This window comes from Stomoxys calcitrans, chromosome 3 (assembly GCF_963082655.1).
Source record: "Stomoxys calcitrans chromosome 3, idStoCalc2.1, whole genome shotgun sequence".
NCBI lineage: Eukaryota > Metazoa > Arthropoda > Insecta > Diptera > Muscidae > Stomoxys > Stomoxys calcitrans.
Genome location: NC_081554.1, coordinates 81,116,292 through 81,188,380, shown reverse-complemented (window position 1 = coordinate 81,188,380; position 72,089 = coordinate 81,116,292). Strand labels below are relative to the sequence as shown.

The 72,089-nt window shown below is 40.8% G+C and overlaps 5 protein-coding genes across 6 annotated transcripts; 2 read left to right on the top strand and 3 right to left on the bottom strand.

The window, feature by feature from the left end:
• The first annotated feature begins 662 nt into the window (after nucleotides 1–662).
• Nucleotides 663–1,349, top strand: LOC106084937 (adult cuticle protein 1). Its single transcript, XM_013248906.2, has 2 exons — nucleotides 663–807; nucleotides 869–1,349. Exons 1-2 carry the CDS (start codon nucleotides 802–804, stop codon nucleotides 1,232–1,234), a joined length of 372 nt encoding a protein of 123 aa, XP_013104360.2. The 5' UTR covers nucleotides 663–801; the 3' UTR covers nucleotides 1,235–1,349.
• A 5,229-nt stretch (nucleotides 1,350–6,578) lies between these two features.
• LOC106084927 (adult cuticle protein 1-like) lies at nucleotides 6,579–7,223 on the bottom strand. Its single transcript, XM_013248896.2, has 2 exons — nucleotides 7,146–7,223; nucleotides 6,579–7,086 (listed from the first exon to the last, which is right to left on the bottom strand). The coding sequence occupies exons 1-2, from the start codon at nucleotides 7,149–7,151 to the stop codon at nucleotides 6,778–6,780; spliced, it is 315 nt and encodes a 104-aa protein (XP_013104350.1). The 5' UTR covers nucleotides 7,152–7,223; the 3' UTR covers nucleotides 6,579–6,777.
• A 6,337-nt stretch (nucleotides 7,224–13,560) lies between these two features.
• LOC106084935 (adult cuticle protein 1-like) lies at nucleotides 13,561–14,166 on the top strand. Its single transcript, XM_013248904.2, has 2 exons — nucleotides 13,561–13,666; nucleotides 13,729–14,166. The coding sequence occupies exons 1-2, from the start codon at nucleotides 13,661–13,663 to the stop codon at nucleotides 14,044–14,046; spliced, it is 324 nt and encodes a 107-aa protein (XP_013104358.1). The 5' UTR covers nucleotides 13,561–13,660; the 3' UTR covers nucleotides 14,047–14,166.
• A 23,053-nt stretch (nucleotides 14,167–37,219) lies between these two features.
• LOC106084932 (adult cuticle protein 1-like) lies at nucleotides 37,220–38,149 on the bottom strand. Its single transcript, XM_013248900.2, has 2 exons — nucleotides 38,069–38,149; nucleotides 37,220–37,940 (listed from the first exon to the last, which is right to left on the bottom strand). Exons 1-2 carry the CDS (start codon nucleotides 38,072–38,074, stop codon nucleotides 37,569–37,571), a joined length of 378 nt encoding a protein of 125 aa, XP_013104354.2. The 5' UTR covers nucleotides 38,075–38,149; the 3' UTR covers nucleotides 37,220–37,568.
• Nucleotides 38,150–46,050: 7,901 nt separating this feature from the next.
• On the bottom strand, nucleotides 46,051–58,258 carry LOC106084930 (adult cuticle protein 1). Of its 2 annotated transcripts, none has more exons than XM_059364209.1 (2): nucleotides 58,105–58,258; nucleotides 46,051–47,002 (listed from the first exon to the last, which is right to left on the bottom strand). In XM_059364209.1, the coding sequence occupies exon 2, from the start codon at nucleotides 46,982–46,984 to the stop codon at nucleotides 46,535–46,537; it is 450 nt and encodes a 149-aa protein (XP_059220192.1). In that variant the 5' UTR covers nucleotides 46,985–47,002; nucleotides 58,105–58,258; the 3' UTR covers nucleotides 46,051–46,534. The 2 variants fall into 2 exon arrangements, with proteins under 2 accessions (XP_059220192.1, XP_013104352.2); XM_013248898.2 differs by lacking the exon at nucleotides 58,105–58,258 and adding an exon at nucleotides 47,387–47,499 and having other exon boundaries at nucleotides 46,053–47,002.
• Nucleotides 58,259–72,089: the final 13,831 nt, after the last annotated feature.

Genomic DNA, 72,089 nt, shown 5'->3' with positions numbered 1-72,089 from the left:
AGATGGTTACAAAGTGCGGCTTAGGGACGCTTCAAAATTATGTGGCCCAATTAAGACTTGCCGTTGGCTAGAACGGAAGTCATTGTATCCGTCATGAAAGTTCGCTGATGATCGCAAAACATGCTAAAAGACTAAAGGTTTCAAGTAACGACTTTTGCAGAAACTGTGAGAACGTCGATGAAGAGGAGACTATGGAATATCTACTGTGTATGCGCCCCGCACTGGAAAGCAGAAGAAATTCCACTGTAGGTTCTCATTTCTATGAGAATTTGTCAGATTTTGCGGAAGTTGTTGAGCTTTTTAAAGCGATTTGGATGGTTCAACGGTAGGAATTAGAAGGCATCTTCCTTCTCCTGTTTCTGTGGTATCACAATGGACGAAAATGTCTAAGCGAGTCTGATGGTATACTGCCCCAAAAACTTAACGTAACCTTATACCTCTGCCACTGTTAAGCCAATACCAATTATAATTAAGACAACATTGTGTAACGACTGACCATTGTTGATAGGCTTATATTCAAACAAAGTGCCAATGACCGGTTTACGGGTAAATTCAATATAACTTTGCTACCTTCTTTGTTGGAAACTCAACGCCAGTTTATGAAAGATCAATATGCACTTTCATTTTTACTCGCATAGTTGTTTGTCACCTCCGTACTTCCTTGTTTCAATTATGCGGATAATAGTATAAAAATCTCAAAATTCTGTGAAATGAAATCAGAATAGAAACTGCATTTCAATAATCAGTTTAGTTTTCTAACAACTTTTATCAAAACGTTTAAACCAACTCAAAATAATCAAAATGAAGGTAAGCTTAAATAAGAATAAATATACCTGAAAACGCTAACGGTTTTGTAATACCCTTTCAGTTCTTGGCTACCATCTTGTTCACTTCGGCCTTTATTCTGGGCACTCAGTCCTCAGTTATTCCTTGGGTGACTGAAGTTGTTGGCGACGGTCTTACATACTCCGCTGTTTCGTCACCTGTTGTCCATTCGCCTTGGGCTCCGTGGGGTCATGCTGTTGTAGATGTTGCACCTCATTCTACTCTTGTACACCACTCTGTTGTGCATAGCTCAGCACCCAGTGTTGCAGTACATGCCCCTGTGATTGTTCCCGAGGTTCAAGGTTCTTATGTGGCTCAAACTCGTGGTGCAGTGCATACTGCTCCCTTGCCTGGCCATACAAACTCTGTGGCCAGTATCAACGTTGCTCCAGCTCCGGGTACCATATAAATGGTTCCTTACAATGGTTCATCTACCAAGACTTTAATGCGAAACCAATTGAAACCTTTAAAAAGTGTGTATAAACATCAACATTCCTGTGATTTTATTTACTTCGTCTACATCATTTGCCTCATTATTTATTTTATTTTTATCAAATAAAAACTGAGTAAACGAAGAACATTTATAATAGAGTGGTAAATATATACTGTGTAGGTTAGGTTGAACAAGTAAAAAGGCGTTAAGTTCGGTCGGGCCGAACTTTGGATACCCACCACCACGGGTATATATATAAACCACCTTTCATCAAAATCCGGTGAAACTTGCACACCTTATGTCCCATAGCAGTTATATCGAAATATGATCCGATTCTGACCAAATACTAATAAGCACAAATCATTGTTCAATTATGTATACCAAAATATTTGTCTTTTTAGTAGATATATCTAAAAATAAACCGATCTGAACCGTATACAACATGGATGTCGAAAAGCCTAACATAAGTCACTGTGTCAAATCAAATTATAAATGCGCCTTTTATGGGCCCAAAACATTAAATCGAGAGATCGGTCTATATGACAGCTATATTAAAATTTGGACCGATTTGAGCCAAATTGAAGAACGATGTCGTAGGGTCCAACACAACCCACTGTCCCAAATTTCGGCGACATCGGACAATAAATGCGCCTTTTGTGGGCCCGAAACCTAAAACCGAGAGATCGGTCTATATGGCAGCTATATCCAAATCTGGACCGATCTGAGCCAAATTGACGAAAGATGTCGAGGGAACTAACACAACTCACTGTCCCAAAATTTCGGCGAAATCGGATAATAAATGTGGCTTTTATGGGCCTTAGACCCTAGATCGGAGGATCGGTCTATATGGCAGCTATATTCAAATCTCGACCGATCTGAGCCAAATTAAAGAGGTGTGTCGAGGGACCTAACACAACTCACTGTCCCAAATTTTGCCAAAATCGGACAATAAATGCCCAAGACCTTAAATCAAGAGATCAGTCTATATGGCATCTATATCTAAATCTGAACCGATCTGGGGCAAATTATAGAAGGATGTTGAATGGCCAAACACAACTCACTGTCCCAAATTTCAGCAAAATCGGATAATAAAGACGCTTAAGACGCTAAATCGGCAGATCGGTCTATATGGGGGCTATATCAAGATATAGTCCGCTATAGCCCATCTTCGAACAAAACCTGCTTATGGACAAAAAAAAAAAGAATCTGTGCAAAGTTTCAGCTTAATATCTGTATTTTTAAGGCTATAGCGTGATTTCAACAGACAGACGGACGGACATGGCTAGGTCGTCTTAGATTTTTACGCTGATCAAGAATATATAAACTTTGTAGGATCGAAAATACATATTTCGATGTGTTGCAAAATGAATCACAAAATTAATATACCCCCTCCTTCGGTGATGGGTATAAAAAAAAGTAAAAAATCTTATATACCCTCCACCATGGACCGCATCTATCGAAATCTTTGCGCAGTATCTCTTTTTAGGCAAACAAAAAATAATGAATAAGGACGGAGGAGGAGCTATTTCAAGTTATATTCCGATTCGGGACTTAAGTAGCAAAATCGGGAGATCGGTTTATATGGGAGCTGTATCAATCTATAGATCGATTCAGACCATATTGCACATGTATGTTGAAGGCCATGGGAGAAGCTGTTGTACAATAATTGTGCCAAATCGGATGAGAATTGCGCTTTCTAGAGGCTCAAGAAGTCAAGATCCCAGATCAGTTTATACGACAGCTATATCAAGTTATGTACCAATTTGCGCCATGCTTATCACAGTTTTTGGAAGTCATATCAAAACACCTCATCCAATATTTTAGCCAAATCGGTTGCGAAGAAGCGCCCTCTAGCGGCTCAATAAGTAAAGATCCAAGATCTGTTAATATGGCACCTTTATACCAGGTTATGGGCCGATTTGGACTAAACTTCGCTCAAATGTTGCAAGTGATACTAAAACACCACGTGCAAAATTACAGCCAAATCGGATAAGAATTGCGACTTCTAACAGCTCATGAAGGCAAGACCCAAGATCGGTTTATATGGCAGATACATCAGGTTATGAACCGATTTGAACCATTCTTAGCACAGTTGTTGAAAGTGATACCAAAACACTACGTGCAGTCAAGTCGGACGAGAATTGCGCCCTCTAGAGGCTCAAGAAGTCAAGACCCAAGATCGGTTTATAGGGCAGCTATATCAAAACATGGACCGATTTGGCCCGTTTACAATCCCAACCGACCTAAGCTAATAAGAAGTACTTGTGCAAGATTTCAAGCGGCTAGCTTTACTCCTTCGAAAGTTAGCGTGCTTTCGACAGATAGACGGACGGACGGACGGACATGGCTAGATCGACATAAAATGTTACGACGTTCAAGAATATATATACTTAATGGGGTCTCAGACGAATATTTCGAGTAGTTACAAACAGAATGACGAAATTAGTATACCTATCCTATGGTGGATGGTATAAAAACTTCCATTTGACAACGGGTAGGGATAACTCTGAAGTTTTGAATGGTTAGAATTGAGATGCTTTCGAGAAGAAGCGCAAAATCGCAAGGCTCTATGTAGTCCGCGCGCCTTTTGGCAAAGCCCCTTAGATGCTCACCTCGGTATTTCGAAAAATTGTTCAGTCTGCCAAATCTTCATTTGTAGTCCGTTTTCCATAATTTTTATTTGTGGGATAATGCGTAGAATGAATACCAGAGGATTGAATGTGAAAAATTAATGTACGTTTAAAATCAAAAAAGGGGGGAGAGAAAACAAAACAATTTATGAAACAGTGTATATGTTGCCACTACGAAGTCCAAATTGAACGTGTGAAAATTGGGACACATATCCGATCAGAAAGCAATCAACAAAACAAAAGAGCAAAAGACTGCATTTGCTTCCCACTGTAGTTTGAAAGGACACATACCGAATTTTAAAGATCTAGAAATATTGGCAAAAGAATGTACTTGGGAAGTGCTGCATATTATCAATGTACCCACAGAAAAAAGAAAGAACTTTAAATCCGATACAGACCACTGTGCGCATATTCATAAAAACATTTTTGAAACATGAAACATTTTTGAACATTGGCAGGTTAAGTTCGAAGGTGGGCTATATAGGATAATATCTTCACTCAACCAAATTTATTATTCGAAACAGCAAAAATGGTTGCTAAAACAGCAGTTTTTGTCTGCTGAAAATGGGAAAGCAGACATTACTGCAAATATAGGGCTGCTGTATTAGCAAACATTTCGGCCAGCTAAATCAGCTAACAAAATGTTTTAAGCACAAAAATCTACTGAAAAAATTTTTGTATGCTATTTTTATACCCTCCACCATTTCGTCATTCTGTTTGCAACTCATCGAAATATTCGTCTTAGACCCCATAAAGTATTGTATATATGTTCTTGATCGTTATGACAGTCGATCTAACCATGTCCGTCCGTCCGTCTGTCGAAAGCGCGTTAACTTTCAAAGGAGTAAAGCTAGGACCTTGACATTTTGCACAAATACTTAAGGTTGATTGAGATAGTAACTGGGCCATATCGGTCCATGTTTTGATATACCTGTCTTATGGTCCAAATCGAACCATAACTTGATAAAGCTCCAATAGCATAGCAATTATTTTCTTTTATCTTTTGTTGGCTTAAAAAGAGATATCGGGAAAAGAACTCTACAAATGCGATCCATGGTGGAGGGTCGGCCGAACTAAGCAAGCTTTTACTTTTTATATCCACCACCGAAGGATGGGGGTATATTCATTTTGTCATTCCGTTTGCAACACATCGAAATATCCATTTCCAACCCTATAAAGTATATATAAATCTTGACCATTGTAAAAATCTAAGACGATCTAGCCATGTCCGTCCGTCTGTCCATCTGTCTGTCTGTCTGTTGAAATCACGCTACAGTCTTTAAAAATAGAGATATTGAGCTGAAACTTTGCACAGATTCTTTTTTGTCCTTAAGCAGGTTAAGTTCGAATATGGTCTATGTCGAACTATATCTTGATATAGCCCCCAAATATAGGCCGATCCGTCGACAAATTTTCTGAAATTTGGGACAGTGAGTTCTGTTATACCTTTCAAAATCCTTGTTTAGTTCAGTCAAGTAATGTTGCTGTTGCGATTGGAGCTTTCCTACGTCCAGCTTCCTTGCTGTGTCAGATCAAACTTTCTTGTACGCCAAAACAAACTTTCGCTGCAACATCCACCATGATTTTTATTGCTGCACAGTCTATTAGCTCTTCATATTTTGGATTTTTTATCTGGGCATCACTCATATCTTGTCTCTACGTGCTCATACATATATCCGCGATAAATTCTCCTCTTACTAATGCTGGCTACATTTGTGAGGTATCCTGCCATGTTAATACTTCTCCAACAAGTGGTGTTGCCATGCGGTACGCCGTTCGGATTCGGCATAAAAAAGGAGGTCGTTTAGCTTAAACTTTAGTCGTACTGCACTCATTGATATGAGAGAAGTATCCCCTGTTCCATAATGGAATGTTCATGACAATTTTAGTAGTAGTATATTTGCCGTTGCCTTCTGTCTCTCGGACATGGGCATAGAAAAGACTGATGTAAAAGAATTTATTCGGATTGTGGACAACCTCTTATCATCGAGTAAATCATGTGATAGGGTTACTAGTTTCCGACTTACTTTAAAATTGATTGAAAAACAAACTTTCATAGTGTTATTCGTTGGATTATTACAGAGATTGTATACTGATGCTATTTGATTGAACTTGAGTTCTGTTCTGATTTCAAGTACTTGATATGAGAGAAGTATCCCCTGTTCCATAATTGAAAGTTCATGGGAAATTTAGTAGTAGTATATTCACCGTTGCCTTCTGTTTCTCGGACATGGCCATAGAAAAGACTGATGTAAAAGGATTTGTTCGGATTGTTAACAACCTCTTATCATCGAGTAAATCATGTGATGTAATTATTGTTATTATTCGCCTTTTAAATACATCTCGGCCAGAATTCTATTCAAGGATCTGATTTGATTGTTTAATTTTTTAATACCCACTTCGAAACCTGATTTTTCGGGGATCATGGTATGTCAAACTCCGCTACAGAAATATACTCAGATGAACAATTAGCTTTACAAATTCTGCTAGTTCTTACATCAGCATGCTCGTTCAACAATATCTATCCGTTATGCTATATGTGATGAATTATGGTAAGTTTTTAAAAGCCCGGTTCTCCATTTTCTTTAAACTGCCCAGTTTTCCTACTTCTTGGTTTGTTAGATCCTTCTCCATTATAGATTCTATAGAATTTTACTTTGCTGTGCCATTGAAAAAAATATTCTTCCCTCGACTCTTTACAAAGTAGTTGCTTTATTCAGTAACAATCGTGTGATAGAACAGAACTTGGAGTTAAGGATTGATGTGCAGGAATAATACAAAAAATGAAGTGCAAGATGAATGTTGTTGGAATGCTCCCTGTAAATTCAGATAATCTTAAAAACGTATCTTCCATTGGCAGTGATGGGTATGTTTTGCAGCAGCGATTGTTTAAAGGGTACCAGGAGCAGGAGCCACATTGACATTGGCAACAGATTGAAGATGTCCATCCAAGGGAGCAGTGTGGACAGCACCGCGGGTTTTGGCAACATAAGTGCCAGGGCCAGCTCCAAGTACAGGGGCAGCGACAGCAACACTAGGAGCAGCCCATGGGGCACCCCAGGGAGCCCATGGAGACCAGGGACCACCTACGGCGGTGTATGAGAGACCACCACCCACAACTTGGGGAACTCCCCAGGGCAGGAATGAGGATTGGACACCCAAAGCAAGGGCCAAAGTGAACAAAACGGCAAAAACGAACTGAAAGAAAGGGTTTTGTTTTAAAATAGTTTGCTTTAAAATTAATTGACAAAACTAACTTTCATGGTGTTGTTTGTTGGATTATTACAGAGATTGTAAACTGATGCTGTTTGATTGAACTTGAGTTCTGTTCTGATTTCAAACACGGAACATTTTGCATTTTTATACGAAAACTAGAACAGAGAAAATCCAAACTTGCGAATGACTCTCGACATGGAAACTGTTTTCCAAAGAGTTTCTTTGCTAAAACCCAAAGAAAATGCAGAAATAGAGCACTTTTACAGGCCAAGGTGTTCTTATTTTTCAATTACACATGTGTTTTGTCACATTTTACGTTGGCATGCATATATGGGTCATTCCATACCAAATGAGTTCCAACAGTAGCCATATAATCACTAACATAAGAGTTTTAATACTCTAAATTTCGCAATTCTACAACTTTTCGTAATGATGATTACAAGAAAAATCTTTAGTCAAGGAAAAAAAAGGGATAACTCTTCATTAAGAAGTGAGAAGTGACACATGGCTGAGGATTATCTCATACCAATGGACATTTTTTGGCGTATAGTGATGCATACAGGACAAAACCGCAGTGAGTAGTTGTAACTGCTATATTGGGTCAGATTGTTAGGGAATGTCCCATATCAATATATGACATTTGTTGGCGTACCAACAAACTGTTTGACAGACACCTTCCGCATAAGGTATTTGAACCAAAGTGTAATAATAATAAATTGTCTTACAATTGAATTGTATGAAAGTATGATTAGCTTTTAATATTATTATTGTTTAATTATGCATCCGTCGTCTGTAAGCTAAGAACACACCCAAGATTTTTGTTAACTTGTATACGGTAACTTGTTGCCGAGCAGCAAATAGTTGACAAGAGGAGCCATAAAGTCTATTTTAATTATTATGGGCATATTCTAGAAGTGTGCCACTATGGTATTAATGGGAAATATTTTTTTGAATCATCATTAAAAGAAATGAAGTGCTGACCAAGGTGGTGGCATTGGATGTATTTTTATCTGTTCTGGAGGTATACTCCAAGACACTTGAAATAGGTGTATCGGTGAAACTGTCGGACGCGTGTACGGTCTTTCAGTCAGAGGTCTGTGCCATTACGATATCAGCAAATGATATCCTGCTAAAGCATTCACCGCCTTCGAAATTCAGGATTTTTTTAGACATTGAGGGGGCTGTTAAGAATGTGCGGTCAAACACACACGGAGGCCACCGTATCGCAGAGGTTTGCATGTCCGCCTATGACACTGAACGCCTGGATTCGAATCCTGGCGAGACCATTAGAAAAAATTGTCAGCGGTGGCTTTCTCTTCCCAATGCTGGCAACATTTGTGAGGTACTATGCCATATAAAACTTCTCTCTAAAGGGGAATCGCACTGCGGCACTCCGTTCGGACTCGGCTTTAAAAAGGAGGCCCCTTATCATCAGAGAGTGTGTAACTGTTTCGCTCCGTTAGAGTTAATCTGGATGACCTCAATCATTGGTCCTCCGGTAAATGGGCTTCTTGGGAGTAGGTGCATTGAATTTTATTACCAAAATCAGTGTTCGGTTCGAAATGTGTTCAAATTTTGACAAATTTTGTTCAGCGATGAGGCTCATTTCTGGTTGAATGGCTACGTAAATAAGCAAAATTGTCGCATTTGGAGTGAAGAGCAACCAGAAGCCGTTCAAGAACTGCCCATGCATCCCGAAAAATGCACTGTTTGGTGTGGTTTGTACGCTGGTGGAATCATTGGACCGTATTTTTTCAAAGATGCTGTTTGACGCAACGTTACGGTGAATGAACACATTTCGAACCGAACACTGATTTTGGTAATAAAATTCAATGATTTGCAAGCGTTGCTCGTTAGTAAGTCTATTCATGATGAAATGTCAAAGCATACTGAGCATCTTTCTCTTTGACAACATGTCTGAAATCCCACGTGATCTGTCAAATACTAATGCATGAAAATCCTAACCTCAAAAAAATCACCCTTTATGAAAGTCTTCCGAATCTTGATGCCAGTGATGGGTCCGTCGTCGGGTCCCTGTTTGTTAGGCTGTGTTGATCTCTCGCCCCTGCACTGTCTGATATTTTAGTATTTGGATCCTAGGCTTGCCAATATTAAGAGCGACTTTGATTATTTCGTCATCTTCCCCCTGTTCGTTAGGCGATGTTGAATGTCCTGCCACTGTGCCGCCTGGTGGCTCAATATGGGGCATTTGCCTATCCTAGTCTTCCCAATTTTGAAAAAGCCAGCCTTGGTCACGTAGTACGCCATGCATTTTGTCTTAGCCAAACATGTGACGGAGACTTGATCAATGGCTACCATTGCCCTTCCTCTTTCTCCTCCCAGTGGAAGATCTCCCATTCTCCACGATCAACCCTTGGTTTTGCTTGTTTAAGACTTACATCATGAGTTCCTTCGCGAATTCGCCGCCCTTATCTCTTTAAAGTAAGGCAAACTGTGTGAGGTTGACAATAATCATTTGACCGGCTACCCGTATCGCGATTTCTGATTCGCCATTAATCTTCATCGGCAGAATTCGTCAAATGGATTATTGTGCTTTACATACCAACCCAATCAGAGAAGGTTGTAAAGCATATTTCATACATGAAAAACATAAGTTTCCCTAATTAGCCTTCCAGATACCTACACTAAGGTGGGGACACTATACGAGACATGAACCAACTTAGAAGATGACATGGCAAATAATTAAGGATTTTGTAGGTAGCACGGAATTCCTAACCTAGATTTTCTTTTTCGAGGTTAAGTTTTTTGCACACCGCTAGCCGATTACTAGCTTAGGTGTATGTCCTTAGTGACATGGGGCCTATTTTCAACCTAATCGAACCTAATTAGCTGTCATAGCAAAAATTGAACGGAATATTTCTTTGCCCTTTAACATTAAACTCAGTAACTTTTTTTCCTATATTATACATGGTTCTTATCATACAACATGGAATTATTAATGAAAAATGTTTTTTTAATCATTAAATCTTCTTATATACAAAAATCAATTTGTGTTTGTTTGTAGGTTGGTGTGTTTGTGTGTCCCTTATAGACTCCGATTTTCACAGATCGTAAATAATGATCCCGTGGTGAAAATAGGGTACTAAATTTGTTGATATCTGAAGGGGGGGCGGACCCTCCCCCTTACCCTAATTTTCAGAAACGCCAGATCTCGGAGATGGGTGGTGCTATTTAAGCAAATTTTTGTGTACTCTCATATAGTACCCTAAAACTAAAAATTTGGTATCCAAATTTCGGGTGGGGTACCTAGGGGGGCCGCCCCACCCTTAAACCTACCAAACGTACATTTAGACCAATCACGACAAATGGACTCAAATGAAAGATATTTAGGATAAGAAAACGTATCTGATATCCAATTGTCGGACCAAGCGTTAGGGGGCCACCCCAACCCCCTAAATACCCCTAAAACGGACATATTTACTGACCATGGCAATATGGGACTCAAATGAAAGATATTTGCGAGTAGAATACGAATCTGATATCCAAATGTGGGACCACGTTTCTGGGGGTCCACCCCTTTCCCAAAACACCCCCCAAACAGGACTAATTTACTGACCAAGGGAATATGGGGCTTAAATAAAAAGTATTTGAGTGTAGAATCCGAATCTGATATCCAAATATGGGTCCAAGTGTTAAGGGGCCACCTCTCCCCAAAAACATTCTCCAAAGGGGACAAATTTACGACCATAGCAATATGGGGCTCAAATGAAAGATCTTTGGTAGTAAAGCACGAATCTGATATGAATATTCGAAAAATGTCTGTGGGGCCACCCCACCCTCACAATGGCACCCAAATAGGAAGTATTTGCTGACTATTGCAATATGAGGCTCAAATAAGAGGGTTTTTAGAGTAGAACACGAATTCGATATATATTTTCAATGCTCCCTTTCAACTCACTGAGTGGCAGCCCATCCCCCAAAACACTCCTCAAGCCGATAATGTTTGCCGACTATGGAAACATGGGGCTCAAATTAAAGGTATTTGGGAGAAGACCACGTATCTGATATCAACATTAGGGACCAACTGTCGAGGGAACGTCCCACCACCACAACAACCCATTAGTAGGACGTTTTTGCTCACCAAAACAATTTGGGTCTTAAAGAGAGTGGAACTAAATATTTATAGTTTTTAGGGCCAATACCCCAACCGGACATATTTCCTAACTTAAATGAGATTAGAAATCGAATTTGATATCCAATTTTGAGGCCAATGGCAATATGGGGTTCAAATAAATGATATAAAGATAAAGGGTGATTTTTTTGAGGTTAGGATTTTCATGCATTAGTATTTGACAGATCACGTGGGATTTCAGACATGGTGTCAAAGAGAAAGATGCTCAGTATGCTTTGACATTTCATCATGAATAGACTTACTAACGAGGAACGCTTGCAAATCATTGAATTTTATTACCAAAATCAGTGTTCGGTTCGAAATGTGTTCATTCACCGTTCAGCGATGAGGCTCATTTCTGGTTGAATGGCTACGTAAATAAGCAAAATTGCCGCATTTGGAGTGAAGAGCAACCAGAAGCCGTTCAAGAACTGCCCATGCATCCCGAAAAATGCACTGTTTGGTGTGGTTTGTACGCTGGTGGAATCATTGGACCGTATTTTTTCAAAGATGCTGTTGGACGCAACGTTACGGTGAATGAACACATTTCGAACCGAACACTGATTTTGGTAATAAAATTCAATGATTTGCAAGCGTTGCTCGTTAGTAAGTCTATTCATGATGAAATGTCAAAGCATACTGAGCATCTTTCTCTTTGACACCATGTCTGAAATCCCACGTGATCTGTCAAATACTAATGCATGAAAATCCTAACCTCAAAAAAATCACCCTTTATATGAGAATAGAGTACGTTGCTGATATATTTTCCGGGCTTAGTGTTTAGGGGACCACTCCACTCCTCAAAATACCCCTAAATCGGGCATATTTAACGACCATGTCAATGTGGAGCTTAAATGAAAGGTATATGGGGGGGTATAGCAAGAATTGATACCCACTTTCGGGACCAATTTTCTGGGGGTCTACCGATTTCCCAAAATACCCCACAAACAGCAATTTTTTACTGATCATCGCAATATGGGGCTCAGAATGTAGGACCATGTAGTTAGGGCATCACTCCTTCCCCAAAACACCCCCAAAGGGTAAACATTTTTTTTTTGGGGGCCATGTGTTTGGGGGACGCCTCATGGTGTAAACTCCTCTAAGCCAATGGCAATATGGGGTTTAAATAAATGGTATTTGAAAGAAGAGCACGATGCAGATATTTTTTCATGGTCAAGTGTCTGGGGGACCATATCATCCCCGAAAACACTCCTAAATCACATATCATGAGAATATCGGGCTGAAATAAAGTATTTTTGGAATGGAGTACACCTTACATCTAAAATTAAATTCGTAGACCAATAAAGATCATATGGGATTCAGATAATTTTGTTAAACTGTTAGTCAAGCGATATACCATTTGCGTAGTATGGTATTTCTCTAAAAGCTCTTTTTCGAAAGTTTTGTCCCATATAAAGTAAATGAAGGCGCAGCGGGCCCGGGTCAGCTAGTACACTAATAAAAGAAAGACAGGAGGAATGGTGAACCCGAGTAGGGGGTTGAAGAAACGCCCATTATCACGCAAGCATCTATGTACATACGCCCCACGTCGGAACAATCCTGTTCCTTCAACAAATCTTAGGAGACCTATCAGAGGTACGTTCGCAAGTTCACCCAGATCACAGAAGAAACGGCTCCCCATCTTCATCGAGACATCTCCTACAGAAGTCATTGTGCGGTATCCGTTTGCGCTCCGCGATGCGGTCTATGGCACAGAGCCCGGTTATGACCCCTGTCAAGATACTCATCTACCTCTTATCGAACACCAGCAACTACATCGTCCTCCTCTGGTCGATGGCCGGCCATAGCGCCTTTGCAGTCTGGCATCCATCCAACGAGTCCCACCTGGCGACCGAGGCGACAACGTAAGGCGGGAAATCAGTACAAAAATTGGCACTATAAAACTTAAGGCTGTTTTCAATTGTTTTTGAGTTTCAAATATACTTTAACATTTAATCGTAGATTGCTCTTACTCTGCTGGCGTCAATTGGCATTCTATTTAGAATTCTTCGAATGCTTAAAATATTTCTTGTGCTTAATGCTTAGTTTTCTTTTACATATCTATTAAGTAATAAATTCATAACATCACTTGAAACGTCTAATTAACAATATCCGTCATAGCCGTCATAATTTGTCCATTTATTCAAAACCTTTGATTATAATAATATAAGAAAAAGCAAAAGTGTAAAAAAATGTAAACAGCAGGTGAGCTAGAACTTTTACCCATACACATTTCAAATGTGTCATAATTAAATCGTTTGAATGATTTTCCTGCCTTCAATCTTAGGAAAGTGCTGCAGAAACTAAAGCAGTTAACCATGCTCTACATTTGCTATAAAATATGAAAAACATGGTCCAAGAAATCAGATCACAGCCTGAGTTCGTCAAATACACATCGCCTTATCTAAAAACAAACGCAGAAAAATGAAAGTGAGTTTTGAAATCTCTTACTTGAGTATGTCTTTTGTTGTAACTTTTCTGTGCAATTGCAGTTCTTATTCGCTGTCTTGTGTACCTTGGCTTTGGCCTTTGGAGTGCAATCATCTGTCTTGCCCTGGGGATACCCACAAGTGGTTGTAGGTGACGGCCATTCTTCCTACACTGCCGTCTCATCACCATGGTATGCTGGAGCTTGGGCTCCTTGGGCACCATGGGGTCATGGCGTTGCTGTAGATGTTGCTCCAGTTGTTGGTGCTCACGCTGCTTCTTATGTGGCTAAAACCCGTGGTGCAGTTCATGCCGCTCCTTTGGAGGGTCATGTCAATTCAGTTGCCAATGTCAATTTGGCTCCCGCTCCTGGAACTTTGTAATTTTGAATTTGGCAAGAAACTTTAGTCATTGTACCCAAAGAGTTAGTCTTTACGAGAAAGGAGAGTGAAAATACATTTCAATTTGTTATTTGAATAAAAAAAGATTATTTTGCAAAATAACTTTGGTTCGATTTCTTCTCAGGTTTCGTAGTAGCAAAAGGTTTCTTTTCTTTTTCAACAATTTTTTAGTACAGAAAGGATATGCCAAAGTCAAGAAATGGACAGACGAGTAGACAGATGGATTTCGCTAAATCAACGCATTAAATGCATTATGCTAAAATAGCCAGTATCTGGATAAGGACTAAAATATGAATATTTTAACAGGATCGATTTCATTCAAGGAGAGATCGAATTAGTTAAACAGGTCTCGAGCTAATGCTCATGCTAACATGTAGCGACATGGAAGCTAAGTTTTCAGGACCACGCCCCAAGAACAACGAATGATAGATGGTCACAAAGATGGGGCTGTGAGCATTCCAAATATTATTTGGCATAATCTAGACTTGAAGAGGTCTACCGCTTTGCTGTCAATGGCTAGAACATACGACTCAACCATTGTGTCCGTCTTGACAGGTCATAGTCTAGTCGGAAAACATGCTGACAGACTGAAGATTGCCGGCAACGACTTTTGTACATCGAAGAAGAAGAGACAATAGAACACCCAGTGTGTGTGTTCCACACTGGCAGTGAGAAGAAGTTACTCTTATGGTTCTCATTTCTTTAAGAACTTCTTTGATTTAGCGGATGTGAATGATCTGGATGGTTCAATGGTAGGAATTAGAAGGCATATTCCTTCTTCTGTTGCTGTGGTATCACAATTTAACCACTGCCACTTTAACCTAATCTAACCTAACCTAGATAAAATTGTTGACTATCTAAAAGTTGTAGTTCCCAACATTATCCACTTTATTTATCTGATCGCGTTTACATACTTTCAAAGGCCGCGATTGCTTCTTCCGTTGGCCGACTTATAATATCGATGTCTTCGACATAGCCAAGTAGCATATATTCTCTTGTGAGTAGTTTGCGAGCCTATTCACACCTGCATCTCGTATAATCTTCTCCAGTAGGATATTAAAGAGATCCCGAACCTCCTTTGATATTGATTGATTCGTAGAGGTTCTTTCAGCAAGCGTCATCCTGCAAAGTCGTATCATTTTTGCAGGGATACCAAACTCAGACATGGCCTGAAAAATCTCTGAACGTTTTGAGTGTCGAAGGCGGCTTTGTAGTCAACGAAAAGATGAGTTGGTGTTGATTTGTCCTTCACGGGTCTTTTCAGGGTTTGGCGTAGTGTAAATATCTGGTCTATGGTGGATTTACCACACTTTGGGCCTAATTATTTCGTTGACTTTAGACTTTTATATTTCACAACGTATCTACAATACATACAGTAACTTGTATGCGATGGATAGAAGACTTATTCCTCTGTAGTTGGCACATACCATCTTGTCCCCTTTCTTTTGTACAGGACATAAGTATGTTGAGGTTCGAATCATCGGATAAGCGTTCTTTTAGCCAAATTGTGTAGGCGAACTGATGTATACGCCTTATCAGTATGTCGTCTCCATTCTTCAGTTCAGCCAGCATGGGTCATTGGAGATTGCAAATGGGCCATATCGGTTCATATAAACCGACCACCTGATTTGACTTATCCTTGAAGGCGCAATTTTTTTCCGATGTGGCTGGAATTTTGCCAGTGGTGTTTTTTTATGATTTCCAACGACCGTGCTGAGTACGATCCGAATCAGTCTATAACCTGATATAGCTTCCATATAAACCGATCTCCCGATATGACTTCTTGAGCCCATGTAAGCCATAATTTTTTTCCCGATGTGGCTGAAATTTTGCAAGTGGTGTTTTTGTATCCTCTACCGAGCTGATGCATACAGCTTATCAGCATGTTGTTTCCGTTCTTAAACAGTTCAGCCAGCAACCCATCGGCTCCTTCTGCCTTGTTGTTTCTCAGACGATTTACTGCTACGAAGACCTCGATTTGATTCGGTGCTACATATTGCATACCATATTCAGGGATTGGTTCTGTGGAAAAAGTGTTCTTTCTATATCCTCAGCGCACTATCTGTTAAAGTTACCAGAGTTCCTTCCTCGTCTCTGCAGGAGGATGGGCCTGTACCAAAGCCATCGGTTTGATGTTTAATTCTTTGGTAGAATTTTTATACCCACCACCATAGGATGGAGGTATACTTATCTAGTCATTCCGTTTGTAACACCTCGAAATATTCGTCTAAGACCCTATTAAGTATATGTATTCTTGATCGTCTCGTCGTTGTGAATCGATCTAGCCATATCCCACTGTCCGTCAGTTTATCGAAATCACAATAGAGGTCGAACGCGTAGAGCTAGCCGCTTGAAATTTTGAACAGCTAATTAATATCGATGTAGGTCGTAGGAGATTGCAAATGGGCAATGCCGATTCAGATCTCGATATAGCTCCCATATAAACCAATCACCCGATTTGACTTCTTGAGCACGTGGAGGCCGCTATTTTTGTCCGATTTGCTTGAAATTTTGCACGTAGTGTTCTTTTATGACTTTCAATAACAGTGCTAAGTACAATCCCAATCGGTCTGTAACCTGATATAGCTCCCATGCAAACCAGTCTCTCGATCATCCCTGTTCGGTTCCTACAAGCTTTAATTTTTGCTGATTTGACAGAAGTTTGGTTTGTAGAATAATATTATGCACTACAACTTAATTTATTTTGTAAAATTTTTTAGCAGAATCCATGGTGGTGGGTTCCCAGGATTTGGCCCGGCCGATCTTAGCACGCTTTTACTTGTTTAACTGTAGTCCGGCTCCTGAACATCTCTATTCGCTCAAACTAATTTCTTTCCATTTTCTTCTTCTTATTGCGGAAGAGACGTTTCTCCTCTATCCTTTCTCCCAATACCTCTCCTTCATCTGGCGCGATCCTACTGACTGTAATGTTACCCTGTATGCCGCATACTTCAGTAGCTTTTTGACAATCCTGGTCGTACCATGGGTTTCTTAAATTGACATATAGATCTTTTTATACCCACCACCGGAGGATGGGGGTACATTCATTTTGTCATTCCGTTTGCAACACATCGAAATATCCATTTCCGGCCCTATAAAGTATATATGTTCTTGATTAGCGTAAAAGTCTAAGACCATCTAGCAATGTCCGTCCGTCTGTCTGTTGAAATAACGCTAAGTCTTTAAAAATAGAGATATTGAGCTGAAATTTTGCACAGATTCTTTGTTTTGTCCATGAGCAGGTTAAGTTCGAAGATGGGCTATATCGGACTATATCTTGATATAGCCCCCATATAGACCGATCCGACGATTAAGGGTCTTTGGCCTATAAAAGCCACACTTATTATCCGATTTTGCTGAAATTTGGGACAGTAAATTGTGGTAGGCCAGTTGACATACTTCTTCAATTTGGCGTAGATCGTTCAAGATTTGGATTCAGCTGCCATATAGACCGATCTCTCGATTTATGTTCTTGCGACCATAACAGGCCCATTTGTTGTCCGATTTTACCAAAAATTTGGAACAGTGAGTTGTGTTAGGCCCTTCGATATCCTTCTTCAAATTGAACCAGATCGGTCCAGATTTGCATATAGCTGACATATAGACCCATCTCTCAATTCATGGTTTTGGGCCCATAAAAGGTGCATTGTCCGATGTCGCCAAAATTTGAGACATTTAGTTAAGTAAGGCCCCTTTCTGGAATATGGCGAGATCAATCTAAACTTGGATATAGCTGCCATATAGACCGATCTCTCGATCTAAGGTTTTGGACCCATAAAAGGCGAATTTATTATCCGATCTCGCCGAAATTTGAGACTATGACTTATGACTTTTGACATTCTTCTTCAATTTGGCCCAGATTCCCCCATATTTGGATATAGCTGACATATAGACTGATCTCTTGATCTAAGGTTTTGGACTCATAAAAGGCGTATTTATTGTCCGATGTCGCCGAAATTTGGGACAGTGAGTAAAGTAAGGCCCCTCGACATTTTTCTGGAATATGGCACAGATCAATCTAGAGTTGGATATGGCTGCCATATAGAACGATCCCTCGATTTAAGGTCTTGGGTCCATATAAGGCGCATTCATTGTCCGATTTCACCGAAATTTGGGACAGTGAGTTGTGTAAGGTCCTTCGACATACTTCTTCAATTTGGCTCAGAACGATCCTGATTTGGATATAGCGGCCATATAGACCGGTCCGCGGATTTAGGGTCTTAGGCCCATAAAAGCCACATTTATTATCCGATTTTGCAGAAATTTATAACAGTGAGTTGTGTTAAGCCCTTCCACATTTTTCTTTTATTTGGCTGGGATCGGTCCAGATATGGTAGACTGATCTCTCGATTCAAGGTTTTGGACCCATAAAAGGCGAATTTATTATCCGATCTCGCAGAAATTGGAGACTGTGAGTTATGTTAGGCTTTCCGACATCCATCTTCAATCTTGCCCAGATTGGTTCAGATTTGAATATAGCTGCCATATTGACCGATATCTCGATTTAGGGTCTTGGGCCCATTAAAGGCGCATTAATTATCCGATTTTGCCAAAATTTGGGAAAGTGAGTTATGCTAGGCCCTTCGTTATCCTTCTTCAATTGGCCCAGATCGGTCCAGATTTGGATATAGCTGCCATATAGACCGATCTCTCGATTCAAGGATTTGGCCCATAAAAGGCGCATTTATTGTCCGATGTCGCCGAAATTTTAGGACAGTGAGTTAAGTAATGCCCCTCGACATCTTTCTGGAATATGGCACAGATCAATCGATATACGTTTTTTGGCACATAAAAGGCGCATTTATTGTCCGCCACGAAATTTAGGACGGTGAGTTGTTTTAGGCTCTTCTACAACTTTCTGCAATTTGGCCCAGATTGGTCCAATTCGGATCATATTTCGATATATCTGCTATGGGGGCATTAACTTTGCATTTTTCACCGTATTATGACAAAAGGTTCTTTAAATATTGGGTTGCCCAAAAAGTAATTGCGGATTTTTTTAAAAAGAAAGTAAATGCATTTTTAATAAAACTTAGAATGAACTTTAATCAAATATACTTTTTTTACACTTTTTTTCTAAAGCAAGCTAAAAGTAACAGCTGATAACTGACAGAAGAAAGAATGCAATTACAGAGTCACAAGCTGTGAAAAAATTTGTCAACGCCGACTATATGAAAAATCCGCAATTACTTTTTGGGCGACCCATATATACCCAACGTGGTGGGTATCCAAAGTTCAGCAAGGTCGAACTTAACGCCTGTTTTACTTGTTTTAATTTGACATTTATTGAATCAAAAAGTGATTCTGAGTCTTATCCCTTTCCCATTTGGGTGTTACAATGTTACTAATCTAGGTAACATTTGTTATGTAATGTTTTCTTTTTTCACTTGTCAGTTTAAGTGCAGCACTTGGCGCGGATTATAATTTCGAATTTAATCACCTTCAATTACCTATAAAATTATCATTTAAAGCTTATGACAAATTATCAGCAAACCAGGGAGTGGTTTGGCTACCTGCAAGTTATATGGTTAATAAAAAACAAGAACAAGAACCATTGCAGTCCAGAGATCTCATATCAAATTACTGTAATGGTTTTCTCAAATTACCAGACATGAAATGGCTCTGCATATTATTTTAGATCGTGAGACATTCTTTTGCGGCTATAATTAGTGCAGTGATAAATTGAAATGTAAGTACTAAATTATCATTAAATTAGTACTCCACGGTGAATTAAAAATGGGTATTAAGGCAGATTTTATTCGCTTATTAAGAACTTTAATGAAAACAATTTAACTGCAGAAGATAAAGTATATCTTATTTCTTAATGGGATGTTTCTGTGGGAATTACGATATTAAACTTGCCTTAATGTATCGCAACCTGAAGAGACTTATTTTCGAATCATTTAAATTAAATCAAATATGCTGCTATGCTCTTTTTAGTTGCAACTAGCTGGACACGGCCCACTCCGCTGCGCCTTCTTTCACTTTCCTATTTTATCTGTGCCCTATACTGGCACGGTCAAGAAAAAGTCCTTATCAGTGTGCCAGCCTTTCAGATATTTCGCCCTAAAGTCGATATCATATTGGTGCTCTACCCCCAACTTGTGCTTTATATTGCTATGGTACCTAAATATTTCCCGTAGGGGGGTGCTTTTGGTGGTGAGGTCAAGCTCCATATATCAGATTCGTGCTTTAGTCTCAAATATCTTTAATTTGGGCCTAATATAGTTGTTATTGGTTCAAATTTCCATTTGGCGGCCCTTGGAGGTGGGGCGGCCGCCCCAAACATCTCACCTTAAATAAGTATACCAAATTTCTGTTTTTGAGTTATTATAAACAAACTCCGAGATCTGCCGTTTGTGAAAACAAAGTAAGGGAAGGGTCCGCCAATCAACGTTTGGATGTTAGATCTACTTCATTCTCTTGGTTTTGGTGGATTGGAGTAGCCAAACCCTTTGCCGCGAAAGTGGATATCAGATTTATACTCCCAAAAACCAGATTTGTGCTACATATTGCTATGATCGGTATATAGGGGTGGTTCAGGGGAACTTTATGAATCTCTGAAACACTTTTCCATAAAACTCATTTGAGACCCTATTTGCCAAAATCTACAAATACGTCCAGTTTGAGGGGTAAGCAGGGTGAGGCGGCCAACCACGTACTTAGTGCCCTACTCTCAAATGTATTTAATTTGAGCACGAATTGCCATTGGGTTAGGGGGAGTTTATGGAGTGACTCGACCCCCAAATATTTGGCCTCAAAATTGGATATCAAATTCGTTTTCTACTATCAAATACCTATTATTTATTGCCATAGTAGGCAAACATGACCAGTTTGAAGGGAGTTTAGGGGGCGGACCTTGAAATAATATCAGCATCGTGCTCGAGCACAATTTCAAGCATTCCCACAATGTCAATCATTTTGTGGTTATCTACATTCAAAATCATATTTAAAAGCTTCTTCTTGAGATACCACATTTTTAAAGATCCGTAGGTTCTCCTGTATCTGTCCCAGTTTGTGGGTAAAAAGTGTACTCTCTTACCAAAGACCTTGTATTTCTGTCCTATTTTATTCTGCTTGGCCTTCATATGTTATTTTTAAATTCAGTTTTTTTTTGTTTTTGGGATATGATAGGGGGTGGGCTATAGCCCTCTCGTCCTGCATGACAGTTTGGTTTTGTTTATATTGGGAGGAGAGGGTCGTTCCCCCCGACGCTATGACCCAAAAGACAATTTATTTGAGTCCTTTAATGTCGAGATCTACATGTCCGACTGAACGGCATTACATGACCCAGATACATTATATAACATTATTATCCCGATCGAAGTACACATCTTATTAAAGCATATTAGGTGGGTGGCCCGGTTCCAGACTCTGTCCCAAATGTGTATATCATTGTCGCAGTCAACACTCAAAGTCCTTTCATTTTATACCCATTTTGTGACGATGGACATTCATGCCCGTTTAAGGGGTTTTTGTGGTTGGGGATGCTCCGTTGCCACCTTGGACCAAATTCTTGTAACAAATGTGTACTCAACCTCGAAACACCTTTCATTTGATATTCATATTGCCCCAATTGGTAAATATGCCCTGCTGGGGGGTTTTGGGGGTGTGTAGCCTCTTCAGATACTAAGGAATACATTTCCATGTCAGATTCGAATACTTATGGCGAAATTTGAATACCAAGTTCGTACTCTACTCTTAAATACCTTTTATTTGATACCCATATTGTCCCAATCGGTAAACATGTCCGCCCGGGTGGGTTATGAGATGGGGCGTCGCCCCCGGTTATTGAACCCACAATTTTTATACCAGTTTCGTGTTTTTGGGATAGCTTAAGGTGGCATACAAAATTTCGCTTAAATCGGTGCACGTATCTCCGAGATCCGGCGTTTTTGGAGGGTATGCCCCCCATTTCTGACCATAATTGAATTGAATATTAGAGAACATAGTAGAAGTCACTGTGTAAAATTTCAGCCAAATCTGGTAAGAATTGCGCACTTTAGGGGCTGAAGAAGTAAAATAGGGATATGGGTTTATGGAGGAACAGTATTAGGCGATAAACCGATTCATTCCATTTTCGACACGTATGTTAAAGGTCATGAGAGAAGCCGTTGTACAAAATTTCAGCCAAATAAGGTTATACTTGCGCCATTTAGAGGCTTAAGAAGTCAAGATCCCAGATCGGTTTATATGGAAGCTATATCAGGTAATGGACCGATTTGAACTATTATTAGCACAGTTGTTGAAAGTCATAACAAAACACCTCATGCAAAATTTCAGCCAAATCGAATAATAATTGCGTGCTCTAGTGGCTCAAGGAGTCAAGACTCCAGATCGGTTTAGTTGGGGCTATATGTCATTATATTTGATTTGAATTTTTAACTGTTTTTTATACCCACCAACGAAGGATGGGGGTATATTAATTTTGTCATTCCGTTTGCAACACATCGAAATATCCATTTCCGACCCTTTAAAGTATATATATTCTTGATCAGCGCACAGATTCTTTTTTTGTCCATAAGCAGGTTAAGTTTGAAGATGGACTATATCGGACTATATCATGATATAGCCCCCATATAGACCGATCCGCCGATTTAGGGTATTAGGCCCATAAAAGCCACATTTATTATCCAATTCGGCTGAAATTTGGGACAAGGAGTTGTATTAGGCTCTTCGAGATCCTTCGTCAATTTGGCTCAGATCGGTCCAGATTTGGATATAGCTGCCATCTAGATCGATCCTCGGATTTAGGGTCTTAGGCCCATAAAAGCCACATTTATTATCCAATTTGGCTGAAATTTGGGACAAGGAGTTGTGTTACTCCCATCGACATCCTTCGTCAATTTGGCTCAGATCGGTTCGGATTCAGATATAGCTGCCATATAGACCGATCCTCCGATTTAGGGTCTTAGGCCCAAAAAAGCCATATTTATTATCCGATTTTGCTGAAATTTGGGACAAGGAGTTGTGTTACCCCCTTCGATATCCTTCGTCAATTTGGCTCAGATCGGTTTGGATTTGGATATAGCTGCCATATAGACCGATCTCTCGGTTTTAGGTTTTGAGCCCATAAAAAGTGTATTTATTGTCCGATGTCGCCGCAATTTGGGACCATTCGACATCCTTTTTTTGGATATAGCTGTCATATAAACCGATCTCTCGATTTAATGTTTGGGCCCATAAAAGGCGCATTCATTGTCCGATGTTGCCGAAATTTGGGACGAAGAGTTAAGTTAAGCCCCTATTTCTGCAATTTGGTCTAGAACGATGAAGATTTGCATATAGCTGCCACATAGACCAATATCTCGATTTAAAGTCTTGGCCCCAAAAAAGGTAAATGGCCCTTTCATAAGACATAAAGTATGCAATTTTCTCCGGATTTTGATGAAAGGTGGTTGACATATATACCCGAGGTGGTGGGTATCCAAAGTTCGGCCCGGCCGAACTTAACGCCTTTTTACTTGTTTATAGACCTCATGACTATCAAATACAATTCTTACAATCGATCCATATTAAGTCCAAAAGGCTGAACCTTCTAATTTCTACCAATATAGAACTCTTGTTGCAGGTGTAAGCAGTTAAGCATTTTTTTTTTGTCTCTCAAGTTACCACACTTACCATTCTTGATATAAATGTAAATAAAAATATAAACTAATTATATACTACAGTTTTGTTTAATTGATTATACCTTGCTAAGTGTTCTTGGGTGAGCAGTTATCATGGTACCTGTAGGCAGTAACCATGCTTGGATTGAAACATTTTAATTTCACAAGAGAAATTTCATATAAGTCACAGGGATATAAAAATAATTTACATAGTCATACCCACAAAAGCATATGGGAGGGAATATTAAAAGTGGAAATCAATCAATCAATTTTGATATTGTAATAATAATTTCTTTTTTTTTTCAACAAGTCAATTAACAATCAATGTTAGACTTAGTTGAAAGCCTAACATTGTCGTCAGTATATTAATTATTTAACACTCTGGGCGATTTTCATTAATATACAATATTTCAATACTGGCCACTAAGTTTAAATCCAAACAAGTAAAAGCGTGCTAAGTTCGGCCGGGCCGAATCTTATATACCCTCCACCATGGATCGCAATTTGTCAAGTTCTTTGCCTGGTATCTCTCAAAGATTAATGGATAAAAATTGCCATGCTATTGGAGCCATATCTGGTTATAGACCGATTCGGAACATACTTGGTTTGGATATTGGTAGAAGTCTCTGTGGTAAATTTCAGCAAAATCGAATTAGAACTGCGCCCTCTAGAGACAGTAGAAGTATCGGTTTATATGGGGGCTATATCAGGTTGTGAATCGATTTAGACTATATTTAGCACAGTTTTTGCAAGCCATAACAAAAAACGCACAAAATTTAAGCCAAATCGGATAACAATTCCGTCCTCTAGATAATTAAGAAGTCGAGATCCAAAATCGGTTTATATGGCAGCTGTATTAGGTTATCTCTATGCAAATTATCACACAATTCGAATAATAATTGCGCACCTAGAGGCTCAAGAAGTTAAGATCCGAGATCGGTATATATGGTAGCTATATTAAAATTTAGACCGATATGTCCCATTTACAATCCCAACCAACCTACACTGTAAGGAAGTATTTCTGCAAAATTTATTCCTTCGAAATTTAACGTGCTTTCGACAGATGGGCGGATAGATGGATGAGTCTGAGATCAATATTTCGATGTGTTCCAAACGGAAATGGCGAAATTGGTACACCTCCATCCTATTGTGGAGGGTACAAAAATGAGTGAAAGTGAATTATTGTTTTTGTAGTACTATTTTCTCACAACAACTTTCTATTGATAAATAAAAGTAAAGTAGATAGGAAAAAAATTTAGGCGAAAATCAGTTTATATGGCATAGAACTAGAGCTGACAAAATATCGATGGCACTATCGATATTTTATTTTTTGTCTGAATATTGATTGATTTTTTTCCTATCGATACTATCGGCAAAGTTAATTTTTTTACGACGTGCTCTGTTTTTTTTAACAAAGCACGTCGTAAAAAAACCGAAGATTATTGGAATGTGTATTACACGGCTCAAGAAAAACAATTAGATTAGCGGCAAAACGTGCATCCTGGAAGCTTTTCTGCGAATAGGTTAATAGCGTTAATGACGCCGCCAAAAAAAAAATAAAGTTTCTCTCAAAAACCTATGTCCAAACTGACACTTTAGTATACGACGTGAGAGCGAGAGCAGGGACAACGGAGAACATGTTGAGGCGTTTCGATGAAAACCCATTTTCCACAGAATACGACGGGACTCACGAAGACATCGGAATCTTGGAATAATGACATTGATCGAAGATTTATAATTACGGTATTTATGGTTAAGGAATCCTCGAGGAGCTTCAAACCATTTAAGTCACCCGGACCTGATGGAATATTTTTGGCGTTACTACAGACAGAGGCAGACTATCTGGTGCCTCATCTGGGTTGTATTTTCACAGCGTGCCTAGGTCTCCGAAAGTCTAGTAGGAGGCAAGAGTGGTGTTTATACCCAAGCCCGCAAGGCAAGTTATGCGAAACCAAAGGCCTACAGACCCATAAGCCTTAGATCCTTTCTACTCAATACCACGGAACATATTGTGGACACCATGATAAAGAGTAGGACATTCAGCGAACTGCTCAAATATAAACAGCATGTCTATGTCAAGGGAAGGTCAGTGGAGACTGCCCTGCGCGAGGGTGTGCATAAACTAGAAGAATACTTCGATTCAAAAACGTACACCCTGGTGGTATGCATTGATATCGAGGGGGCTTTTAACAATGTGCGGACCGACACACTGATCCAATTCTTAGACCAGTACTGGGTGGACCATATGCTAAGGAACAGGTGGATAAATTGTGTGTCCCATGACATAAATATAAGCGAGATAGTGGCACAGGGGACGCCACAGGTGTGCATTTTATCGCCACTCCTAAGGGTGACCACCATAAATGACCTATTACGGATAATGACTGAGGAGGGATTTGAACCCGTCTGCTACGCAGACGATGTTATAATACTTCTGAGGGGTAAGGATCCGAACGAGCTATACAGAAGGTCGAAAGGGTCATGCACACGGCATATGCTTCGGCAAGACCCAGAGGTCTCAATGTTAACCCAGAGAAGACTGAAATATACCTGTTCACGAGGAAGACGACGATGAGCCAATTTAACGCACCACGATTCCTCAATAAGACGATTTCGATATCTGACAAGGTCAAATACTTAGGTGTGATCTTGGACAAGAATCTGAATTGGAAGTGTCGTATTCAGGAGCATAGTGAGAAGGCTCACAGATGTTGAGCACTATGTAAATGGGTCGTACGCTCGAAATGGGGCCTGAATCCTAGGATAGTCCACTGGCCCTACAGGAGCGTGATTAGACCAATACATACTTACGCCTCAGTAGTTGGTTGACTGCTATGGAGAAAAAGTGCAACATAAGGACCATCGCGGTATAATCGAGGCGACGATACGAAACCTGGAATGAAGGGAAGAGGTTTCCGATCGGATACCTGAGATGAACCGTGAAGTCGAGTGCGAGGCACAGTCTTGGATTGACGGAACCCTAGTATTGCCATCTGGAAAATCATATTACACGGATGGATCAAAGCTAGACGACTGAGTAGGCCTGAAGGTTTACATTGAGAACCCAGGGACTGAGATCTGTTTTAGACTGCCTGACCATAATACGGTCCTGAAGGCGGAGATCCGGGTGATTACGGAATGCGTAAAGTGGTGTGGTGATAACGCAAGGACGTCGAGTGTGAACATCTTAAAGGACAGTAAAATTACCATAAGGGCAATAACAACCAGGACGCTAAGGTCACGAACAGTCTTGCAGTGTAAGAAGGAGATTAACGCCTTCTCTGAGGATGGCAAAATCCGCATCGTTTGGGTCCTGGACCATAACGGAGTAAGGGGAAATGCAAGGTCAGACGACTTGGTGGTGAAGGCAAGAGGACTGCCTTCAATAAACTTCGTTAACCCGAATCCTTTTGGATTGACGCAGTCCGAGTTAAGGGTGTGGGCGATAAATTCGCATGCAACATTGTGGAACAGCGAAAAGGTCGGTAGGACGGCGATAATCCTATGGCGGAATCCAGATCGTGAGAAGACGAGGCTATTACTGAATGGAAGTAAGAAGGAGGTCAGTATAGCTATTGGTGTTATAACTCGTAGGGCTCGTAGTCCTATGTGTCCCGTTATGACACCAAAAGTTATACTGACCTCCTTCTTACTTTCTTTCAGCAATTGCCTCGTTTTTTAACGATCCTGATCTCCCCATTGTCTTTTCTTCGGTCTACCGACGGTTTCGATGTTCCAAAGTGTTATATGTGCGTTCGTTGACTACGCCTTTTACTCGGAATGCATCGATCCGAAAGGCTTCGTGTTAACCAAGTTTGGCAGAGGCTGTAGGCCTCTGGCCTTAACTGCCAAAGCGTCTGCCCTTTCGTTCCGCCTCACTCCCATATGGCCCGGAATCCAAACGATGCGGATTGTGCAAACCACAGCAAATGCATTAATATTCTGTTTACACTCCAAGACTGTTCGCGACCTTACCGTTCTGGTTGTAATTGTGCTGATCGCCTGTTTACTGCGTGAACACCACTGTGATCGCCCGGATCTCCGCCTGCAGAACCGTATTATGGCAGGCAGTCTAAAACATATCTTAGTCCCTGGGTTCTCAATGTAAACCCCCGGGCTCACTGTCCTCTAGCTTTAATCCCTCTGTATAGCATGATCTTCAGATAGCAATACCAGTGTTCCGTCAATCCAAGACTATAATACTGGCAGCAGAGCCTCGCACTCCACCACAAGCGTCATCTCAGGTATCCGATCGGAAATCTCTTCTAATCCATCCGGATTTCCTATCGTCGTTTGGATTATGCCGCGATGCTATGACCTGCTCCTATCCTCTATCCATTCTTTCATCGCCTTTTGTCTCATAGCCGCATTGGCTGCCTCACACTTAATCTGTATGTTTATGGGTCGGATATCTAGAACAGTTTTCAGTGATCTAATGGGAGAGTAGCTCCTCCTATGCCAAGACAGCATTTTCTCTGAACCTGATGTTTTATCCTCACGTTAAAATTTTTCTCCATCGCAGTCAACCAAACTTCTGAGGCTTACGTAGGTATTGATCTTACCACGCTTCTGTAGAGCCAGAAGACTATCCTAGGATTCAGGCTCCATCTCGAATCTACGGCTCATCTACAAGGTGCCCAACATCTGTGTGCCTTTTCGGTACGCTCCTTAATCAGTTTCCTGTCCAAGATCATACCTAAGTATTTGAACTTGTCAGAAGTCGAAATCGTTCTATTGAGGATACGTGGTGCGTCGAATTGGCCCACCTTCGTCATCCTCGTGAACAGGCAGATTCCAGTCTTCACTGGATTAACTTTGAGACCCCTAGGTCTAGCCCAATTTGGCCCTTCGGCATATCTGATTCGGCTCCTTACTCCTTAGCAGTATTATAACATCATCAGCGTAGCAGACGGTTTCAAATCCTTCCTCAGTTAGCATCCGCAATGGGTTATTAAAGGTTGTCACCCATAGGAGTGGCGATAAAATGTCCCCCTGTTGCGTGCCTTGTGCCTCGTTCTATCTTTTATTTATTTCATGGGACCCATGATTTATCCACCTGCTCCTCAGCATATGGTTTAAGCAGACTCTAAAAACCCGGTTCACCTGGTAATGGTTTAAGGATTAGATCAGTGTGTCGGTCCGCACATTGTTAAAAGCCCCCTCGATGTCAATGCAAACCGCCAATGTATATTTCTTGGCATCGAAGGACTCTTCTTTTTTATGCACAAGCTTGTACAGGGTATATTGTTTGTATTTGAGCAGTTCGCTGGATGTCCTACGAAAGGACGTAAGGCTTATAGGTTTGGTATCGTATTTAATGGCAGATGCAAGTGGTAGGCACTCACGAAAATAGCGGCCAAATGGGATGCTAAATTGTCGGCCTTCTTCTGTATTAACGCCGAAAATACTCCATTAGGTCCGGGCTGCTTAAAAGCTTCTCAACCAATCAATTTTATTATCCCAAGATTTCGATGTCTCCGTGAGTCTCGTCGTATCGTGTGGAAAATGCGATTACTTCAAAAGCCTCAACAAGTCGCCGTTGTCTCTGCTCTCACTCCCGTGTCATCTACTAACGTTTCAGTTGGGACATGGTTTTGGTTTTTGAGAGAAAATTGTTCATCTTAACGGCGTCATTAGCGCTATCGACCTGTTCGCAGAAAAGTTTCCCGGAGGAATGTTTTGCACCTCTGATAATCTTTTTGTGGGCATGTTTTTGAATATGAGCAATTCGCTGGATGTCCTACTCTTTATACACAATACGTTTCATGGTTTTGAGTAGAAAGAACGTAGATAGTAGTCTCCAAATGTTTCAGTTTGGACATGGGTTTTTGAAAGAAACTTACGAAGTGCTGTGTTATAAAGTCTGCGGACCTCTTTCCCCATGAAGTGAATCCAGGGTTTTTAATGAGCTGACTTCCTTTCTCAAAAAGGACAACTTTCTTCGAAAGACCGTACTAGAGCAATCGTAATCTTATTGACATTGTCGTCAATGTCTTCTATGCTTGGACAATTTTAAGAATGGTTCCCAAGTCTTCCCCATTAGTTTCAAAAGAATACTAACAAACAAATTTTGGCCGGCAGGGGGATTCGAGTTTCCGAATCCTTTAGTTGCCGTACTAACCGCCGGTAGGGTAGTTAGCACAACTACCGGCAGGGTGTTGTGCTTACTCTTTTCTTCGGTGTTTCTGTGGAAAATAAATCGTTTCTGATCCAGTTGTTTTTATCGTAGTCGACATGGCTATTAAGTCATGACAATAACCAATCTGTGGTTCAAACAATAGAAATTGATTTGACATAATAATCTTTTAGTTCTTTGTGGTGGCCACCGTAGCGCAGAGGTTAGCATATCCTCCTATGACGCTGAACGCCTGGGTTAGAATCCTGGCGAGACCATCAGATACAATTTTCAGCGCTGGTTTTTCCCTCCTAATGTTGGCAATATTTGTGAGGTACTATGCTATGTGAAACTTCTCTCCAAAGAGGTGTCGCTCTGCGGCACGCCGTTCGGACTCGGCTATAAAAAGGAGGCCTCTTATCATTGAGATTAAAACTTGAGTCGGACTGCACTCATTGATCTGTGAGAAGTTTGTCCCTGTTCCTTAGTGGAATGTTCTTATAATCGAATTCCAACCAATGTTTTCTCTGGATGCATTTATTTAGCACTTTTCGTTCCAGCATGGATCATAGCCTTCAACTCTTGTAGTGATTTAGTGTATTTATTTCTGAAGTACGAACGCTATTGGTTTTAGCGAAAAAAAAGGTTAAGATTTGGATATAGCTCCATATATATATTTGGAATATATTTCAAAAATATTAACTTATAGTATAGGGTTGCCCAAAAAGTAATTGCGGATTTTTTAAAAGAAAGTAAATTCATTTTTAATAAAATTTAGAATGAACTTTAATCAAATAAACTTTTTTACACTTTTTTCTAAAGCAAGCTTAAAGTAACAGCTGATAACTGACAGAAGAAAGAATGCAATTACAAAATCACAAGCTGTGAAAAAATTTGTCAACGCCGACTATATGAAAAATCCGCAATTACTTTTTGGGCAATATAAATAAATATAAAATAATGCAATGAAAAATCCACCTCTCTAAATTTTCTTAAATATTCTTAATTATTGTTTCTTGTCCATTATTGTCCAAAGACTAAAAGGCTTGATTTTTAACCCGCAAACAACTGTCATATAAATAGAAGTCAATCTCATTTTATTGGCCTAATAAATGTGTCTGCTGCAAGTGCCGCCATTTCTTATCAGATTGCTAATACATGAAGTGGCTTGACTAGCCAATGGACTCAGCAGCTTGTTAAGTTAAAGCTAACAAGTGTTACAAATGCTTTGCATATTTTGACAAACGTCAGAGGTTTAACGACATCAGAAACCCAAACAAATGGGAGTAGCGTAAGAAAACCATAACAATTGCATTGATAAGGTGAACAAGTTTTTGTAATCATTCTAAGCTCTTTTGAACAAAAGAAATTTAGAGACTTAGTGTAGGAAGTTAACAAAAAAAAAAAAAAAAAATGTTCTAATGCTTTTTTGCTTATTAGGCGGGTAAGATTCTGTGACGAATGTGCTCCAATATGTTTACGGATACAAGCCGTCAAATAGAGTAGCGAATCATTCAGAGTGTCACAGTTGGCGAAATGTTGCGAAATGTTATGCAACGGTTTAAAACTGATTTTAGAGTTACAAACTGCCTGTACCTCAATCAATTAATAAGGATTTAAAATTAATGTTAGATAGAAAGTTATCTAGGCAAAATTGAATGATGGTGGCAGTCTGAAACTAGACTCGGAAAATTCTGTTCATAGTGATACTATAGATTCGAGGAAAGCATGTACATATGCAGTCCCCGGCATTGAAACTAGCAGAAAGCTGTAGAAAACCCCAAACCAAAAATGTCTTGAACTAGAACAAGTAAAATGCGTTAAGTTCAGCCCGGCCGAACTTTGGATACCCACCACTTCGGGTATATATGTAAACCAACTTTCGTCAAAATCCGGTGAAAAATTAATATTTTATGCCCCCATAGCAGCTACATCGAAATATGTTCCAAATTGGACCAAATTTGACACGGATTTTGAGTTGTCTAATAAGTACAAGTCTTTGTTCAATTTTGTAGAAGAAAATATTGGTCATTTTGGTAGCCATATCCAAATATAGACCGATCTGAACGATATACGACACGGATGTCAAAAAGCCTAACATAAGTCAAAAATGCAAATTTTTCTCATGAACATTCCACTAAGGAACAGTGGCAAACTTCTCACATATCAATGAGTGCAGGCCGATTCAAGTTTTAAGCTCAAAGATAAGGGGCCTCCTCTTAAAAGCCGAGTCCGAAAGGCGTGCCGCAGTGCGACACCGGCATCGTACCTCACAAATGTTGCCAGCACTAGGAGGGGAAAACCACCGTTGAAGATTTTTTCTGATGGTCTCGCCAGGATTTGAACCCAGGCGTGCAGCATCATAGGCGGACATGCTAACCTCTGCGCTACGGTGGCCGCCTAACATAAGTCACTATGTAAAATTTCAGTGAAATCGTATTATAAATGTGCCAAGACTTTAAATCGAGAGATAGGTCTATATGGCAGCTTTATCCAAATCTAAACCGATCTGGGTCAATTTGAAGAGGGATATAGAAGGGTCTAACACAACTAATTGTCCGAAGTTTCGGCGAAATCGAACAATAAATACGCCTTTTATGTGCCCGAAATCGTAAATCGAGATATGCATCTCTATGGCAGCTATATCCAAATCTGAACCGATCTAGGTCAAATTACAGAAAGTTTTTGAGGAGCCTACCGCAACTCATTTTTCATAATTACGGCGAAATTGGACAATAAATGCGCCTTTTATGACCTCAAAACCATAAGTCAAGAGCTCGGTTTATGTGGCAGCTTTAACCAATTGAAGAAGAATGTTGAAGGACCTAACAACACTCACGGCCCCGAATCTTGACGTAATCGGACAAAAAATGCGCCTTTACCTTAAATCGAGAGAACGGTCCATATGGCTGCTATATTCAAATCTGGACCGATCTAAGCCATATTGCAGAAAGATGTCGAGAGGCCTTACCTAACTCACTGCCCCAAATTTCGGCGACATCGGACAATAAATGCGCCTTTTTGGGGTCCAAAAACTTAAAACGAGAATCGGTCTATATGATAGCTATATCCAAATCTAAACCGATCTGGGCCAAATTGAAGAGGGATGTAGAAGGGCCTAACACAACTCACTGTATGAAGTTCCGGCGAAATCAAACAATAAATGCTCCTTTAATGGGCCCAAAATTTTAAATTGAGATACTAGTCTATATGGCAGCTATATCCAAATCTGGACCGATCTAGGCCAAATTTCAGGAAATTTTTGTGGAGCCTAACGCTACTCACTGTTCGAAGTTTCGGCGAAATCGAACAATAAAAGCGCCTTTTATGGGCCCAAAACCACATTTTGAGGACAATTAATGCGCCTTTACTGGGCCCAAGACCTTAAATCGAGAAATCAGACTATATGGCAGCTATATCCAAACTCACTGTCCCAAATTTCGAAGACATCGGACAATTTTATGGGTTCGAAACCATAAATCGAGAGATTGGTCCATATGGCAGCTATATCCAAATCTGGACCGATCTGGGCTAAATTGAAGAAGGATGTTGAATGGCTTAACACAACTCACTGTCCCAATTTTCGGTAAAATCGGATAATAAATGAGGCTTTTATGGGCCTAAGACCCTAAATCGGCAGATCGGTCCTAGCAAGATATAGATATTGCTTAGACAGCACGTAGTTATGTCTTCGCACTGTTAGGATCTTTATCTCCTCATGGAGGTGGTCCACATGAGAACTGAGGAGACACTCCGTCGCAGTTCGGAGGGTAGCATTCTGACAGATCTGAATATTATTCCACCGCGTGTCACAAAGTTGACGGGACCACACTGGCGCTGCATAACTTACCACAGACCGGTCAATTGCTTTGTACGTGGTCAACAAGGTTTCTTTGTCTGCACCCCAAGTGCTGCCAGCAAGTGACTTGGGGACCTTGTTTTTACTTTTGACTTTACCGCAAATTGGTGTGGCATGTGGAGAGAATGTGTAATGTATTTTGGGACAATTGATGGTCGGAACCATTTCTCCATCGACCATCACAGTCAGCTCAGTATTCATCTCACGCGTATTTGTAGTGAACAATGTGGCTGAAGGATTGGTGGCAGATATCTTAAGATTTCTCGCAGCGAAATATGAGGCAAGTTCGTTGAGGTAGACGTTCAACCTTTCGCAGATGTAAACAAAGAGGGGGGGGGGGGATCCTGATGTCATGATCGTGCAATCGTCGTCATGTGATACGATCTCTTTTCCGTCTGGAGGGAGTGGAATGGAGGATAGATAGAAACATTGCCGGAGATATCACCCCACCTTGGGGAACATCCTATTTCACTCTACGGTGCTTCGACTTCTTATCCCTAAATTCCACAATTGACTGGCGACCACACAGATAATTCGCGAGCCAGCGTTTCTGGCCAGGCTGGAGGGACGTGTTGGCGATGTCCTCAAATAGATTGGTATGGCTGACCATGTCGAATGCCTTCGATTGGTCCAGTGCCACGAGGACCGTCCTGTTACATGGCCTGGGTTGATTGCAGCCACGGCAAAGGTGTGCGGTGATGACGTGCAAATCAGTTGTTGTCGGCAAATGGAAATTCTCCTACGAGGTAGGGTGGAGTAATGCCTCAAGCGTCTTTGCCACTGGTAAGAGAAGCGAGATCGGTCTGTACGACTACCCCAAACTCCTTTCCAGCCCTTTCCAAGCTTCAGTAGCGGGACCACTCTGCCCATTTTCCAGACATCGGGAACTATAAGAGTGTTTAGAGACAGGTTTAGGACAGTAGTAAGGTACTCAACTCCATGTAAATCCAGATTCTTCATCATCAATGTAGAGATTCCGTTCCGGATGACATTCGTAACTTTGCCAACGGTAAATTGCGATGGCTGTCCATCGGTTCGGAGACCACGGATACGGCGAATGACTCTCCTCCTTGCCCTGTCACTCTCGGGATGCACAATAAATTGACGGTTGAACAACCTGGCACATCTCTTCGGATCAGTCATAGTTCTTTGCCAAAAGCGAATGAGGTCCTGTCATCCCCTTTATCGGGGTTCGAGAGTGGCTTAACAGTAGACCACAGCTTGCCTAAGCCGGTATCTAAGTTACATTGCTCCAAGTGTTCCAGCCATAAATTCCGCCTATGTTCGTTGACTACCCTCTTTTTTCCAGATTCAGCTCGCTAATTTTGGGGTTAGTGGGGTCCATACAACGAATCCCAACACACTCGTCTGCGAGTACCACTGCTTGCGCCTGAAAATTGGGCCGCACTTGGGGTATTCGACCGGCTGGTTTAAGAACGAATGTTTAAAAGCGATTCTGGCGGAACCATCAGAAAAAACTTTCAGAGGTGGTTTTCCTCTCCTAATGCTGGCAACATTTGTGAGGTATTATGCCAAGAAAAACTTCTCTCCAAAGAGGTGTCACACTGCGGCACGCCGTTCGGACTCGGCTATAAAAAGAAGGCCCCTTATCATTGAGCTTAAACATGAATCGGACTGCACTCAATGACATGTGAGAAGTTTGCCCCTGTTCCTTAGTGGAATGGTCATGGGAAAAATTTGCATTTTTTGTTTAAGAGCGGCTGCTCCGTTAATGTTGTCTCGTAATGTCCTCTCGGCCACTAGCACATCCGAGGGGGATGGCAGTTCACTGAAGCGTCGATTGGTATATACTCTCTGAAGCCCGCCCGATCGGCCTTCTTCTGATTGATAAATGTCCGGCGCTCAGAGGTTATGAGTCGGGTGGTCGGTCGATGGTGAGATTTATGGGGGATGGTCTGATCCCAAAGAGATGACGGCTTACCAGGATGCGTCGATCAGGAGATCAGAGGATGCAATGGAAATGTCTGGCGAGCTGCTGCACCTCCTCGTAATATTAGTTTTAGGGGCATATTTATTCACCGTGCAAAATGTGAAGCCTTCAATCTGTTCTGCCAAAGCCATGCCATGCTGGTCGTGACCTAGGGGAGAATGCCATGAAGTGCGATGCGCATTAAAGTCCCCTAGAACCAAATGATTATGGCCAGATAGTAATCCACTTATTTCGGGGTTGTAAGCCTGGCCATTAATCGGGACACAGCTACCAACCGGCGGTATGTACACGTTGTATAGCTCTATCTCGGCAGTACCGGACCTGACTGTTATCCTCATGTACTCCATGTAGGGGTCACTAGCGCCAGGCGCAGTCGATGTGGGTCTATATTGCACGGAATGGTGTAACACGAAGGCCAATTCCTCACCTCCATTCCTTGAGAGATCCTTACGTAGCACAATGTATCCTTGACAAGTGTGCAAGTTGCAGATGTTGGTCAGCTTTGTCTCCTGGATTGCTGCGACCAATATATCTTTCCGACTCGTGAAATCCACAATCTCATCGATCTTGCCACGGAGACCGTTGCAGTTTAGTTGCAAAAATGATACATTTCCCGGCACTGGCCTGGCAATATTTGGGCTGCGATGTTTCCGTTGCGTATATTGCCGTACGGGAGAGGTTAGGGGGGTCACATAGTCCGACGACGAGAACGCAGAAGGCGACGCCGACTACGCTTGTGACCCGCTGCTGGCTATGTTCGCTCAGCACCTTGCAACATATCCAGTAGGACTATACTCCCGTAGTGAAGTGAGGTCAGAACAAGATCGGTTACACCTCACCGACACCGACCGATGATGGAGGCGGTTCTGGAAAACCGAACAGAACCGGGGTCCGGGGTTCTTGTCAAACACTGCATGAACCAGAAGTTTGCGGAGAAGGCACTGCGGGATCTGCCTCTCCCATGACGAAAAAAGACGAACACGTACACTGAGGCGGCAGCCCTTGGCGATGAGGGTTCCATCGGTTCAATCCGGTGCGTACAACCGGCTGCCATGGGATTGCCTTCTATTAGTGTAGGTCGGTTGTGGTTGTAAATGGGCCATAACAGTCCATATTTTTGCATAGCTGCCATATAAACCGATCTCGGATCTTGACTTCTTGCGGCTTTAGAGGTTTGAATTCTTATCCGATTTGGTGAAATTTCTCATGAGGTTTTTGGCTTTGACTTCCAATAACTGTGCCAAGAATGAGCCACTAGAGGGCGCAATTAACACCTGATTTGGCAGAAATTTGTCAAGTAAAGATTTGCTATGGCTTCCAACAGTCGTGCCAAGTATGGTCCAAATCGGTTTATAACCTGATAAAGCTCCCATACAATCTGATTGTCCGATTTGACTTCTTGAGCCTCTAGGGGGCGCAAACGTAAGACCACATTTTGCAGGCAAATGTTCAGGAAAAATTTCAATAATTGTGAGATTTTGTTTGATCATATGTCGACATCCTTATCAAATTTTCGAATAGTGATCTCTTTCTGATATTTCACACTTGTAGAGCCTTGTTCAATAACCCGTGTCCAATCTATGACGGAGTATTATCTTTGCTAAATAAAACAACACAAATAATTGGTTTTTTCAACTCTATTTCATTTCTTGTTTATATCACAAGTTTGGTAACAGAAAAACATGTGTGGCTTATAAAAGAGCAAAGACAAATTCATGAAATTGTGTTTTTTACATTTTTTTTTAGATTTTCTTGTTGCAATACTCTCAAGTTACAAGGCAGATAAATTAGGCATAGATGAGAACAGAAAGTAGATATGAAGATTAGAAGGAAATGTGGCAAAAGAAAGTCGGAGTATGTTGCATTTGTTGTTGCTGTTGTAAAAGTCCCCAGTTAAGGGAATATAGAAAAGAGGGGGAAAATGAAGGTGTAAATCTAGTTTGTGTCCTTTGTCAGCTGCGGCGAAGTTCTTTAATGGGTGCCTGGTGCAGGAGCCACATTCACAGAAGTGGCAGAGTTAACATGGCCGGCTAAGGGAGCTGTGTGGACAGCACCACGGGTCTTGGCAACGTAAACACCGGGTCCATGAGCGGCATGAGCATGTCCTGGTCCTTGGCTCAATGAAATGCCGGGATATCCACCCCAGGCACCGTGACCGGCCAGTCCCCATGGAGCATGGGCACTAAGGTCAACAGCGGCATGACCTCCCCATGGTCCGGCCCATGGACCACCCCATGCACCATGAGCGCCCCAGGCTCCAACCCATGGGCCTCCCCAGGGACCGCCCCAACCAGACGATTGGACACCAACAGCAAGGGCCAACAAGACTACGGCAAAGGCGAACTGAAATATAAAGCAAAAACTCATAATTTACATGATAATTGATAATGCAATAGGAATTTAAGCAAAAGTTATTCCAACTGGGCTTTTTTTCAAAAATTAATGTTAAAAACATTTCTAAAGGACTTTACCTTCATGTTGTCAAAAAGGATTTAAGAGATTAGCGGGAAATGTGCTTAATGAACGCGTTTAGATTGGGTTCTGATTTTCTGAGTCAAATTATAGCAACTTTTATACTAAACTATTGTTGGCGCAAGTGGGGTGTGTTTATCTGTGTGTGGCATTAAATGTTTCTTCTGAATGCCACACCAAAAAATTAGACAAAACTGAACACACATACAAACAAACATTACAATTGTACAGCGCTGAAAGTGAGCCTTGTAAAGTCTTTGAATCGGAGCATAAGAGCACCTGACAATTGTAACACCACCTCCACCTCAATCGCTGCTGCAGATTGCCGCCAGCGGCAAAAATGGCCTCAGTCGCTGTGCAGCACCTTCAGCCATGTATGCGCCAATGTTGTTGCAAACATGCAGCAAGCGAAGCATTATTACCAATTAAATGCATATTGGCTACTTTTGAGTGGTATAGGTCATGCTGAATACCAGAATTTGATCTGAATTTTAAGAGATGTTAATGTTCAAGCAAAGCAGTTTTCACAGCCTTCATCGTAGGATGTGGGCAAATTGATCCGGTCATGTGGTTCAACTGTTAGTTTTGGAGTCAATGTAAAAACGGCACTATTGTAGTACCAGCAGAAGTGGTAGACACTGCTCATACGAGAGAATTTACATGCGAGGGGAAGAGTCGCCCTTTATGAGGACTATTCATTCGGGGGATTAGTTGTGTAGTTGCTGGTGGACATACCTGTACTTCACGCGCCAATCTTCAATCAAACGAGGTGAAAACAACTAATAGCGTGGTAAGTTCGGCTGGGCCTTATTTTGGCGACCCACCACCATGGATCGCATTTGTATCTGTAGGCTCAGGAAGTCAAGATTAAAGATCGGTTTATATGGCAGCTGTACCAGGGTATGAACCGATTACCGGTTGTTGGAAGTCATGACAAAACACGTCGTGCAAAATTTCAGCCAAATCGGATAGGAATTGAGCCCTCTAGAGGCTCAGGAAGGCAAGACCCCAGATCGTATGTGGCACAGTGGTTGGAAGTCATAACTGAATACCACATGCAAAATTTCAGCCTACTCGGACAATAATTGCGGCTTGTAAGGGTTCAAGAAGTCAAATCGGGAGATCGTTTTATGTGGGAGCTATATCTGGTTATAGACCGATTTGGACTGTCCTCAGCACAAATGTTGGAAGTCACAACATAACACTACGGACAAAAGTTGTGGCTTGTAAGGGCTCAAGAAGTCAAATCGGGAGATGTGTTTATATGGGAGCTATATCAGGCTATAGACCGATTCTACCCGTTCTTAGTACAGTTTATGGAAATCTAAACAGAACACTATGTGCAAGATATCAGCCAAATTGGACAACAATTGAGGCTTCAAAGAGCTCAAGAATTCAAATCACATTATAGACCGATTTAGACCGTATTCAGCACAGTTATTGGAAGTCATGAAAAAGTAAAAAGGATACCCACTACCACGGGTACATATTTATGTAAACCACCTTTCGTCAAAATCCGGTGAAAAATGTATTCCCTATGCCCAATAGCAACTATATCGAAATATGTTCCGATTTGGACCAAATACTTGTAAGTATCGGTCATTGATCAATTGTGTATAACAAAATATTGGTCTTTTAAGTAGCTATATCAAAAAATAAACCGATAGACCTAAGATAGGTCACTGTGTTAAATTTCAGTGAAATCGGATTTAAAATTTGCCTTTTATAGGCTCTAAACCTTGAATCGAGAGATCGGTGTATATGGCAGCTATATCCAAATCTGGACCGATTTCGGCCAAGTTGCAGAAAAAGTCGAAGAGCCTTACATAACTCACTGTCCTAAATTTGGGCTAAATGGGACAATAAATGCGCCTTTTATAGTCCCAAAACCTTAAATCCAGTGATCGGTCTATATGGCAGGTGTATTCAAATCTGGGCCGATCAGGGCCAAATTAAAGATAAAATTTGAAGAGCTTAACACAACTAACTGTCCCAAATTTCGGCGACATCGGACAACAAATGCGCCTTTTATGGCCCCAAATCCTTAAATCGAGACATCGGTCTATATGGCAGCTATATCCAAATCTGAACCGATCTGGGCCAAATTGAAGAAGGATGTTGAAGGTCCCAACACAACTCACTGTCCCAAATTTCAACAAAATCGGATAATATATGCGGCTTTTATAGGCCTAAGACCCTAAATCGGCGGATTGGTCTAAATGAGGGCTATATCGAGATACAGTCCGATATAGGCCATCTTCGAACTTAACCTGCTAATGGACAAAAACCGAAACCGTGCAAAGTTTCAGCTCAATATCTCTATATTTAAAGACTGTAGCGTGATTTCAACATACAGACGGACAGACGACGGATATGGCTAGATCGTCTTAGATTTTTGCATTGATCATGAATATATAAGCTTTATAGGATCGGAAATGGATATTTCGATATATTGCAAACGGAATGATAAAATGAATGTAACCCCATCCTTAGGTGGTGGGTATAAAAAACACTACGTGCAAAATTTCAGCGTAATCGGACAAAAATTGCATCTTGCAAGGGCTTAAGAAGTCAAATCGGGAGATCGGTTTATATGGGAGCTATATCAGGTTACAGACCAAACCGTCCTTAGTACAGTTGTTGGAAGTCTTAACAGAACACTATATGCAAAATTTCATCCAAATCGGACAAACATTCCGGCTTCCAGGGGCTCAAGAAATCAAATCGGGAGATTGATTTATATGGGAGCTATATCTAAATCTGAACCGATATGGCCCATTCGCAATCCCCAATGACCTACATCAATATTTAGTATCTGTGCAAAGTTTCAAGCGGCTAGCTGTAAGCGTTCGACCGCTTTAGTGATTTCTGCAGACGGACGGACAGACATGGCTAAATCGACTCAGAACGTCGAGACGATGAAGGACATATATTTTGTGGGGTCTTGGACGAATATTACGTGGTGTTACAAACGTAATGGCTAGATTAGTATACCCGCATTCTATGGTGGTATAATGAAACCTTCTAAGCACTCACGAAGTCCGATTAGGGGATCGGTCTATGTGGGGGTTAAAGCTATTTATAAATATATCTGAGCCACATTTGGGTAAATTTAAGACCATGTTATTGTAACTCGCCTACCAAATTTCGCAAAAAAGGGCAAATGTTTAATCTTTTATACCATCCCCACAGGATGACGGCATCTATTCTTAGTCATTTCATTTGCAACAAATCGAAATATCCATTTCCGATACAACAAAGTATACATATTGTTGATCTTCGTAAAATTGTGAGAAGATTTAGCGATATCCCTGTGTCTGTCCGTCTCTCAGCCATATAGTCCTTAAAAATTGATCAGTAGCCATATGGAGAGGGCCTCCGGGATAGGGTCATCAGCCCATAATATCAATAAGAATTGTAACCCTCACTTTGTGACCATTTGTAATTCGTTGCCCTTCGGGCCTGATCATGAAATTTCGCTTACATGTCGCTAGAACCGTACCCCACATAGTTGCCATTAGAACTAAAAACAAGTAAAAGCGTGCTAAGTTCGGCCGGGCCAAATCCACCATGGATCGCATTTGTTGAGCTCTTGCCACGGTGTCTTTTTTAGGCAAACAAGGGATACAAGAAAAGAATTGCTATGTTATTGGAACAATATCAAGTAATGGTTCATTTCGGACCATAATTGAACTGAATATTGGAGACCATAGTAGCAGTCATTGTGTAACATTTTAGCCAAATCTAGTAAGAATTTCGCACTTTAGAGGCTGAAGGAGTAAAATAGGGAGATCGGTTTACAGGGGAGCTGTATTAGGCTATAAGCCGATTCATGCCATATTCTACACGTATGTTAAAGGTCAAGCGAGAAGCCGTTGTACAAAATTTCAGCCAAATCGGGTAATACTTGCGCCCTTTAGAGGCTCAAGAAGTCAAGATCCCATATTGGTTTATATGGCAGCTATATCAGGCTATGGACCGATTAGACCTATTCTTAGCACAGTTGTTGAAAGTTATAGCAAACCACCTCATGCAAAATTTGAGCTAAATCGGATAATAATTGCGCTGTCTAGTGGCTCAAGACCCCATATCGGTTAATATGGCAGCTATATCAAGTTATGAACCATTCTTAATACAGTAGTTGGAAGTCATGACAAAACACATCATGCAATATTTGAGCCAAATCGGATAAGAATTTCTTCCTGTAGAGGCTCAAGTAGTCAAGACCCCAAATCGGTTAATATGGGAGCCATATCAGGTTATGGACCGATTTTAACTATTCTTAGCACAGTTGTTGAAAGTCATAACAAAACATCTCATGCAAAATTTCAGCCAAATCGGATAATAAATGCGCCCTCTAGTGGCTCAAGAAGTCAAGACCCAAGATCGGTTTATATGGTAGATATATCAGGTTATAAGCCGAATTGAACCATTCTTAACACAGTTGTTGGAAGTCGTAACAAAACATGTCGTGCAAAATTTCAGGCAAATCGGATAGGAATTGCGCACTCTAGACGCTCAAGAAGGCAAGACCCCAAATAGGTTTATATGACAGCAATATCAGATAATGAACCTATTTCAACCATACTCAGCACAGTTGTTGGAGGTCATAATAAAACACCTCGTCCAAAATTTCAGCCAAATAGGATAAGAATTGTGCCCTCTAGCGGCTCAAGAAGTCAATATCCCAGATCGGTTTATATGGCAGCTATACCAAAACATGGACCGATATAGCCCATTTACAATCCCAACCGACCTACACTAATAAGAAGTATTTGTGCAAAATTTCAAGCGGCTAGCATTACTCCTTCGAAAGTTAGCGTGCTTTTGACAGACAGTCGGACGGACGGACGGACATGGCAAGTTCGAGTTAAAATGTCTTGATGATCTAGAATATATATACTCTATGGGGTCTTAGAGGAATTTTTCGAGGAGTTACAAACAGAATGACGAAATTAGTATACCCCCATCATATGGTGGAGGGTATAAAAAAGCAAAGCAGCTTATCTCTTTTACTTACTTTATTCTAATTTGTTATGACAGTTCATTTGTCTGGTGCGCTCCTTTTAAAATTTCTGACACCAAGTTTAGAGGTGTCTCCCACCACTTGACCTTTCCATCGGGCTTTTCGCCGTCCCGATTTGCGTGTACCACCGTGATTGCTTTCAAAAGACTACTACGCTGGAGCTTCATTGTCCATTGTGACAACATGACCTAGCCAACGCAAAAGTTTTATTTTGATGCGTTTAACTATGCTATCTTCGTCATACAGCTCAAACAGGTTGTGGCTTATACGATGACTATATTATCCATTAACGCAAACTGGTCCATATATTTTACGAAGGATTTTTCTCTCAAACACTCCAAGTACCATATCATCTTCTTTCGGAAGTACCCATGATTCGTAGCCATATAACAGCAGGGATAACCATTGTTTGTCGAGAGGTGGCTTTGTTGCTCATCTGCTTGTACAGTCTTAATTTCCTAAGCCCCTACCGTAGCGCAGAGGTTAGCACGTCCGCCTACGACGCTGAACGCCGGGGTTCGAAACCTGGCGAGACCATCAGATACAATTTTCAGCTGAGGTTTTCCCCTCCTAATGCTGGCAACATTTGTGAGGTACTATGCCATGTAAAACTTCTCTCCAAAGAGGTGTCGCACTGCGGTATGCCGTGCGGACTCGGCTATATAAAAAGGACGCCCCTTATCATTGAGCTTAAAAACTTGAATCGGACTGCTCTCATTGAAATGTAAGAAGTTTGCCACTATTCATTAGTGGAATGTTAATGAGCAAAATTTGAATTTGCACAATAAAAAATCATTTTCTTAATAAAATTTACGACCAGTTAGCGAAGAAAGCTGAATTTAATGATTTTGGTATAAAATAGAATCTGCTGTCAAAAGAAGTAGGAATATTGCCAAACATTTATTTTTATACCCACCACCGAAGGATAGGGGTTTATTCATTTTGTCATTCCGTTTGCAACACATCGAAATATCCATTTTCGACCCAATAAAGTATATATATTCTTGATCAGCGTAAAATCTAAGACGATCTAGCCATGTCCGTCCATCTGTTTATTAAAATTAAGCTACAGTCTTAAAAAAATGGAGATATTGGTCTGAAACTTTGCACAGACTCTTTTTTTGTCTCTAAGCAGGTTAAGTTCGAAAATGGGCTATATCGGACTATATTTTGATATAGCCTCCATATAGACCGATCCGAAGATTAAGCGTCTTAGGCCAATAAAAGCCACATATATTATCGGATTTTGCTGAAATTAGGGACAGTGAGTTGTGTTTGACTCTTCTACATCCTTCGTCAATTTGGCCCAGATCGGTCCAGATTTGGATATAGTTGCAATATAGACCAATCTCTCGATTTAAGGTCTTGCGCCCATAAAAGGCGCATTTATTGTCCGATGTCGCCGAATTTTGGGACAGTGAGATGTGTTAGGCCTTTAGACATCCTTCTTCCATTTGGCCTAGATCGGTCCAGATTTGGGTATAGCTACCGTAGCGGAAGTTGGGTTTAGAATAAACTAAGTTATTTTCGTTCAACAACTCCACATTTATGGCTGATGTTTGATATATTGGCGCGAAACGTTACACAGTTACAATAAAAACAAGTAAGAGCGAGCTAACTTCGGCCGGGCCGAATTTCATATACCCTCCACCATTGATCGCATTTGTCGAATTCTGTGCACGGTAGCTCTTTTTAGACAAACATTGAATATTGAATAAGAACTGTTATGCTATTGGAGCTATATCAAGTTATACTCCGATTCTGACCATAAATGAATGCTGAACATTGTAGAAGTCATTGTGTCAGTTCATTCGGATAAGAATTGCGCCTTGTAGGGGCTCAAGAATCAAAATCGGGAGATAGGTTTATATGAGAGCTGTATCAAGCTATTGATCGATTCGGACTATATTAGACACGTAAGTTGAAGGTTATGAGAGAAGCTGTTGTACAAAATTCCAGCCAAATCGGATGAGAATTGCGCGCTCTATTGGCTCAAGAAGTCAAGATCCCAGATCGGTTTATATGACAGCTATATCAGATTATGAACCGATTTGAATCATACTTAGCACAGTTGTTGAAAGTGATACCAAAACACTACGTGAAAAATTTCAGTTATATCGGACTAGAATTGCGCCATCTAGAGGCTCAAGAATTTAGGACCCAAGATCGGTTTATATGGCATTTTTATCAAAACATGGACTGATTTGAATCATACTTAGCAGAGTTCTTGAAAGTGATACCAAAACACTACGTCCAAAATTTCAGTCAAATCGGAAGAGAATTGCGCCTTCTAGAGGCTCAAGAAGTCAAGACCCAAGATCGGTTTATATGGCAGCTATATCAAAACATCGACCGATTAAAACCATGCTTAGTGTAGTTGTTGGAAGTGCTACCAAAACGCTACGTGCAAAATTTCAGTTAAATTGGATACGAATTGCGCCCTCTAGAGGCTCATGAAGTCAAGACCCAAGATCAGTTTATATGGCAGCTATATCAAAACACGGACTGATTTGGCCCATTTACAATACCAACCGACCTACACTACTAAAAAGTATTTGTGCAAAATTTGAAGCGGTTAGCTTTACTCCTTCGAAAGTTAAAGAGCTTTGGACAGACAGACGGACGGACTAACGGATGGACGGACATGGCCAGATCGACTTAAAATGACACGACGATCAAGAATATATATACTTTATGGGTTCTTAGACACATATTTCGAGGTGTTACAAACAGAATGACGAAATTAGTATACCCCCATCCTATGGTGGAGGGTATAATAACACTTCATAATAAAAGTGTTTTGTTTGTCGTAACTACGTCCCGTTACGTTTTTTGCGTGAGTGTTTTAATTTGCGTAAAATATGTGAAGCCTTTGTAGTTGTTGCCAATGATTTAAGGTTTTGACTCATCCCCATACAAAAATAACGCATTTCATTTTTTTGTGTTTTCTTTATTTGGCATCAGAGCAAAATTTTTTGCAAAAACAATAACTTTTAGGAAGGGAAACAATTGAAGTGAGTAACAAAGTTAGTAGCCTTGCAAAAGATCAAAGACAGAAAATGATAAATGTGTGGTTGAGATATACATTATTGCAATACTATATAGAGATAAGTTCATATACATATTTACAGAGTAAAATGGGTATACAGGTACAGACTGAGAGTAAGAAATGAGGGGCAAAAGAAGTGTTCGGTGTCCAAATTTGGTAGATTTAATCGCAATACAAATTACACGTGGACTCCTCGAATGGAAAAATGTGTGTTTACAGAAAGCACTGGTGATAGTCGAAGATAATTGGAGTCAAGTCCTCAGAAAAAAGTTGTAAAGTTGATAGTTGATGGAAGTGAACGTGTTGTAGAGTTTATTAAAAACTAGTTTGGCATCAGGTGTCATCTGTTGTAGTTGCTTGGGAGATATATTTTTTAAGATTTTCAAATTCTTAATGCGTACCAGGAGCAGGAGCCACATTCACAGAAGTGGCAGAGTTAATATGACCAGCTAAGGGAGCAGTGTGAACAGCACCACGAGTTTTAGCCACATATACACCAGGTCCATGAGCAGCATGAGCATGACCGGGACCTTGGCTCAAAGAGATACCAGGATGGCCACCCCAGGCACCGTGACCACCCCAAGCACCATGATCAGCCCAAGCACCATGATCACCCCAAGCTCCATGACCACCCCATGCACCATGTCCCCAAGCGCTAACGTCAACGGCAGCAGCTGGTCCATGCCAGGCGCCAGCATGACCTGCCCAGGGACCACCCCAGGCTCCAGCCCAGTGGCCGCCCCATGGGCCAGCTGGATGGGCGGCTGAGGTAACATACGATACACCAGGTGCATGAGCAGCTAATAGTGATGATTGGACACCGACAGCAAGGGCCAACATGACTACGGCGAAGACGAACTAGAAATTAAAAAGAAAAAATACATTTCATTATTTTTTAGGAAAAAATTAAACCTTTTATGAAGGAATTAAATTTTCATAAGAAAATTAGTAAATTTTATAAAGTTTTAGCTAAATTTTTTGTAATTTTCAACAAGTTTAACGTAAGTATTTTCAGAAACATTTTTCCAAGAATTCAGATCCATATGTCATTGAGTTATATAGTCATCATGTTTTGATTAAAAGTAGTTGGCAGCTGCATCAAGCCATAAAAAAGCTGTATAACTTTCTTTCATCACTGATTTATTTCAACTTTTCTTTACTTAAATTTTATTTACACTTTTTCTTTTGTGTTATTAATTTATTTTTTTTTTAGTTTAAGAAACACTTTTTTGATTTCTTTACCTTCATGTTGTTGGAAGGGTTGAGGAGTTGTGGCAAAGAAGAAAAGGACTGACTTTAAGCTAAACACAAAACAGTGTTCAATCAACGATTTTCAATTTGATTCTGATTTACCTAACAAAATCATAGCAACTTTTATACCAAAAAACTTAGTCCGCCTTAAACGTAGCAGTATGCACTGTTGACTTTTTTTTTGTTTTGTGTCTATATGCCACACCAAAAAATTAATAAACAACAATGAAAAAAAAAAATCCAAACTTTAGACTTTACAAGTGCACGGCGGAAAATACTATAACAACCGGAGCACAAGTGCAGCTAACAATGTAAACACCAGCACCGCCAACACCATCAATGTTAGCCACAGCATTAGATGGCAGCCAAACAAGAGTTGTTGCAGCAAGAAAAAATTGCTAGAGGAACAGCAACATGTGTTTCTTGTTGCAAAGTCACTGCATTGACAGATTATCAGACAAAAGCAAACATTGGGTGCATATTTCATAGAATAAGAGGAGAACATTAATTTGAACTCCCCCGGCAAACCATAGTAGTTCTGGCTCAATTACGTTCCGGCAGATGCAGCCGCCTCAACTTCTACAGAGCAAGGTTTGATGCCGACGTGCAAGATGTATGTCCCAATTCTAACCAGGGACCGCACGATACACGTCACCTGTTTAACTGCCCGGCCAGACCCACTCGACTCAGACGCAGATCCCTGTGGACGCACCCCATCTTAGTCGCAGAGTTCCTGGGTCGTGACACTCAACAGAATCAAGCAGACTAAAGATAGAACACAATAAACTGCTACAACAACATTAACTTGAGCTTTTGGACCTATGAAATACTTAGCATAAAAATTGCTTTCTGTATGAGCTCAAGAAGTCAAATCTGGATATCGGTTGGTAAAAGGCAGCTTTGTCAGGTCTTCGGACGATTTAGGCCATACTTAGTATAAAAATATTGGGTTGCCCAAAAAGTAACTGCGGATTTTTTAAAAGAAAGTAAATGCATTTTTAATAAAACTTAGAATGAACTTTAATCAAATATACTTTTTTTACACTTTTTTTCTAAAGCAAACTTAAAGTAACAGCTGATAACTGACAGAAGAAAGAATGCAATTACAGAGTCACAAGCTGTGAAAAAATTTGTCAACGCCGACTATATGAAAAATCCGCAATTACTTTTTGGGCAACCCAATATTCACAAAGAAGTCACAACAGAAGTCGTTATTCAATATTTCAGTCAGACTGGACTAGAAGTGCACCCCAAGAGGCTTTAGAAGTCAAATCAGGTAGCCGGTACATGTGGATGCTATATTTAGTTATTGTCAGGTTATGTTCATATTTAGTGGTTACAACTCGTAACATAAGTGATTATGCAAAATTTCCGTCAAATCGGACAAAAAGTGGCCCCCTAGGTATTGGGGGCATCAGATCACGAGTCTTAATGGAATATCTTGGAATGATGGAAACTTATATACTTTTGGAAGGGTACAATGTATTTCAGGCGGTGATCTTCACGATACTGAAAGCTCTGGAGACGAGGTCGTTGCGGGAACGGCGGCCCGAACAGGCGAGGAGATGTTATATATCCTATATATGATCCGATTTAAGTCATATTCGGTACGGCATTTAAGAGGCCGGGCCGAATCTTATATACCCTCCACCATATATCTTATTTGTCGAGTTATTTTCCTTAGGCAAAAAAAGGATAAAAGAAAAAACTTGCTCTGCTATTAGAGCGATATCAAGATATGGTCCAGTTCGGACCACAATTAAATTATAAGTTGGAGAACTGTGTAAAATGTCAGCCAATTCGAATAAGAATTGCGCCCTTTGGGGGCTCAAGTAGTAAAATAGAGAGATCGATTTATATGGGAGCTGTATGCGGCTATAGACCGATTCAGACCGTAATAAACACGTATGTTGGTGATCATGAGAGGATTCGTCGTACAAAATATCAGCCAAGTCGGATAGGAATTGCGGCCTCTAGAAGCTCAAGAAGTCATGATCCCAGATTGGTTTATATGACAGCTATATCAGGTTATGAACTGATTTGAAACTTATTTGGCACAGTTGTTGAAAGTCATAATAAAATACGCCATGCAAAATTTTATTCCAATCGGATAACAATTGCGCCCTCTAGAGGCTCAAGAAGTCAAGACTCAATGTCGGTTTATGTGCCAGTTATATCAGGTTATTGACCGATTTGAACATAACTCAGCACAGTTATTGGAAGTCATAGCGAAACACTATGAGCAAAATTTCATTCCAGTCGGATAAGAATTGCGCCCTCTAGAGGCTCAAGAAGTCAAGACCCAAAATCGGTTTATTTGGCAGCTATATCAGGTTATAGACAGATTTGAACCATACTTGGCACAGTTGTTGGATATCATAACAAAACACGTGGTGCAAATCGGATAAGAATTTCGCTTAGCCAAATCGGATAAGAATTGCGCTCTCTAGATGCCAAGAAGTCAAAACCCATGATCGGTTTATATGTCAGCTATATCAAAACATGGACCGATTTGACGCATTTACAATCCCAACCGACCTACACTAATAAGAAGTATTTGTTCTCTTGTAGCACTGGACTATGTAGATCTACCTTAAGGCTCCTGAGAGGTGGATACCTATCCACAAGATCATGATTTGGATGATTTCCGCGATAGCAGCCCAGAAGGTTTCGCTTAGACAGCATGTAATTATGCCTTCGTACGGGAGGGATCTTTGTCTCCTGATATAAGTGGTCCATATGAGAACTGAGGAGACAGCTCGTCGCAGTTCGAAGGGCGGCATTCTATTCCACTATGTGTCACAGAGCTGACGAGACCACACAGGCGCTTCATAACTTACCACAGACCGGTCAATTGTTTTGTACGTGGTCAACGAAGTTTCTTTGTTGGCACCGCAAGTGCTGCCGGCAAGTGACTTGAGGACCTTGTTTCTACTTTTTTATTTTATCGCAAATTGCTATGGCATGTGATTAGAATTTGTAAGAGCTGTCAAAGGTGACACCAAGTATTTTGGGTCTGAATTGCCACTGCGTGGACCATCATTTTCAGCTCCCTGTAGTGTATGTAGTGAATAATGTGACTGAAGATTTGGCGGCCGATATCTTCAGATTGCTTGCACCGAATTAAAAGGCAAGTGCGATGTGGTACACGTTTAACCTATCGAAAATGTTGTCAATGGGTGGGGGCCTGATGTCATGATCGTACAATCGTCCGCATATGATACGATCTCTATGACGGTCCTGTGTAATGAAGGATAGGTAGAGGTTAAACAGTGCTGGGGATATCATTCCGCCTTGGGGACTTCTTATCCCTAAATTCCACAAATCACTGGCGACCGCACAGATAAAACCCGACCCAGCGTCAGGCCTGGCTGGAGGGACGTATTGGCGATGTCCTCAAATAGTTGGACATGACTGACCGTGTCGAATGCCTTCAATAGGATTGATTGAAGCCACGACAAATGAGTGGAGTGATGGTGTGCAAAGCAATTGTTGTGCTATGCAGTCTTCGAAATCCATGCTGATGCTCGGTAAATGGAAATTCTCCAACGAGGCTCGGGAGGTGTAGTCTCTTAAGCTACTGGTGAGAGTAGGGAAAACGGCCTATACAGCTTCCCTTTCTCGGGTCCTTTCCAGGCTTCAGAGTAATCATTATGACCATCTTCCAGACATCGGGTACTATAAGAGTGTTCAAAGACTGGTTAAGGACAGTTGTATGGTACTCGACTCCAGGTAGATCTAGATTCTTCAGTATCATAGTAGAGATTTCGTCGGGTCCCAACGCCTTGGATGACTTGACGCCATGGATGACATTCGTAACTTCGTCCACTGGTGAGAGTAGGGAAAGCGGCCTGTACGACTCCCCTTTCTCGGATCCTCTCCAGGCTTCAGCTTAATTACTTTGACCATCTTCCAGACATCGAGTACTACAAGAATGTTCAAAGACTAGTTGAGGACAGTTGTATGGTACTCGACTCCAGGTAGATCTAGATTTTTTAGTATCATAGTGGAGATTTCGTCGGGTCCCAACGCTTGACTTGACGCCATAGATGACATTCGTAACTTCGTCCACTGGTGAGAGTGGGGAAACCGCCTGTACGAATCCCCTTTCTCGAGTCCTCTCTAGGCTTCAGAGGAATCACTCTGACCATCTTCCAGATTTAGGGTACTATAAGAGTGTTCAAAGACTGGTTGAGGACTGTGGTAAGGTACTCAACTCCAGGTGAATCCAGATTCTTCAGTATCATAGTAGAGATTTCGTCGGGTCCCAACGCCTTGGATGACTTGACACCATGGATGACATTCGTAACTTTGTCCATGGGAAATTGTGATGGCTGTTCTTTGGCTCGGATGGCTGTTCTTTAGCCAAAAGTGAATGAGGTTCTGTCGTCCCGTCTACCGGGGTTCGAGAGTAGATCACAGCTTGCCTATACTGGTACCTATGTTACATCGCTCCAAGTGTTTCTGCTGCTTAATTCTGCTTATGTTCGCTGACTACCCTGTTAATTTCCACATTCAGTTCGCTGCTTCTGGGGTTAGTGGGGTCCGTGCAATGAATCCCATCACGCTAGTCAGGGAGTTCCGCAGCCTGGCCAGGGACATTGGACCCCATTTGGAGTATTCGACTGGATGGTATTAAGCGAGCGGCTGCTGCGTTAATGATGTCTCAGAATTTCCTCTCGGAGGGGGGGTGTCAATCGGAGGGGGGGGGGGGGGGGTTCTTTTGATTGATAAACGTCCGTCGCACAGAGGTTATGGAGTCGGGTGGTCGGTCGTGGTCTGATCCCAAAGAAATTACGGCTTGATAGGTTAAGTTGCTCCGAATATTTTGTTAACAATAATAATGGCGGTCGCGCGTCCTCGTTTTGGCGAAGGCTGACTTCCAGGGTTAAGAAGGTGATCAAAACATCTTTGAGAACACCACTTTTCCATCCACTGTGCCCCCAGAAACATGCGGCAAAAATGATCAGAATAGCAAATTTAAAAAATACTCGCACTCTGATCATTGCAAACAGAAAATGCTTTTAAAAAATAATTTAAAAATTATTTCGCATTATATTTTGTGCACACACCATTTAAGCATATCTGGCATGCCAAGAATCGTAACCAAGCTAAGAGTTCAGCTCAATTAAACTCAACCGATTATTGCTTCATTTACTTCACCTTTCGCTATGTCCAGTTGAGATATGAATTCGATACAATTTTTATTCTCCACCCCCTTCATTGTCATAATTTAGTAACAGCCAAATGAACGGTCAATGGGTTGTTTACTGCCAACTGTGTGGCATTGTTCTGTATGGAATGTTGAATACAACAATTCTCTGACCTTTTGCAAAAATAGATTTGGCGCGTAAAGAAATATTCAATTTATTTTCAAGCATTTTATTGTGTTGTTGCATTCGGAACGAATACATAAAACTAATGCCTCTATTACATGCCACTTAAATGTAATTGCAACAGCTACTCTATATAGCAAATGGCTTTATTTACTGTTGGTTTTTTTTTTTTTGGGCTTAGTAAAGTTTGCGAACAGGTCGATAGCGTTAATGACGCCGCCAAGATAAAAAAGTTTCTCCCAAAAACCCATGTCCAAACTGAAACTTTTGTAGACGACATGGGAGTGAGAGCAGAGACAACGGAGGACTCAAGGCTTTTGATGAAAACCCACTTCCACAGGATACAGAGAATCACGGAGACACTGGAATCTTGGAATAATGACGTTGATCGAAGGATTATAATTTCGGAATTTATGCTGAAGGAATCCTTGAGGAGTTTCAAATCATTTAAGTCACCCGGAGCTGATGGAATATTTCCGGCGTTACTACAGAAAGAGGCAGACTATCTGGCTCTTCATCTGGGCAAAATTTTCACAGCGTGCCTAGGACTTGCATATACCCCGAAAGCCTTGCAGGAGGCCAGGGCGGTGTTTATACCTAAGCCCGGCAAGGCAAGTTATGCGACACCAAAGGCCTACAGATCCATAAGCCTTACATCCTTTCTACTCAAAACCATGGAACGTATTGTGGACACCATGATAAAGAATAGGACATCCAGCAAACTGCTCAAATACAAACAGCATGCCTTTTTCAAGGGAAGGTAGGTGGAGACTGCCCTGCACGAGGTTTTGCATAAAATAGAAGAATCCTTCGATGCCAAAACGTACACACAGGCTGTATGAATTGACATCGAGGGGCTTTTAACAATGAGCGGAGCCACACACTGATCCAATCCTTAGACCAGTACCGGGTGGACCCGGTCCTAAGAGACTGGACTCGTGCGCCACAAGGCTCTGTCTTTTCCCCTTCCCTTTTCATACCCTCCACCATAGAATGGGGGTATACTAACTTAGTCATTCTGTTTGTAACACCTCGAAATATGCGTCTAAAACCCCATTCTTCTTGATCGTCGTGACATTTTATGTCGAACTAGCCATGTCCGTCCGTCCGTCTGTCTGTCGAAAGCATGCTAACATTTAAAAGAGTAGAGCTAGCCGCTTGAAATATTGCACAAATACTTCTGATTGGTGTAGGTCGGTTGGGATTGTAAATGGGCCAAATCGGTTCATGTTTTGATTTAGCTGCTATATATACCGATCTTGGATCTTGACTTCTTGAGCCTCTAGAGGGCGCAATTCTTATCCGATTGGAATGAAGTTTTGCACGACGTGTTTTGTTATGATATTAAACCACTGTGCCACGTATGGTTCAAATAAGTCCATAACCTGATATAGCTGCCATATAAACCGATCTTGGGTCTTAACTTCTTGAGCTTTTAGAAGGTGGAATTCTTATCCGATTTAGATGTAATTTTGCACATGGTGTTTTGGTATCACTTCCAACATTTATGCGAAGTATGGTTCAAATCGGTCCATACCCAGATATAGCTGCCATATAAACCGATCTGGAATTTAGAGTTCTTGAGCCTCTAGAGAGCGCAATTCTTGTCCGATTTGGCACAGATTTTGCACAACGGCTTCTCCCAAGGCCTTCAACAAACGTGTGCAGTACGGTCTGAATCGATCTATAGCTTGACACAGTCCCCATATAAGTCGATCTCCCTATTTTGCTTATTGAGCCCCGAATCGGACTATAACTTGATATAGCTCCTCCTCCCCCTCCGTCCATATTCATTATTCTTTGTTTGCCTAAAAAGAGATACTGCGCAAAGAACTCGACAGATGCGATCCGTGGTGGAGGGTATTTAAGATTAGGCCCGGCCGAACTTAGCACGCTCTTACTTGTTCTTATATTCATTGGCGATCTATTGGGTCAGACTTCGAATCCCGACTGCACATTTGCCGATGACAGTAGTCTGTGCCATTAATATTCATTCGACCATAGGCCCAGTCCTCAAGAAATTGTGGATATGAGGCGCATTATGGATGAGACGCTCTCCCAGGATTTGTTGGCCATTTCCGAGTGGGTTAGAATGAACAGAGTAGACTTTAATGCACAGAAGACGCAGTGCTGTTTCTTGTTTCACATGCGATTCACTGACCCACTTCAATCGCCGATATCTATCGACGGTATAGATATTGAGCAGTCAGATGCTCTTGATGTTCTGGGCATGAAGATGCTATGTGATACTCGTTGTTCAAAACACATATTCGAAGTGTCGAAAGAAGCATTCAAGTGTTTGGGCTTTCTTAAGCGGTGCAAGCAATGTTTCACCTCTTTTGATCTTCTCAATACCTATAGGCTCGAGATGTTGCCTGAATCCTAGGATCTACAGGAGCGTGATTAGACCAGTTTGGTGGACTGCTACGGAGAAAAAGTGCAAAATAAGGACCATACAACAGGTTCAGAGAACATGTTGTCTTGGCATAGGCGGAGCGATGAGGACCACGCCCACTAGGGCACATGAGACTATTCTAGATATCCGACCCATTGACATACAGATAAAGTGTGAGGCAGCCACTGCGGCTATGGGACTTAAGGCATTGGGAGAATGTATTGAGGATGGGGGCAGCTCATACCATCGCAGTATAATTGAGGCGACGATAGGAAACCTGGAAGGAAGGGAAGAGATTTCCGATCGGATACCTGAGATGAACCTTGAAGTCGAGTGCGAGGCACTGCTGCCATCGTCACAGTCTTGGATTGACGGAACCCTAGTATTATCATCTGGAAGATCATGTTACACGGATGGATCAAAGCTAGAGGACAGAGTGGGCCTGGGGGTCTACATTGAGAACCCAGGGACTGAGATCTGTTTTAGACTGCCTGACCATAATACAGTCCTGCAGGCGGAGATCCGGGCGATCACGGAATGCGTGAAGTGGTGTGGTGCTAACGTTGAGAGTGAACATCTTTACCGACAGTAAAATTGCCATAGGGGCAATAACAACCAGGACGGTAAGATCACGAACAGTCTTGCAGTGTAAGAAAGAGATTAACGCCTTCTCTGAGGATGGGAAAATCCGCATCGTTTGGGTGCAGGGCCATAACGGGGTAAGGAGGAATGAAAGGCAGACGATTTGGCGGTGAAGCCCAGAGGACTGCCATCAATAAACTTGGTTAACTCGAAGCCTTTCGGACCGACGCAGTCCGAGTTAAGGGAGTGGGCGACGAATGCGCATGCAACATTGTGGAACAGCGAAACGATCTGTAGGAGGGCGAAAATCCTATGGGGGATCTAGATCGTGAGAAGACGAGGCTATTACTGTAAGGAAGTAAGAAGGAGGTCAGTATAGCTATTGGTATCATAACGGGACACATAGGACTTCGAGCTCACTTATGTAAAATCGGTGCGGCAAGTGATAGAATGTGTAGGGCATGCGTGGAATATGATGAGACGTTGGAGCATTTCCTTTGTCATTACGCGGCTTTAAACAGTACTTGTAAAGGTGAATTCTAGATCCAAGAAATGTGAAAAACATCACAATACAGTAAACATTTCAAACTTAATTACGAATACCTTTATTATTCCTAACACATTTGATTTGCGACAAATTTATGAATGAAACTGCATTTTAGAATGCTAATGCCGTTAGTGTTTATTCATAGTGTCGAACAAGATTTGTCTACATCAAAGTGCATGCATGACATGAAGCAATATAGAAATGTTATATGTATATGGAATGTAAAGCGCCAACACTTTGATATGTGTGACAAAACAACACTGATTGAATGAAAATAAATATGGAAATTTCTAATGTCAGGCTTTCAATGAGTCTTACGTCTTATTGTTCAATAGTGCGGAAACAGTGTTTGCCCGTTGAAAAGAGTCATCTCAAACTATTAACATAAAGAGTTTTTCGATAAACTGTTTGTCTACGACAAGAGGTCACAGAGTATTTATACAACATCATAATCGGTTACTGTATGTTAGGCACTATTAAAGCAGCTGCCTTGATGCGGATGAGACGATCGAGCACTTGCTGTGTTCATGACTGGCTTCGCAAGTTCGCAGGCTCTACAAATGAAGGAGACCCTTCCCGATCTATTTGATATTATGAATATACATCTCAGAGGTCTCTTCGAAAGCAAGTTATGATCCTCAAAGCGAACATTTCTGTGTGGACACGTAGGATTATTGGTTGTCACACAAACAATGATGCCACAGACCATTGCTTAACTAGGTTGGATCAAATTTGACAAAATCGTTATCTATCTTAAATTCTATACAGAAGAGATGATATATTAATATTTCAAGCATTTTTTCAGAAAAGAATCGTGAGCTCATTTTGAGGTCAACAGATTCATAACAACATAGAAAAAATTGCCTGTGTTTGGCAAGCAATCTGGCTGCTAATACAATAAGGATCCTAATATCTTAAATAACGCGATCTACCCAACGCACTTCAGCTTAGCTTAAAAGTTTTTTACTAATATCGATTTCAGAGTTATATAACCTGAAATTTCTCATAACTTTGAATGGAATATTGATTGTTGTTGGAGAAGTCGGAGGCGGCAACCCTTGCAGGTGAATAACTCCATCGGGTCAATCCGGTACGTGTAACCGGCTGCCATGGGATTCGTTGTTGTAGCAGCAGTGAGTTATGAAATATTGGTAACGACCTTCACTGTAGTGACCAATGCCACTTACTTGAGCCATTGGACAATGTTAGCTTAGTATATCATATCGAGAAGTGTATTTCTAGTGAAATTATTGACTCAGATTCCTTTCAAAAGTCGAAACGCAATCGTTAGTAGTTTCCCTGGTTTAACAATAATATCAGACTATTGATAAAGAAGAGAAAAAGACTACTAAAACTTTTCAAGAAAAACATTTCACTGGAAAACTTGGGGTTTTTGCGAATTAGGTACAAAATGCATATGGAGACAAGGAACAGCCGAAAGCATACCTGGATGCAAGTCTATGAGAGTATTGGTGTACGTACACCCTTTAGGAGGAGTAAATCGTTAAAAAGGTATCTGAATTGCACTAGAATTGGATCGATAAATTACGAAAAAAAAATTTTATAACGGATAGGGAAAATATAGCGAACACAATGTCTAGGAGTTCTAGTGAAAAATCTTCTTCCAGAAATCTACAATGTACTCTGTCATTGAGACATTCAGGTTAATTCTTTGAATAGTTCAGAAATCTTTTTCATAACTGAATTTGAATCAGATTCCAGGTTTTTACCACTATCTCTGGATCCTCTTGGGTTTTCCGAGGGAGTGGGGAAAGTCTATAGTAATTTCAATTCTCACTACTGGAAAGGATACAACAGACAGAGGTAGTTATAGACTGATATCTCTTACCAGAGTGACTTGGGGATGTTGGAAACCAAGCAACCCTTCCCATTGGTTTTGACTAGGCAAATTCCAGGCTTATCTTGGACTTCCTTCATCTCAAATGTGGACACAAACCTCCTCGCGGTGTCATCTGGGTTGCTACATTTATGTGTCACGAGTTTCCCTATAGAACAATAATAAGTAAAAAGGCGTTAAGTTCGGCCGGGCCCAACTTTGGATATCCACCACCTCGGGTATATATGTAAACCACCTCTCAACAAAATCCGGTGAAAATTGCATACCTTATGTCCTATAGCAATTATGTCGAAATATGATCCGATTTGGACCAAATACTAATAAGTACAAGTCATTGTTCAATTGTCTATAACAAGATATTGGTCTTTTAATTAGCTATATCTTAAAATAAACCGATCTCAACCATATTCAACATGGATGTCGAAAAGCCTAACATAAGCCAATGTGTAAAATTTCAGTTAAATCGTATTATAAATGAGATATCGGTCTATATGGCAGCTATATGCAAATCTTGATCGATCTACACCAAATTCCACAAATATGTGGAGGGGCTTAACTTAACTCTCTGTCTAAAATTTCAGCAACATCGGCCAATAAATGCGCCTTTTATGGGCCCAAAACATTAAATCGAGAGATCGGACTATATGGAAGCTATATCCGAATCTGGACCGATCTGAGTGAAATTGAAGAAGGATGTTGAAGGGGTTAACACAACTCACTGTCCCAAATTGCGGTGACATCGGACAATAAATGCTTTTTTTATGGCCCCAAAATCTAAAACCGAGAGATCGGCAGCTATATCCAAATCTGGACCAATCTGGGCCATAATGCAGAATTATGTCAAAGGGCATAATTTAACTCACTGTCCCAAATTTCGGCGACATCGGACAATAAATGCGCCTTTTATGGCCCAAAACCTTAAAACGAGGGATCGGTCCATATGACAGCTATATCCAAATTTGATCCGATCAAGGCCAAATTAAAGAAATATGTCAAAGGTCCTAGCACAAATCACTGTCCCAAATTTCAGCAAAATCGGATAATGAATGTGGCTTTTATGGGCCTAAGATCCTAAAACGGAGGATCGGTCTATATGGCAGCTATATCCAAATCTAGACCGATCTGAGCCAAATTGACGAAAAATGTCGTAGGGCCTAACACAACTCACTGTCCCAAATTTTAACAAATATAGGCTTAAAACCTTAAATCGACAGCTCGGTCTATATGGCAGCTTTATCTAAATCTGAACCGATCTGGGCCAAATTAAAGAAGGATGTCGAATAGTTTAACACAACTCACTGTCCCAAATTTCATCAAAATCGGATAACAAATGTGGCTTTTATGGGCCTAAGTCCCTAAATCGGCGGATCGGTCTATATGGTGGCTATATCAAGATATAGTCGGATATAACCCATCCCGAACTTCGAACTGCTTATGGACAAAAAAGAATCTCTGTAAAGTTTCAACTCAATATCTCGATTTTTAAAGACTGTAGCGTGATTCCAACAGTCAGAGGGGTAGTTCGTCTTACATTTTTACGCTGATCAAGAATGAATATACTTTGAAGTGTCAGAAACGGATATTTCGATGTGTTCCAAACGGAATAACAAAATGGATATATCCCCATCCTATGGCGGAGGGTATAAAAATTAAATGCCTTAGGAGATAAGGAACAGCCGAGAGCATACCTGGATGTAATTCTGTGAGAGTATTGATTTACGTCCCCCCTCGGGGACTGTCTCGCCGTGATGAGGGGGCCGAGTAAGTGCTATGAACCCAAAAGCGATGTCGGCTGTAGCTTTGCCACTGGTGGGGCCTCCCATGCCGGTTACGTTGGGGGTGAGCACCGAATCTAGGAACAGTCCACAACGTAGCGTCGGTATTCCAGTGGAGAGGCTAAAAATGGCTTTTATGGTGTTCCTGCCCCCCATATATTGCAGCCCCGTCACACAGGATGGGGGCATACAAATTTCGTCATTTGTAACGTCTTGAAATATGCGCCTAAGACCTCATAAAGTATATACATTCTTGATCGTCATGTCATTTTAAGTCGATCTAGCCATGTCTGTCCGTCCGTCCGTCTGTCTGTCGGAAGCACGCTAACTTTCGAAGGAGTAAAGCCAAGTGCTTGAAATTTTGCCCAAATTCTTTTTATTAGTGTAGGTCGGTTGGGATTTTAAATGGCCCAAATAGGTTCATGTTTTGATATAGCTGCCATATACACCGATCTTAGGTCTTGACTTTTTGAGCCTTTAGGGGGCGCAATTCTCGTCCGATTTGACTGCATTGTTTTGGTATGCCTTCCAACAACTATGCTGAGTATGGTTCAAATAGGTTCATAACCTGATGGAGCTGCCATATAAACCGATCTTGGGTCTTGAATTCTTCGGCTTTTAGAGGGCGCGATTTTTATCCGATTTGGCTGTTATTTTGCACGTGATGTTTTGGTATCACTTCCAATAACTGTGCTAAGTATGGTTTAAATCGGTTCATAACCGGTATATAAACCGATCTGGGATCTTGACTTCTTGAGCCTCAAGAGGGCGCAATTCTCATCCGATTTGGCAGAACTTTTGTACTGCCGCTTCTCCCATGACCTTCACCATACGTGTCCAATGTGGTCAGAATCGATCTATAATTTGACACAGGTCCCCTATAAGCCGATCTCCCGATTTTGTTTCTTGAGGCGCAATTCTTATCCGAATGAACTGAAATATTACACAATGACTTCTACAATGTTCTGCATTCAATTCATTTATGGCCCGAATCGTATAATAAATGTGGCTTTTATGGGCCTAAGACCCTAAATCGGAGGATCGGTCTATAAGGCAGCTATATCCAAATCTGGACCGATCTGAGCCAAATAGACGAAGGATGTCGAAGGGCCTTACACAACTCACTGTCCCAAATTTCATCAAAATCGGATAAAAAATGTGGCTTTTATGGGCCTAAGACCCTAAATCGGCGGATCGGTCTATATGGGGGCTATATAAAGATATAGTCCGATATTGACCATCTTCGAATTTAACCTGCTTATGGATAGAAAAAGAACCTGTGCAAAATTTCAGCTCAATATCTCTATTTTAAAGACTCTAGCTTGATTTCAATAGACAGACGGACGGGCATGTCTAGATCGTCTTAGATTTTTACTCCTGATCAAGAATATATATACTTCATAGGGTCGGAAATGGATATTTCGATGTGTTGCAAACGGAATGACAAAATGAATACACCCCCATCCTTCGGTGGTGGGTATAAAAACGTAAATTTTTGGTGTTCTTCGTTTTCATTAACTTTTGCATTTACTTTCAGTTTCTTTTTTAATCTACATTGAGTTTAATCCAACTCAAGAGAGACAGGTATTTTTTTCCTTAAATCTGATTTAAACGGGTGTGGCATAATAAAATAATCATTTTCAGATTTTCTGCATTACTGATATATAAGAATTAATTGGTACGATAATTAATTTCATAAAGTATTTCTGCCATTGGTTTTTTCGTTCGCCTGCAGACCTGTGGAATTAAAATAATACCTGTGATTGTTCCATAATCACAATTACTTTAAATACTACTTGGACAATTACAATCTACATTAAATTGGTTGTGGCCATATTGAAAAAATAACAAAAATAGTTAGGACAACATATTTGTATGGGACAATTAACATGGCAAATTGAACACCAAATACCTTATGGGGGAAGCTAATGTAGATGAAGTCCAACCCAATTACATGCTGCAATTGTACTTCGTGGGTCAGTTGTCATAATTGGCGACTCTGCATCTGAATGACAAGCTGTCTCCAGTTGTTTCGATGGGGATTGATTCACGAAGGCATTTCGCATGATGCCTCCATTGTATAGTTGAAAGACATAGACAAACAGCTTTTGTGTGACTTAAAATACTAAATGTGAAAATACTTTAAGAACAGACTATGGACGATGTATGAATAAAAACCACTTGTGAGGTGCAAAAGATAATTGCAGGGTGTATACTTGGGTTTTGTATGCATTTTTAGCCCGACTTATCCACCATTCAATTCAGCCCCAGTGCATTCATGGATACACGTATCAACTCACACGCCTCTTTACCTCATACTATGAGAATTTAATAATAGCTGTACCTTGGTCTTTATTTTGTGCTTAACTTTTTTATTGACCTGTTGAACAAAGCAGACATATAAGCATATCCCGCCAGGCTGTAGACAGTCCAGTATGTTTTTTGCACAAAGAAGTCATAAGCGCGTGCGCTTTAGGAACTTCATACCGATTATGTGTGATAGTTGATTGGAGGAACGCGCCACATCCATGATGTACAACTATGAGCTTAGCACACCAAATTGTGCAAATTTTTTCGAACAAATGAAATAGGAATTTGCCAAAAAAAAAACAAGTAAAAAGGCGTTAAGTTCGGCCGGGCCGATCTTTAGATACCCACACCTCGGGTATATATGTAAACCACCTTTCATCAAAATCCGATGAAAATTGCATACCTTACGTTACATAGCAGTTATATCAAAATATGTTCCGATTTGGACCAAATAATAATAAGTACAGTAGCTATATCTAAATATAAACCGATCTGAACCATATGCGACACGGATATCGAAAAGCCTAATATAAGTAACTATGTCAAATTTCAGTGAAATAGGATTATAAATCCGCCTTTAATGGGGCCTAGACTTTAAATCGAGATATCGGTCTACATGGTAGCTATATCCAAATCTGGACCGATTTGGGCCAAATTGAAGAATGATATCGAAAGTCTCAACACAATTTACTGGCCCAAATTTCGGCGACATCGGACAATAAATGCGCCTTTTATGGGCCCAAAACCTTTAATCGAGAGAACGGTCTATATGACAGCTATATCTAAATCTCGACCAATCTGTCCCATAATACAGAAGTATCTGAAGGGGCTTTACTTAAGTCTCTGTCCCAAATTTCGGCAACATCGGACAATAAATGCGCCTTTAAGGGCCTAAAACATTAAACCGAGAGATCGGTCTATATGTCAGCTATATGCAAATCTTGATCGATCTAGACAAAATTGCAGAAATATGTGGAGGGGCTTAACTTAACACTCTGTCCCAAATTTCGGCGACATCGGACAATAAATGCGCCTTTATGGGCCTAAAACATTAAACCGAGAGATCGGTTATATGCCAGCTATATCCAAATCTGAGACGATACAAATTTCAACAAAAGCTGATAATAAATGTGGCTTTTATGGGCCTATGACCCTGAATCATCAGATCGGTCTATATGGCAGTTGTATCCAAATCTACACCGATCTAGACCAAATTGATGAAGGATGTCGAAGGGCCTAACATAACTCACTGTCTCAAATTTCAGCAAAATCGGATAATAAATTTGGGTTTTATGGTCCCAAAACCTAAAACCGAGAGATCGGTCTATATGGCAGCTATACCCTAATCTGAACCTATCCGAGCCAAATTAAAGATAGATGTGGAAGGGCCTAAGACAACTGTTCACTGTCTCAAATTTTAGCAAAATCGGTTAATAAATGTGGCTTTTATGGGTCTACGACCCTAAATCGGAGGATCGGTCTATATGGCAGTTATATCCAAATCTAGACCGATCTGGGCCAAATTAACGAAGGGTGTCGGAGGGCCTGAGGGTGGGTATAAAAATGTTCGATTTTGAACGACAAAGAGGTGAATATTTCTTATCAATACCTCCCATTATCCGCCTTTAAAGGAAACCATGCAATGAACTTGACAAATGCGATCCATGATACATGGCTTTCCAGCAAACCTTACCTATCCGTATCAGAATATGGACTACGTGACAATTTGTGAACTATTGCAGGACAATGAGCGATAAGGACCATGCTTGACTGTTGTATGCGTTAATACAATAACTTATGAAATGTCAGCCAAATCGAACAGGGGCTTTGCTCTCCCTTTGCTAAAGAAGTAAAATCGTAAGATTAATATAGTTCAATCAATAAAAGTAGTGCTTGTTCAAAGTTTGAAGAGTACATATTTTTTATCTCATAGACCCACAAAGGAACATTGCTTAAGTGACTTAGAATATTAAGGAGATCAAAAATGAAGTTTACATGTTATGAATGAAGTATGTATACTTGTATTGTATATTTCGGTGTGTTGTAAAAGAAGCGGCCACCGTAGCGCAGAGGTTAGCATGTCCGTCTATGACGCTGAACGCCTGGGTTCGAATCCTGGCGAGACCATCAGAAAAAATTTTCAACGGTGGTTTTCCCCTCCTAATGCTGGCAACATTTGTGAGGTACTATGCTATATAAAACTTCTCTGGAAAGAGGTGTCGCACTGCGGCACGCCGTTCGGACGCGGCTATAAAAAGGAGGCCCTTTATCATTGAGCTTAAAACTTGAATCGGACTACACTCATTGATATGTGAGAAGTTTGCCCCTGTTCCTTTGTGGAATGTTCATGGGCAAAATTTGCAATTTGTAAAAGAAGCGATACACTAAACAAATCTCCAATCCCTTGGTGAATAGTATATTAGTACTCGTATTGTTTTAATTTATCTCCCATCCAGTTAAATTTTTAAACGCAATTTTCAAATAAGCCTCGTTAATTCTGCCTCCAAATGGGCGTTGCTTGCTGCGTTGATTCAATTTCAGCAGTAAGATAAGGATTGTGGTTGTGCCTTAAAACTTATTGTATTATGGCATTCTGAAAGGAAGGAAAACAATAATAACTCCATGCATTATTGGAACGCCATAACTAAATCCCCTCCCAAATAAATCCACATATTATGTGGTGTGTTAAAGCACTGTTGCTTAGACCATATCGAATGTTTATGTATGGGTTTTGTGGCTAAATAATTATAGTATCTGTAACAGAATTACTGAGCATAGGGTATCATTTACGAGCAGAGAGTTGGAATATTATCTGCTAAGTTGCAGTTAACTTTTGTTTATTTACTTTAAGTAAACAAAAATTGAATATACAAGTGCTTCAGTAGCTGAATAGGTTGCGAGCTCGGACTAGCATTGCAAGGGTGATGGGTTCGAACTCCAATAGAAGTTTAGGTTTGCGATAAGAAGTGAAAATAAGACTTTCATTTTGGAAAGGGTATAACATATCTTTATGGAATTCGAAATTGAAAGATTATTGGTATTTTCTGGATAATATGCAAAACTTCAGGTCCCAGATACTCTGGGAGCTTTTAGTAAGCCCTCATCCCCCCTTAGTCATCCTCCTGCGAATATATGTTGTACAGCTTTTGGCTATCAAGTGCAAATATTGAAAATTGCAAGTTTAAAAAATTTTTTAATATATTTCCCATAAGATTAATTAAAATTTTACATTTGCCTTGCAGTGATTTGTAGTTCTTTTTATACCCGCCACCGACGGATGAGGGTATATTTATTTTGTCATTCCGTTTGCAACACATCGAAATATCCATTGCCGACCCTATATAGTATATATATTCTTGATCAGCGTAAAAATCTAAGACCATCTAGCCATGTCCAGCTGTCTGTTGAAATCACGCTACAGTCTTTAAAAATATAGATTTTCAGCTGAAACTTTGCCCAGATTCTTTTTTGTCCATAAGCAGGTTAAGTTCGAAGATTTGCTATTTTGGACTATATGTTGATATAGCCCCCATATAGACCGATCCCCTGATTTAGAGTCGTAGGCCAATTAAAGCTGCATTTATTATCGCTGAAAGTTGGGACAGTGAGTTGTCTTAGGCCTTTCGACATCCTTGTTCAATACAAGACATAGGTGCCATATGGACCGATCTCTCGACTTAGGGTATTGTGGCCATAAGAGGCGCACTTATTGTCCGATTTCCCTGGAATTTGGGACAGCAAGTTATGTTATGCCTCTCGATACCTTTTTATTTCGCTGATATTTAGGACAGTGAATTGTGTTAGGCCCTTGGAAATCCTTTTTCAATTTGGCTCAGATCGGTTTAGATTTGGATATAGCTGTCATATAGACCGATCTCTCTATTTAAGCTTTTGGTCCCATTAAAGGCGCATTTATTGTCCGATGTCGCCGAAATTTGGAAGTGAGTTAAGTTAAACCTCTCAACATAATCTGCAAATTGGCCTAGATCGATAAAGATTTGCAAAGAGCTGCCATATAGACCGATCTCTCGATTTAAGGTTTTGGGACCATAAAAGGCGCATTTATTGTCCGATGACGTAGAAATTTGAGACAGTGAGTTGTGTTAAGCGCTTCGACATTCTTCTTCAATTTGGTTCAGATTGGGATATAGCTGCCATAATTACCGATCTCTATATTTAAGGTTTTGGTCCAATTAAAGGCGTATTTATTGTCCGATGTCGCCGAAATTTGGAATAATGAGTTATGTTTAGCCTCTCCACATAATCGACAATTTGGCCCAGGTCGGTCCAGGTTTGAATATAGTTGCCATATAGACAGATCTCTCGGTTTGATGTCGACGAAATTTGGGACAATGAGTTGTGTTAGGCCCTTCGATATTCTTCTTTAATTTGGCTCAGATAGCTCCAGGTTTGGATGTAGCTGCCATATAGACCGATCTCTCGATTTAAGGTTTTGGTCTCATCAAAGACGCATTTATTATCCGATGTCGCGAAATTTGGGACAGTGAGTTGTGTTAGGCTCTTAAACATTCTTCTCTTATTTGGCCCAGATCGGTCCAGATTTGAATATAGTTGCCATATAGACTGATCTCTCGATTTAAGTTTCTGGGCCCATAAAAGGCGCATTTATTGTCTAATGTCGACGAAATTTGGGACAGTTAGTTGTGTTAGGCCCTTCGATATTCTTCTTTAATTTGGCTCAGATCGCTCCAGGTTTGGATATAGCTGCCTATATGGCCGATCTCTCGATTGAGGTTTTGGGGCCACAAAAGGCGAATTTATTGTCCGATTTCGACGCAATTTGAGACAATGAGTGGTGTTAAGCTCTTCAACATTTTTCTGAAATTTGGCCCAATTTGCTCCAGATTTGGATATAGATGTCATATAGACCGATATCTCGATTTGAAGTCTTTGCCCAATAAAAGGCGTATTAATCATCAGATTTCACTGAAATTTGACACAGTGACTTATGTTAGGCTTTTCGACATCCGTGTAGTATATGGTTCAGATCGGTTTATTTTGTTATATACAATTGAACAATGACTTGTACCGATTAGGATTTGGTCCTAATCGGAACATATTTCGATATAGCTGCTATGGGGCATAAGGTATGAATTTTTCACCGGATTTTACACTAGGTGGAGGGTATCCAAGGTTTGGCCCGGCCGATCTGAACGCCTTTTTATATCCTCCACCATAGGATGGAGGTATACTAATCTCGTCATTCTGTTCGTAAAACCGCGAGGTATGCGTATGAGACCTGATAAAGTACAATATATATATTTTTGATCGTCACTACATTTTAAGTCGAACTAGCCATGTCCGCCCGTCCGTTGTCCGTCCGTCCGTCTGTCCGTCCGTCCGTCTGTCCGTCCGTCCGTCTGTCCGTCCGTCCGTCTGTCCGTCCGTCCGTCTGTCCGTCCGTCCGTCTGTCCGTCCGTCCGTCTGTCCGTCCGTCCGTCTGTCCGTCCGTCCGTCTGTCCGTCCGTCCGTCTGTCCGTCCGTCCGTCTGTCCGTCCGTCCGTCCGTCTGTCCGTCTGTCCGTCCGTCCGTCTGTCCGTCCATCCGTCCGTCTGTTTGTCGAAAGCACGCTAGCTTTCAAAGGAGTAAAGCTAGCCGCTTGAAATTTGGCACATATACTTCTTATTAGTGTAGGTCGGTTGGGATTGTAAATGGGCTATATCGGTCCACGTTTTGATATAGCTGCCATAATATAAACCGATCTGGGATCTTGACTTTCTGAGCCGCTAGAGGTCACAATTCTTATCCGATTTTGCTGAAATTTAGCATGAGGTGTTTCGTTATTACTTCCAAAAATTGTGCTAAGTATGGTTTAAAGCGGTATATAACCTGATATAGCTGCCATATAAACCAATCTGGGATCTAGACTTCTTGAGCCTCTAGAAGCCGCAATTCTCATCCGATTTGGCTGAAATTTCGCATGACGTGTTTTATTACGACTTAACTGTGCTAAGTATATTTCAAATCGGTACATAACCTGATAAAGCTGTCATATAAACCGATCTGGGATCTTGACTTTTTGAGCCCCTAGAGGTCACAATTCTTATCCGATTTGGCTGAAATTTTGCATGAGGTGTTTTGTTATGACTTTCAACAACTGTATTAAGAATGGTTCAAATTGGTCCATAACCTGATATAGCTGCCATATAAACCGATCTGGGGCCTTGACTTCTTGAGCCACTAGAGGGCGCAATTATTATCCAATTTGGAAGAAATTTTGTACAACGGCTTCTCTCATGACCTTTAATAAACGTGTCGAAAATGGCATGAATCAGTTTATAGGCTAGTGCAGCTCCCCTATAAACCGATCTCCCTATTTTACGCCTTCAGCCCCTAATGTGCGCAATTCTTACTAGATTTGGCTGAAATTTTACACTATGACTTTTACTATGGTCTCCGATATTCAGTTTAATTATGGTCCGAAATGGACCATAACTTGATATTTTTCCAATAACATAGCAATTATTTTCTTTTATCGTTTGTTTGCCTAAAAAGAGATACCGTGGCAAGAGCTCGACAAATGCGATACATGGTGGAGGGTATATAAGATTCGGCCCGGCCGAACTTAACGCCGTTTTACTTGTTCTTTCTGCCTTCACAATATGATCTAATATGAGTATGTATGTGGCTATTATTACATCTTAAACAAAGGCACGAAATGATTTCAATGTTTTCCCAGTTTTTGCAAACAATTCATAATCCACAAAACGAATGCAACCACTTTGGTCATACATACACCTCCATTTGGGACAGACAAATTGACATTTCAGACGAATTAAAAATTGGGTCAAATAAAGGCAAAAAAATAGATTATTTACAAGGCAATTTAAATATTTGATAGATTGTGCTCTTATGAACTCTGGCTATGCCAAATCAATTCCGACCATTTTCCAAGACTGAGGGGATCAAAGCGAAGTTGAAACATTGGCTGGGTCTCTGTATTAGTCGTCATTACTGTCACTTGTGGTGTTTTAAGTGTGACCATTGTTGTGTCTGTGTACTCGGCTTTGACAAAGCCATTGGAAACATGTTTGAATTGTTGCTGTTGTTCTGTCGCCTTTTTTAGGTCAGTTGGCTGAGGCGTTGCTAGCCATTGAACCACATTGCCACTTTGAAATTATTTCTCCTTGGAAGTCAATTTGAGGTAAATATAAATAAATATTTATGTAGCATGCAGCAGCATACTATTTTTTCTACAAAATGACCAGGCAAACAACAGAAATAATAATCTCGATACAACATTTTACACTACCAGCCAATATTTTATGAGATTCAAATGCTCAAACGCCCCCACTTTGGTTTTTAATTTTTTTTTCTTTATATTCCAAAGTATTTTAGTGTTTAAGAGTGCAAGCACCCAAAAAGGCATAAACGATAAGAGGCATTTTTTGAAAATATATTTCATTCCTAGATAAATATCTTTAGGCATCATAACAAATGCGGGTTTGTGTGTAGTAATTTCATATATTATAGCAGGTGTGGAAACTCATGATGAAGTTTTAGCTATGAATGACTGAGTGCCTTCAGAACTATTTTGGTTTAACTTCCAAAAATATTTATTTTCCAAGTATGGGTGGCAATTCCAATCAAAATAAAACCCACTCTATAGGATCAAGTGCGCATTGAGGTAACGGAAATTAAAATACTTCAAATAAATCTTGTAGAGAACTACAGGATAAAACAAGGAAACAAATCAACGTTGGAAACAATTCAACGTTTTTCATCCATTCTGACAAAATGACCTAGCCAACGCAGCCGTTGTATTTTGATATCGTCGTCATACAGCTCGTGGTTCATACGACGCCTATATTCTTCATTAACGCAAAATGGTCCATATATTTTACGAAGAGTCTTTCTCTCAAATACTCCAAGCACTGCCTCATCTGCTTTCTCAAGTTCCCATGCTTCATACAACAACACGGGTAGTATCAGTGTCTTGTATAGTGTAATCTTTGTCTGTAAAGAGGTGTCCTTGTTTCAAAACTGCATACTTTACTTACTTTACTTTAATTGGCTATGACAGAATATTTGTTCCACTAGCCGAACATTGCATAGCATTCCAAGCGCCTCGATCTTCTGCGCTCATTCTAAAATCTCTAACACCAAGATTGGAGGTATCTCCCACCACTTGATCTTTCCATCGGGCTTTTGGTCTTCCCGGACTGCGTGTACCACCGTGTCTGCCTTCAAAAGACTTCTTTGCTGGTGCTTCTACATCCATTTTGACAACATGACCTAGCCAACGCAGCCGTTGTAGTTTGATGCGTGTAACTATGCTATCGTCGTCATACAGCTTGTGGTTCATAAGTCGCCTATAGTCTCCATTATCGCAAACTGGTCCATATATTTTACGAAGAATCTTTCTCTCAAATACTCCAAGCACTGCCTCGTCTGCTTTCACAAGTACCCATGCCTCATATAACAACACGAGTAGTATCAGTGTCTTCTATAGTGTAATCTTCGTCCATCGAAAGGTGGCCTCGTTTCTAAACTGCTTACTTGGTCCTAAGTAGCATATGTTTGCTAGTATTATTCTTCGCTTTATCTCAAAACTGGTGTCATTCGTTTCGGTTACGGCGGTGTCGAGGTAGATAAAGTTGATGACTATCTCAAAGTTGTGGTTCCCAACTTTCTCCATTTTCTTTATCTGGTCGGTTGTGCAAGGTATTTTGGGAGTTGCCTTTCGTCCATTTCGTCTTATCTCCATTTACTGCCAGACCCCATTTTCACTGACTCTCTTTCGATTCTTTCAAATGCTGCAGTTACTACTTCCGTTGACCGAATTATAATGTCGAAATCGTCGGCATAATATCATGTGTTCCCTTGTGATTAGTGTGCCATAGCTATTCACATCTGCATCTCATATAATCTTCTCCAACAGGATATTAAAGAGATCACACGATAGGCTTTCTTCTTGTCTGAAACCTCGTTTGGTATTAAATGGTTTGGAGAGATACTTTCCCTTTCTTACTGAGGAACGCGTATCAGGAAGTGTCATCCTGCAGAGTCTGATTAATTTTGCAGGGAGACCAAATTCAGACATGGCTTGAAATTCCTTCGAACGTAAAGGAGTATCGAAGGCGGCTTTGTAGTCAACAAAGAGATGGTAGGTGTTGATTTGTTTTTCGCGGGTCTTTTCCAGAATTTGGCGCAGTGTAATTATCTGGTCTAGGTTGGATTTACCAAGTCTAAATCCGCATTGATTGGGCCCATTTGTCTCATTGACTTTATGTTTAAATCTGTCACACAGTACGCTCGCGAGTATCTTGTATGCGATGGGGTGGAGACTTATTCCTCTGTAGTTGGCACATTTCGTCTTGTCTCCTTTCTTGTGTACGGGACATAGTATGCTGAGATACCAATCATCGGATGTGCGTTCTTCTAGTCAGATTGCGCAAATAAGCTGATGCATACGCCTTATCAGCGTGTCTCCTCCGGTCTTAAATAGTTCAGCGGGTAACCCGTCGGCTCCTGCTGCCTTGTTGTTCTTTAGTCGGGTTACTGCTACTTGGACCTCATTCTGACTAGGGATTGGTTCATCAGGGATTGGTTCTGCGGTATCCTCTTCGCCGCCAACATCGGACACTAGCAGTTGGGTTAAATGTTCTTTCCATATCCACAGCATGCAATCTGTGTCAGTTACCAGATTTTCTTCTTTGTCTCTGCAGGAGGATGTGCCTGCTCCAAAGCCATCGGTTTGGTGTTTATTTCTTTTGTAGAATTTCCGGACTTCATTCTGACTACTGTACATCTCAATTCGCTCACACTCACGTGTTTCCATTTCCTTTTTCTTTCTGCGGAGTAGACGTTTCTTCTCTCTCCTTTTCTCCCAATAATTCTCCTTCATCTGGCGCGTTGCTACTGATTGCA